This window comes from Xenopus laevis, chromosome 4L (assembly GCF_017654675.1).
Source record: "Xenopus laevis strain J_2021 chromosome 4L, Xenopus_laevis_v10.1, whole genome shotgun sequence".
Lineage (NCBI taxonomy): Eukaryota > Metazoa > Chordata > Amphibia > Anura > Pipidae > Xenopus > Xenopus laevis.
Window position 1 is genome coordinate 56366742 of NC_054377.1, and position 72089 is coordinate 56438830.

At 39.0% G+C, this 72089-nt stretch overlaps 1 protein-coding gene across 1 annotated transcript; it reads right to left on the reverse strand.

Moving 5' to 3' along the window:
• Window positions 1–5478: 5478 nt before the first annotated feature.
• On the reverse strand, window positions 5479–31515 carry wfdc1.L (WAP four-disulfide core domain 1 L homeolog). Its single transcript, XM_018257960.2, has 7 exons — window positions 31048–31515; window positions 18287–18482; window positions 13543–13626; window positions 12069–12209; window positions 11429–11470; window positions 9612–9685; window positions 5479–6735 (listed from the first exon to the last, which is right to left on the reverse strand). Exons 1-6 carry the CDS (start codon window positions 31195–31197, stop codon window positions 9624–9626), a joined length of 675 nt encoding a protein of 224 aa, XP_018113449.1. The 5' UTR covers window positions 31198–31515; the 3' UTR covers window positions 5479–6735; window positions 9612–9623.
• Between the last annotated feature and the right edge of the window lie 40574 nt (window positions 31516–72089).

Sequence of the window (72089 nt, forward strand, 5' to 3'; positions counted from 1 at the left end):
TTTGCTGTAAGAGAAAGATTAACATATCGTACTTGAAATAAACAATTCCACACACGTCAATGCTTCATTTCTAAATCCCATTATTATATATTTCTAAATTTAATGAAAGAAATCAATTTCTGTTGCAGCTAATACATAGGACGCCAATTATGTATTCAGCCGGCAGTGTTCGGCAGTGAGTGTAATTTAAAGCACATTAACACTGCATGCGAGCATACACATTGTGAATACACAAAATAAACAAATGCTCAAAATGTTTTTATATTGATTTATGTGATCTGAGCATTTCATGCCTGAGAAACAGCAGAACACAAGACAATACATATAAAAAGAAAACAAACACGATCATCCCCTGTCCTTCTTTGTAAATCAATTTGGTTTTAACCTCAAATACAATTGAAAGTTCAAATCACACGCTGTTCTATTGCTATCACCACTATATAATGTAGGCAAGGAATGAACGGCAATGATCCTATCTACAGGCAGCACCATGTTTAGGTACAGTCATTTGAAGCCTGTAACATCACTGTCAAACCTATGAGCTCAAAGGTCATACTGTCAGACCTAGCATTAGCCTGCTATACTTTAATGGTCATTAAGGTCACTATTAGATAATAAAACAATAATAAATATTATGGTCTAAATAGGCCTAAGTTTGTGCCGATACAGGTCCCTGGGCTTTAGAGTTCAGAAACAGCAGTGTAAAAGAGAAATGACCCATTGCAACAAGGGATTTTTAAAAATAAATTTTAAGGTACTATGTATTCTTTTCTATGAGCCCAGTCTAGACAAGAGGCACTTTTCCAAAAGATCAACACACAAGAGTTAATTTACACAATGGCACATATTATGTTTGTATTCTTCTATCAATGCAAGTTCCCAGTCAACTTGGCAGACAGAACAGCCCTGTGTATGTAGATAAGCCTTCTTGCTGACCATTGGCACAGCGATGTTCATTTCCCCTTGGTCTTTCTGGGAATAAGTTAATTTGCTAAATTGTTATTCCCTATCGATCAGGAACATTTTTATAATATCCCAGCAGTTTCTACCTGATCCCTCTTTGATTTTGGGTAAAGTCAAAAATATACACTTTTCAAGGAACAGAGTTAAAGGGGTTGATTACTTAGAGTTCATGTTTAGTATGATGTAGAGTGTGATATTCTGAGACAATTTGCAATTGGTTTTCATTATTTTTGGTTTTTGAGTTAATAAGCTTTTTATTTAGCAGCTCTCCAGTTTGCAGTTGCAGCAATTTGGTTGCTAGGGTCCAAATTACCCTAGCAGCCATGCATTGATTTGAATAAGAGACTTAAATATGAATAGGAGAGAGGCGGAATAGAAAGATAAGTAATAAAAAGTAGCAATAATAAAACATTTGTAGCCTTACAGAGCATTTATTTTTAGATGGGGTCAGTGACCCCCCATTTGAAAGGTGGAAGTACAGCCACATTGAAAAGAATTCAGTGCATCTATTCCTGTGCTCCCCTGAGGCTGAACGCATGAAATCGGAACGCAGGGGAGCGCAGGTAAAAACGCTTGTCTGTAAGAACCCTAACAGTTAACTTAAAAGTGAAACACCCAATTAATGGCAGGTTTGTAACTACAAGAACAAGTCCTTAGTCAATTCTGTTTTAATATACACCATTTTGTATCAGTGTTGGATTATAATTGGGCAGTTATTCTTCGCTTTAAATACAGAAAAATACATATATGTGGTGATCTGCATTAATGTTCATCAGAACAAAAAAATGAAACACAAACTAAAAAATGAATACAGGAATAAATAGCCTAATTAGATGTCTTCAGAGGCATCTGTTTCCACCACCACCGCAAACACAAACAAATTGGGTGGTAATGTAACATAAAAAAGGATACAAGCCGAAAAGGGTTTGTTGTAAAGGCAAACTGGTGCTGATTTTCCAACACAAGTGCTAAACTTTACCAGTACAGTTGCCCTTACTATCCAATGAGATTGGTACATTGATTTTATATGTTGTATTGAACTGTTCAAAATGAATAGGTGTTTGGTTGCTAGGGGGAGTAATTATAAAACAAATAAAATGTACTGTTGCTCTACACTGGTAAAACTGGTCGTGTGTGCTTCCAAAAGACTACTATAGTTCATATAAACAAGCTGCTGTGTAGCCATGGGGGCAGCAATTCAAGCTGTAAAAAAGGAGAAGATGCACAGGTAACACAGCAGATAACAGATAAACCACAATTGCATTGGACAGGGCTTATCTGTTATGCATTTTATAACCTGTGCATTTTCTCCTTTTTTCGAGCTTGAATTGCCGCCCCCATGGCTATACACCAGCTTGTTTATATAAACTATAGCATTGTTTCTGAAGCAAACACACAGTTTTTACCAGTGCAGAGCAACAGTATATTATATGCTAATTACTTTAAAACACTTTAATTTTTTTGGTGTTAATGTTCCTTTAAACAGCAATATAGTGTACTAATAGATACCATTATCAGTCGACCAAAAAACTCACATACATGTTTTTAAGAAATTGGCAAAATGAGAGCCTTTTTTTCTGTTAAAACAGTAGTTGCAGCATAATGGATAAGAGGTCCTGTTACAATGTAGGGCACGTGTGTAGCAGTATACTGAGCAAAAAATGCAAGTTATCAGAATATAAATATTTTTCTTTGTACCCGTCCACAGCTGATCCTGCTCCTATTTTGGTCTAACCTTCCCTCCAGGCTTGTTGTTTATACCAAAAATTAGTGTTGTTGGGAGCCTCTCCTACAATAAATCAGTCATTCACACATTACTATATCTTACTGACCTAAAGGCAGGGATGTCTAATATGCGAGAGGTGTATTATCATCAACAGCCTGAGGGCCACGGGTTGACCACCCCTGATAAAAATACTTTAGTGTAGTGTATAAATGGTTTATTCTGCATATATTTTATTAGGGGGTTTTATTAAGCATTCTTAAAAGTGCTGGGAAGTGGTATATTCAGACAATTCTTCATTACAGAAGGCCGTCTCCCATAGACACCATTTTAATTAAATAATTAAAATTTTTAAAATAATTACCTTTTACTCTGTAATAATAAAACATTACATTTTAAATGATCCAAACTAAGATACAATTAATCCTAATTAAAGTCAAAACAATCCTATTGGGTTTAATTAATGTTTAAATTATATTATAGTGGACTTAAGTCATGGAGATTCAAATTGCATGAAGGACCCTTATCTGGAAATCCCAAGGTACTGAGCATTCTGGAAACAGGTCCCACACCTGACCTATCTAAGAAAAGATAGTACCCTGGTATTATTCAGCTGGAATGCTACCTATAAATTAACGTCTGGGATCTGCTATCTGCTCAGGACCTGGGGGGTTCCAGATAAGGGGTCTTTCTGTATTTTGGATCTTCATGTCTTAAGTCTACTAAAAATCATGTAAACATTAAATAAACCCAATAGGCTGGCTTTGCTACCAATAAGGGTGAATTGTATCTTAGTTTGGATCAAGTACAAATTACTGTTTTATTATTACAGAGAAAAAGGAAATCATTTTAAAAATGTTGGATTATTTGATTTTAATGGAATCTATGGGAGACAGCCTTTCCGTAATTCGGAGCATTCTAGATAACGAGTTTTGTCTTGCTGAACAAATCTAAGGGTTCATATTTTAATGGCGGCCCTCGTAATACCAGTCCATTTTAAGTGCCTTTTTGTGATATGTACTAGCTGGAGCCACGTCGTCTCGTCTCACTGTATATTCATATACTGCTGAAATGACAATAAAGTTTACTTTGACTTTGAATTAATACTGGGTATGAGAATTCATGCAATGTCTTAAGGGTAGGGAAAACACATAATCACCAGAACTGCACTGAATTGCTTGTGCGAAGAAAAATGAGAGAGAGAGAGAGCGAGAGAGAGAGAGAGAGAGAGAGAGAGAGAGAGAGAACAATATCCCATTTTAATTGTGAATATTTTATTTCTTGCCAACATTGTGTATCTGTACAATTTCTTTGGTCAGTGTAACATGAAGGCAGAGTTAGTTGAGCAACCAAATGTTTTAATGCACACTTTCTAAACAAAATGGTAACTTTAGTAACTCTATGGGGCAAATTCACTCAGCGCCGAAGCGCCTAACGCTAGCGTCAATTCGCTAGTGTTACTTCGCACCCTTACGCCTGGCGAATTTTCGCTATGGACGTAACTACGCAAATTCACTAACACGCACAGTGTACTGAACGCTACCTTTTACGCTAGACTTCCTTCGCCACCTCAGACCAGACGAAGCGCAATAGAGTAGATAGGGATTGCTTCAAAAAAAGGTCAAATTTTTTCTAAGTCCCAAAAAACACTGGCATTTTTTCTATATTATCGGTGATAGGCTGAAAAAGATTTTTGGGGCTCCCCTCCTTCCCCTCTACATTTCCTAACTCATGGCAACTTAACTATACAGTGGGCACATGTGTAGGGCAAAAAAAAATGTTATTTGATGTTTTGAAGGTTTCCCAGGCATTTGTAGTGATTCTACGTATTCCTCCATTGAAATTTGAATTTGGTGCCGTATGCAAATTAACCATCGCTAGCATAACTTCGCTTAGCAAATCAACACTAGCGCAACTTCGCAACCTTACGCTGCCCCTGTGCGCAACTTCGGATTTTAGTGAATTTGCGGAGCGCTGGCGAAACTACGCCTGGCGAAGTGTGGCAAAGTGCGGCGAAGTGCGGCAAAGTTGCGCCTGGCGCAACTACGAATCTTAGTCAATTTGCCCCTATGAACTATTTTGCTTTTTCCTAAATGTTAATTTAAACAAATAATGTAACATAATTTACAGAAAATTCTAATGCTGTATAACAAGTCTTTACCTGGGTCACAGGGGCTCATATACACAGTGAAGCTGGCACACTTTTTTATACTGGTATATGTTTTTATATTTCCTTTCTCTTCAAGATTAAGATACCATTTAAAGGAGAAGGAAAGGCTTTGTACACTTGGAAGTGCCAAATGTTAGGCACCCCAAGTGATCGTATTGACTTACCTGAAACCCGGGCCGGTGCTCCTATCAGCAGAAAACTGCACCGGCCCTGGGTTATACCAGTGAGCACCACGGAGCGATCCACTTCCGTCCTCCTCTTTCCTTAGCACGGCTGCGAATGCGCAGTAGAATGAATAGCCGAACTTTAACTAAAACATGCGTTTGCCCCGGGAAATTTAAGAAAGAAGACGCCGGAAGAGGATCGCTCCATGGTGCTCACTGGTATAACCCCGGGCCAGTGCAGTTTTCTGCTGATTGGAGCACCGGCCCGGGGTTTCAGGTAAGTCAATACAAGTCAATACAATACAAGCCTTTCCTTCTCCTTTAAGGCACTGATTATTATTGTGCAAAGTTAAAGCACCTGTGTGCACAATCCCACTAGCTACATTTATTTTGTTCAGCAATTCATTCAAATGGGTAACAAAGCAATAGCCACATAAACCATAGAAATAGAAAGAGGGACACAAAAATTCATTTATTCATATATCAAGGTAATATACACACTGTTTGATACCTCATATACATTACCAAAAATGCGACTGAATTGTATTACAAAGCTTTTACAAAAACTGAATAAAAGCTTAGGAAAATAATGGACATTTTTGAAATGATCAAGTTACTCTTCACTATCCTCTCTCAGCAATTTGTCTCTCTGCAGGAGTCAGAGTCAGATTTTGATTGCTAGTTGTATCAAATACATTGGCGTGCTACCGCTGCCTTGATAAGGTATTGGAGTTGTCTTTCAAAATGATCAACTCCGACACAAGGCTGCATGTAGAGAGACATATTGCTGAGAGGAGGTAGTAAAACTTAATTATTTCAGAAACAGCACAAAATTTTGAATTGATTATATATAGAAAGTTTATTTCTAGGCATGAAGCTTATATTAAATTGTTACTTATCCTCTAGTAAACCTTTAAGGGGGTTGATTGCTTCAGCCAGGCACTCGGGATTCAACAAAATCCAAATCCATCTGAAATTCTGGGATTTTGTGGATTATTAGTTTGGCTCACCTGCTGGGACTTTTTATGTAGTCCCATTGCAATCAAATAACACATACTTTATAAAACCAAACAGCTCGCTGAATGATTCAAGGTAAATCCTCCCTCCATGGAAAATCTATACTCTATTATCTGCTTAAGGCATAACACTGGGCAGACTTGCTTTTGAGTGTAACATATATAATAACACATTTCTCCCATAATGCAGTTCTCCAGTGCTTAAAGATGCAGCATTACCTTAAAGAAAAAAAGCCTAATAGCTACGAAGCAAGTACTTCTCAGTAGAATTGTCAAATCCAATGATGCCCGAGAATACAACCAATGGTAGGTTTTTCCTACTGAAGAGGAAGATGCTGGTTCTCCCTAATGTATTTGGAGTAGAAAGTGTCCCTCCATGGGCCAGGACGGCAAGAAATATGCAGAGTTGCATTTTATGGGAACGTATTGGAGTGTAGCATTTGATTATAAATTGTTTCATTGGTGAGATGTGGAAGATACTTATTTGTTGGTGACATAGTTCCATGACAGTTTCTTTGGTTACAAGCAGCATCCATTTGATATTTAGATACATAAGAAATACACCACTAATAATAATGTTTCTGAGAACTCATCATATGGGCTGAAGCGTTGGGGTCTAGGACTAGTAGGGACTTTGTTGCAGTCACATACTTTGCTCTGATGTGCCTTTTGGGGATATATTTTGGGATATAGCTGATTCTATAAAGAAAATGTAAAATAGAAATAAATTAGATCAAATAGCCATCTCTAAATTACATTTAAAACAAAGGAGTAGAACAAAAACATGTTAAAAGCATGAAAACAGTTTAGGGAGGCCCCTTTATCAACATTCTCATTTTGTTGGTTTTACAGGTTTCAGAAAACACAATTAGGGGCCGATTCTCTAACTTCGAGTGAAGGATTCGAAGTAAAAAAAACTTTGAATTTCGAAGTGTTTTTTAGGCTACTTCGACCATCGAATGGGCTACTTCGACCTTCGGCTACGACTTCGAATCGAAGGATTCGAACTAAAAATCGATAGTCGAAGTACTGTCTCTTTAAGAAAAAACTTCGACCCCCTAGTTCGCCATCTAAAAGCTACCGAAGTCAATGTTAGCCTATGGGGAAGGTCCCCATAGGCTTTCCTAAGTTTTTTTGGTCGAAGGATAATCCTTCGATCGTTGGATTAAAATCCTTCGAATCGTTCGATTCGAAGGATTTAAACGTTCGATCGAAGGATTATTCCTTCGATCGTTCGATTGAACTATTTGCGCTAAAATCCTTTAAAAGGATTTTAATTCCCAGTCGAATATCGAAGGGTTAATTAACCCTCAATATTCGACCCTTGGTGAATCGCCCCCCCTCATTTTATTTTAGGCCAAGTAATTTAGTAAAATAGACTGATATAAAAACAGCCTGATATAAATAACGGAAAGGCTATCTCCTAAAAACTTCATTTGAAGCAAATAATTCTAGTTTTTTAAAAAAAAAATATATATATATATATATTAATGTATAAATGATTTTTTAGCAGATTTAAGGTATGGTGTTCCATATTACAAAAAAAGATGCCTTACCCAGAAAACACAAAGTCCCAAGATAAATTCTGTCTACTGCCACAATGCACTGCTTTGTAACCTGCTGAAAGTTTTATCGTAAGTAGTGATGGGCGAATTTGCGCCGTTTCGCTTCGCCGAAAAATTTGCGAATTTCACGCGAAACGGCGAAAAATTCGCGAAACGGCGAAACATCTCGTTTTTGACGCTGGCGCCCGTTTATCCGACGCCGGCGCCCGTTTTTGACGCCGGCGTCCGTTTTTTCGAAAAAAATTTTTTTGCCGCCGGCGAATTTTTTCGGCGAATTTTCGCGGGCGTTTTGTGAATTTATTCGCCTGCTGCGAATCGCGCAAATTCGCTGCAAATTCGCACCTGCCGAATAAATTCGCCCATCACTAATCGTAAGCTCTATGGAGCAGGGCCCTCTTTACCTCTACCTCTTTACCCCTTAGCTTGACATGGCATGGTGGCCAGAACCAGACTTTTGCATACAAAAAGTATTGTCCTTGACTTCTACTGAATGAGAGAAAGGTTGTTGAATTATGGGGCACATAAGAGAGAGTGTTGTTGAATTATGGGGCACATATACTATGGGTCAAATATCGAGGGTTAAGTAATCCTCGATATTCGACCATTGAAGTTAAATCATTCGACTCTGAATATCGAAGTCGAAGGATTTACCGCAATTCGTTTGATCGAAAAATCGTTTGATCGAATGATTCGAAGGATTTTAATCCATCGATCGAACGATTTTCCTTCGATCAGAAATTGCTAGGAAAGCCTATGGGGACCTTCCCCATAGGCTAACATTGGCGCTCGGTAGGTTTTAGGTGGCGAAGTAGGGGGTCAAAGTTTTTTTTAAAGAGACAGTACTTCGACTATCGAATGGTCGAATAGTTGAATGATTTTTAGTTCCAATCGTTCGATTCAAAGTCGGAGTCGAAGGTCGAAGTAGCCAATTCGATGGTCAAAGTAGCCAAAAAAATACTTTGAATACTCCGAATATCGAAGTCGAAGGGTTTACCGCAATTCGTTCGATCGAACAATCGAAGGAAAAATCATTCGATCGAACGATTAAATCCTTCGAATTGAACGATTCAAAGGAATTTAATCCATCGATTGAACGATTTTCCTTCGATCAGAAATTGCTAGGAAAGCCTATGGGGACCTTCCCCATAAGCTAACCTTGGTGCTCGGTAGGTTTTAGGTGGCGAAGTAGGGGGTCAAAGTTTTTTTTAAAGAGACAATACTTCGACTATCGAATGGTCGAATAGTCGAAAGATTTTTAGTTTGAATCATTCGATTCTAAGTCAAAGTCGGAGTCGAAGGTCGAAGTAGCCAATTCAATGGTTAAAGTAGCCAAAAAAATACTTCTAAATTCAAAGTATTTTTTATTCTAATCCTTCACTCGAGCTTAGTAAATGTGCCCCTATGTGTCAAAATAATGATTCCTGAGAAGTTAGTTTGCATTTACTGTAGTTATGTCCAAACACTGAAACATTCTCATTCTGTATACAGGTATGGGATCTGTTATCCAGAATGCTTGGCACCTGGGGCTTTCCGGATAAGGGATCTTTCTGTAATTTGGATCTCCATAAGTTATGCCCACTAAAAAAACATTTAAAAGTTAATGAAATCCAACAGAATTATTTTGCCAGCAATACAGATAAATAATATCTTAAGTTGGATCAATTACAAGGTACAGTGTTCTTATTATAGGGAAAAATGAAATAAATGAAATGGAGTCTATGAGAGATGGTCTTCCTGTAATTTGGAGCTTTCTGGATAACGAGTTCATGGATAACAGATCCCCTATCTGTATATCACAAAAGACTGTCTTTCACACTGCATGCAATCAATAAGGGAAAATTGCTGAAAAACATCTACAGCTTTAGAGGAGACACTTGCTGCTATAATTGACAAATACTACAGTTGCCTTTCTGTACTTGCCTTAAAATGCTTTTCCATGGACAACAATTTTTACGTAAGTCTTATTTACAGGCACAATAGGAAGCTAAAAGGTATATAAATGATACTTACAAGCAATGTCTTTTATCCTAAATGCTTTTGCGGTTGTTTTTCAAATCCAACCACAACATTATTGTAGTTACCATCTGTAATACAAAAAGGGCGCATATCATATTACTTAGTAATGTACTCAATCAACTTCATTATGTGGAAATAACCCAGCGAAACCTTTTTTTTTTTTTACTGTCATGCAGCTATCAATGGGACCTCCAACATCAATGTCAAGAATTGGGTTATGAACGTCAAAGCTCTCTTTCCTTATGTAACAGAAATAACAGGCTTTTCTCATGGCTATGAAAGAGTGAGAAGTTGCACTGAGATATGCTCTGATTCTCACACCCACTTAGTCAGCTTGTAGAACAGAATGCTTGGACAAGGAGAAGTGATCATATTGCAAGCTATTCTGCAGGGATGTTAGCATTTCTTTTTCACACTTTTTTCACGCCTTTCTTTGTGCCAAGATAAAATGTAGTGGTTCACCGTTAAGTTAACTTTTAATATGTTATAGAAAGGCTAAATCGAAGCAACTTTTCAATAGGGATCGTCATACGTTATAGTCTTCATTTTTTCTTATTTTTGAAGTTTTTTATTTTATTTTATTTTTTATTATTTGCCTTCTTTTTCTGACTCTTTCTAACTTCCAAATAGGGGTTATTGACCCCATCTAAAAAAACAAATGCTCTGTAAGGCTGCAAATGTATGCATCTTTCTATTCCGACTCTCTCCTATTCATATGTCAGTTAAATCAATGCATAGTTGCTAGGGTAATTTGGACACTAGTCAGGGGTAGATTGGGCCAGCGGGTTACTGGGATAAAAACAAATTGCTCCCTGGCCCAGGCCTATGCCCCCAATCTGCTGCCCAAGGATGGCAATAAGCGATATGGGACGTGATGTTGATATGATGCAGCACGTGCACACGGTGGGGGGGACATTGGGAGGAGGGTCCTGTGGTTGTAAGGAGTGCCCTTGGCATCAGAACCCCAATGGGCCCCCACTGCTACAGTCCGACTCTGACCTTGGCAACCAGGTTGCTGATATTGCAACCTGGAGAGCTGTTGAATAACTAGCTAAAAAATCTGGAAATAATAAAAATGTCTCAAAATTTCCCTCTCTACATCATACATAAAGTTAATTAAAAGGTGAACAACCCATTTAAGATTTTTTAAATCACATATTTAAATGTCTCCTTTTAACTAGCCAATATTAGCCACACACTAATTATATCCCAAGATAGCAAGGTATTGAAAAAGAACTGACTTGGCAGGTTATTATAAAGGTTAACAAAGCAGTAGATGAAATAGCTAGTGAATTTGGAATAACTCTATATTGACACAATGTTTTATACACACACACAAGCTGTTATTGCCAGATTAAAGGAGTTATTGCCAGATTAAAGGAGAAGGAAAGTCACAATCACTTGGGGATGCCAAAAGTTAAGACAACACCTAGTGATTGTATTCCCTTATCTGATACCAGTGCTCCTGTTAGCAGAAACCTGCCCCAGGCAAGGATTCTTCCAGCGAGCACCACAGAGCGATCCTTTTCTGCTTTCTTCTAAATCTGAGGGCCAACCCATGCGCAGTACATTTTTTCACTTTACTGCACGTGCACCCGAGCAAAGAAAGATGAGGTAGGAAGAAGATCGTTCAGTACAGTTTTCTACTGCATGGTTATCTACTACACCAGCCTGGAGTATCAGGTAAGTGAATACTATCACTGGGGGTGCCTAACTTTTGGCACCACCCAGTAATTGCTGACATTCCTTCCCCTTTATAGAATACCTAGCTTACTGGTAAATCAAGAAGGGTTTATAATTAAATAACTTACCATGGTTTTCTTTGTAATATTTATGTCTCAAATGTCTCCCATCTGGAAAATGATACAAAATGATTTATATTATAGCAAGCTATATTCTTCAGTATATAGATGTAATGTCTCAGCTGCAGGTTCCCAGAGACCTTTCACCCCCAAGACTAACAGCTCACAAATGCAGACAGCCAAAGAAACTGTGTTTATTTCATATCTGGGTGGCCTCTGCGAGATATTGTCTTGATATTGTGTTTTGTTAGTTGAGTAGGGGTGTCATGCAACTATTCTCAGTGGACAGATTTCTGTCACTTCTGTTTTTCCAAATAAAACGTATATCTATAAAACATGGACAGTTTAAAGGACATGTAAACCCCCTCCACAAAAATGTGATGGCGCTGGCAAATGGAGGGGGTATATGCAAATGATGTGGCTTGGGTGGGGAAGATATGGCCAATTTATATACATGGTAGGAAAATGTAGGCTTTATATACCCTTTAAGGTTAAGCATAATCTGTAAACATTATCAAAAAGGGGCTCAGCTTGTGGGTCAAATTTTTTCAGTATCAAATATTATGTAGAATAAAACCAAACATATTTTTTTAAAATAATGAAGGTAACAATACAGTCTTTTTCCTGTGTTATTCCTATTTACACTGACCCGAGTTCCCTCTTTGTTTGATACACTGTCCTCGATTGGGGATTCCTTCTGCTGGGCTGCCCGGGTTGATTATGTGACATTCATATCCTGTTGGGCAATGTAAGGGCTCATCACCATCCTCGGTGGTACTGCATGCTTCAGCTGTAACAAAAACAAGAAGCCATGCATTTCACAGTATCATCTGAGCATGCAGCTGTTACTGTTATTTTATCCTTTGCCATGGTTGATTTGTTTGTCATTCCTGCTGTTGCTCTCATGTTACCACTTAGAACACATAGGGGTATGTTTATCAAAGTGATTTCTTCATTTCTATGGATCGAGGCGGTATTTCACTCTGCGGTCTGTGGAGCTCTCTAACTTCACTCTTTGATTAATCTACCCCATAGACATTTTCTACAATACAAGATAATAATAAAAAAAGTTTCTTAGCACATCTTTTTACATGAATAGACTTTTATCTTAAAGGCCTTACATTTGTTTAAGGGGCAATGGCACACTGAGTCATTTGGGGTGATTTATCTTCCACTTGGATGTCAAACACACCATTCATATTCATATGTGAATCATGAACATAACAAAATCACCACCGTTTATAATATATGCAGTTTTTGGTGGAAAATGCCTTTATAGAAATGGCATAGACGCATTTTGCCAGAATAGAATTCCTTTATAGGACCATCCGTTTGCTTTGGGAGTAGGAAGATTAATACTTGCCATTAGGGATTTTTAGAGGAATGATGCACAAGCTAAAACTTGAACGTATTGGGAAGCAGTGGCGGAACTACCGGGGGAGCAGGGGGTGCGAGCGGGCCAGGGCCCGCACCCCCTCAGGGCCCTCCCGGCAGTCCGTGCTCCACATACAAATGCGGCCAAATGCGGCCGTACGGAGGGGGACGGGGCCCGGCTGCGCATCACGTACCAGGGCCCGCCCCCCTCTAGGTTCGCTACTGTTGGGAAGGTTAATAATAGTCTGGGTCAGTGTCGGACTGGAGCACCGGGATACCAGGAAAAGTCCCGGGGGGCCAAGGTGTCAGTGGGCCCTCATGCTGCTAGACATTTGGCCTATTTCATGGCCATTCCCTATTTTTATTAGATTAAAGTGGCTAAATAGATGGAATAACAGGTTATAGTATTATAGTATGTAAATAAAAGAGACTAGGAGAAGGTTGAGTGAGGAGAGGAAGAATAATAGTACTGAGAGTGGGCCGCTGGTCTTAGATTAATTGGTGTGCCCCTAGTAAAAGGTTTTTGGGTGGGCCCTTGGTGTCCTAGTCCGACACTGGTCTGGGTTAAAAAAATGGGACTTGCCAATGGTCAATATTTTACCCAGTAATTTCTACTTAATTTGTAGCTGATATAGACAAAATTAGAAAACTCCCATCTGAAGCAGTTCCCTTGCATGCATGGATGTTCTAAATCAAACATGGTTATAAATGTACAATTCCCACATTGTTAAAAAATGTACTTTCCTCACCTTGCAATATTTCCTCTGGTCCATCAAGAAGCCAGCCATTGCCACCAAGCCAGCGAGGCTTTGGCTGCACCAACCAATCGAGAACTATAGGGAACAATCAAATTACATTACGTTTTGTAATAATGATTTTGCATTTCAACAGCATTTATGAACCATAAAAAATTTACATTATGTCGGAAAACCAGTTTTTAGTTGGTCTGGGAAAATGTTTCAGGTAAACATATATAAAATATGCCAAAAATGTAGCTGTGGATGAACCTCTATCCGTTCATGTAAAGAATATGGGCAGCTATACGGTTTGTTTCCAAATTCTGCAGCAGTGAAAGTTAAAACAAAGACAATTGGCCATGGCCTAAAGGCCAAACAGATTCACACAAAAAAACCCAAACAAAACAACACCTACTGACTTTCCCTGTGGTTTATTCCTGATAATCTGATCTTGATTGCAGTTATTTACAGCATGTAATGTACAGTACCTAAGGCCAAATTACAATTGGCTCTACCCTAAATCTGTGTTGACTAGACATAAAGTATAGGACCCTGTACAGATAAATGTCTGCTTTGGTGGGCATCTTGAACCACTCCAAGAATACTTCATGGTAATGGCATACACAGCAGTCAGCACCATCTCTGACATAGTTTCCTCTAAATAAATGAGACTAAAAGATAGAGGAAAGAAGACATAAAACAATCTATAAATCATAAAATTCCTACCTACAAACAAGATATATTCTAACTGAAGACAATTACACAACAGCAGTCCAATTAAATGCATCAATGCATGGAAACATGAATATGAAAAAATCAAAAAGGCCTTGTTCTTTTTCGAAAGAAGACTGTACATACAGTTTTGCAGTAACACATTATATACTGTACTTAGTTGCACAGCTGCAATGATGCAGATGCGATGCAACTCTACTCTTCAGGTCTTCTTGTGACTAGTGATGGGAGAATTTGTCTCACGTCAATTCTAAAGCTTGTGTCAATTTTGACGCCAGCGGTAAAGTCAATGGGCATCTGAATAATATTGATGCGCAACGTTTTTGACGTGAGCGATTTTTCCGACATGCATACAAAATTTCTTGACACCGACGATTTTTCGCAGCAGTTTCGGTAATTCATTCGCCAGTGGCGAAACGCGGAAATTCGCCACAAATTCGCACCTGGCGAATTTATTTGCCCATCACTACTTGTGACCAGCTAAAGATCCCAATATACCTCTTGGGCACCACTGCAGTAAAATATACAAACTAGTATCAGTTGTAGGGATGTAGCGAACGTCAGAAAAAATGTTCGCGAACATGTTCGCGAACGTCCGGACAAAAATGCGAACGGTTCGCGAACGTTGCGAACCCCATAGACTTCAATGGGAAGGCGAATTTTAAAAGCTAGAAAAGACATTTCTGGCCAGAAAAATGATTTTAAAGTTGTTTAAAGGGTGCAACGACCTGGACAGTGGCATGCCAGAGGGGGATCAAGGGCAAATATGTTTCTAAAAAATCCATTGTTGACACAGCGCTGCGTTTTGTGCTGTAAAGGGCAGAAATCACACTACGTCACTCAGGTGGTGTTTCTGGAGACGGTATTATTATTGATATTTAGACAGAATGTGAAAAAGCTCACACAGCTAGGTGGCAGTGGTTTGAAGAACAGATGCAGATGAGAGATCAGCAGCAGGACAGACAGCTGCCCACAGCAGCTACATACAGAGCACTGCAGTAGAAGGTAGATTACTAGCCAGCAAAGCTACCTAACCTAAAATGTCCCTCAAATCCCTGCAGAGTTCTGTCCCTACAATACAGAGCAGTATCAAGTAGATTACTAGCCAGCAAACTTACTATCAACTGTCCCTCAAATCACTAACAGCTCTCTCCCTACACTAGCTCTTCCAAGCAAACACAGGCAGAATGAAAAAACACTGCAGGGCTTCAGTTTATATATGGAAGGGGAGTGGTCCAGGGGGTGTGGGGGTGGTCCAGGAGGGAGAGCTTCCTGATTGGCTGCCATGTATCTGCTGGTCTGGGGGAGAAATGGCAAAAAAAAGCGCCAGCTAAGGCGAACCCAAATTGGCGAACGTTGCGTTACGTTCGCGAACATTCGCCGGACGCGAACGGTCGATGTTCGCGCGAACAAGTTCGCCGGCGAACAGTCCGCGACATCCCTAATCAGTTGCAGGGATTTGCCACATTCTATGTAAATCAGAGAGTTCATATTATTATGACAATTATAATCTCTGTTTAGACACAGGGATGTTAGCCAAAATGGCTGACCTACAAATACTGCAATCCATAAACACAAAAGGGCTGTCATAAAACAACTAGGCATTCTTACTTTCAGCATTGTATAGCATTCTTCCAGCTATGCCAGTTTATTTGTTGACATTATGTAAAATGAAACATCTGATTAAAGCCTTGGGCGTACTGGATCTGTTCCTAAAGTCAGGACATGTTATTCAGCCAGAAAGCACACCCAGACCCAATACAATTATATATACTGGATTTGCTTCACTCATATTAATGTGAGTGCCAGAATGAAACAAAAGTGGGGCTCCTAGCTCCTAGATCTAACACTTTGGCACCTAGCTACATGGATCTATTTTCAACACCTACTGCTCACGGAGAATATACAACTAGGTTAAAGGAGAATCAAAGCTATGGAGGCATTTTAATGCCAATAGATTAGCTGCAATCATTTGCTGCAATTTATTCTATAGAATGTTTTACCATACCTGAGTAAACAGCTCTAGAAGCTCTCAGTTTGTTTAGGATAGGAGCTGCCATATTCGCAGCACTACTTGAGGGTTTACTGGTATATTTAGATGGACCTTTCTGATAAGGCTTACTTAGTTTTAACCTTTCCTTCTCCTTTAACCATCCTATTACTCACTATCTAGAATGTTAGGTGCTTGTGGGCAAGCCATGGAGCAGTCAGTCATTTTCAAGGACTTGTTTACAAGTTTCCAACTTCCACTTGGCAAAATGTTCTGCTTTGCTGAGATTTTTGATATTGTGACTTGGTTGATCTATAATAATATGGATAAGAATCAGTATCCTCATCTAGTAAACCACCAGATTTGAATCCTTAACAAAGTGTGACTGCTTGGTTACTAATGCACATCATATGTCACATATTTGATTTTTTTAAATCACATGAATTAGATTTTACTTGAAATTCAAATATTCAATTATTTATTATAAAAATCGAATATCTTAAACTGGGACAAATTTTACTGAGTCGAAAACTCAAATCGAACTTGATAATACACGATTCGAGTTTTTTCTCCAAAAAAAACTTGAATGTCAGGAAGGCTGCAAACATCTCTAAATTGCTCAATGGATCTCTCGCATTGACTTATACAGCAATTCGGCCGGTTTTCGGTGGCAAATTTGAATTCTTAAAGTGCCAGAGTATGATAAATCTCAAAAATCAAATGCGAATTAAAAAAAAAACTCAAATCGAGTTTGGATAATTCCCTAGTCGAATTTGACAGTTTTGACTGCAGCAGCATTTCAGGTTTTTATATTGATGCACTTTATCAATGCTTGTAGTATGATTTGGAATAAACTCAACTGAAGTTAAGGTACTGCTACTGTGGATAATAAGGATTTTATACATGTTACATAGCCTCATGGTGGCAAAGATGACTTTGTGAGCCCCAAAGCTCTTACATATTTGGAATAACTGTTGCAATTCTTATATACTTTGAGTAGCCTAAATGTTATATTATGGTGGTAAAGCCATGCAAGTACCAGAGTGTCTTGATGGAACAGGCTGATATCTACCCCTCTACATTCCATGGGGCAAATTCACTAAAGCACAAAGCGGCTAACGCTATCGCAAATTCGCCAGCGTGATGTCATTTTGTTACTTCGGGTGCTGGCATAAATTCTCTAGCGAAGTGGACCTACTCTATCGCTACTTCGCACCCTTGCACCAGACGAAGTTGCGCTATGGCGAAGGGACGTAACTACGCTAATTCATTAACTTGCGGATTTTACTGAACATTACCTCTTGTGCCAGACTTGCCTTCGCCAACTCAGACCAGGCAAAGTGCAATAGAGTCGATAGGGCTTGCTTCAAAAAAAGTTTACATTTTTTCTAAGTCCCAAAAAACGCTGGCGTACTTTTTTAAGGGTGATAGGCTGAAAAAGATTGTAAATTATACAGTGGGCACATGTATAGGGCAAAATAGGGCAAAATAACAATTTGCTGCTACATATACGTCCATTGTACTTTAACTTGGCGCCGTATGCAAATTAGACATCGCTAGCGTAACTTAGCTTTGCTTGAGGAACTAACGCTAGCGCAACTTCGCTACCTTTCGCTTCCCTGAGCGCAACTTCGGATTTTAGTGAATTAGAGGCGCCCTGGCGAAACTTCACCTGGCGAAGTGCGGTGAAGGCGTCGCTAGCGCATTTTCGCCTCTTTTGAATTTGCCCCATGTATTTTCATCTGTTCTAACATTTGTACCTGCGTCTTATATTGTCATAACTACTTTACAGTGCTTTACAGCTAGACTACAGGTCATCATTATTATCAGTGATAATTCCATCTGTGATTTATAAAATAAATATCAAAAATACATTAATTTAATCATTAAATAAACTCTATAGGATTATTTATTACTAATAAGGATTCTTGTTTTCAGGGTAATGGGTTTCTGGATAAGAGAACCCATACCTGTACAAAAGATATAATGTGGATTGCACAGACAGCAGTTGGCATTATACTGATCTACCCATACCTGGTGGAGGTTGGACAGACTCCAAGCATGAATATATGCATCCATTATAGCAGCAGCGCTTATGCCTCTCACATTCAGAGTCTGATCGGCAGCTGGCCACCTCACAGGCACGTTCTGGAAGGCTCTGGGGAGGAGGAGGGCACCGATCATTTTTCTGGTAGTTTGTGTTATGGGGGTGCAGTGGATACTCATAGTCCTTGAGAAATAAAGAAACAAAAAACAAAAGCAGAACAGTTAGACATTATACACTTCAGACATATCAGCAGCCAACATCACAATCATACTGAACCACTGTTCATATTTTATAATATAGCCCTGAGTAAATAAACGATAGCAGTGCAATTTAATGTACTGAACATTCATTTTAATTCACTGGTTCTTGCACTATACTGGAAAATGAATTATTAAAGCCTTTAGAGCTTAAATAAGCATACTGATAATGAACTGCTGTTAGTCTAGCTCTGTGCTTGTTTGGCAGGAAACTGACACCTTCTTTCTATTTCCGCATCCTCAATTATCACCTTTAACAATCAATGAGTAATGTCAGCAGCTTTCTATTTCATAACAGCGCTAGTCTGCACACATTTATAAGAACTGATTAAAATCCGTGCTGGTTTTCTTTCTTATTAAAGTCTGTTAAAGAGAAACTAAACAGATTTGCTGAATTAATTAGGCTTCTGGGTTTTGGTTTATATAAATTAAGTATTTAACTATTTATCATATCTTTCAACACCATATTTCACAACATTTTCAACTAGAAAATTTGGAAGATCAAGTCCATACACCATTCTGTCCTGGCAGCACACACAGTTATAAATAACCCTCCCTCAATTCATCCTAAACACTTGCTCTATTTCTGATAAATACGACAGGGTTTTCAATGACTGTCTGGCCTCAACGGACAATGGTGTACTCATGCAAATAATCAGCTCATATTTGACAAGATCTACTTTCCACTAATTTTTTAGCAAGACACAAAACATTTATGTTAGCTCCTTAAAGGTGTGAAATAATGCAAGGAGATTAGAAAGCACAGGTATGGGATCCGTTATCCGGAAAGCTCCAAATTATGGAAAGGTCGTCTCCTATAGACTCCATTTTATCCAAATAATCTAAATTTTTTCTCTGTAATAATAAAACAGTACCTTTTACTTGATCCAAACTAAGATAATAAGATAATAATTCTTATTGGAAGCAAAACCAGCCACTTAGGGTTATTTAGGGGCAGATTTACTAAGGTTTAAATGGTAAATTCAAATTTGAATTTCCGAATTGGTTCTTTGGTCAAAACTCACAATTTCGAGTTTAAAACTACCAACTTGAATTCGAAATTCGAATTCAAATCCGAGATTTATCATCCAATTACCCTGGAAGTAACTCAAAATCAATAGGTTGCCACCTAAAACCTGCGAATTTATGTAGAAGTCAACGGAAGAGGTCTGCTGACCTATTTGAAGAAGTTAATAGCCTTCCTGACATTTGATTTTTTTTCTGAGAAAAATTCGAATTTGATTCAAATTTAATTCAGGTTTTTCGGGTAGGTAACATTAGTTCGAATTTTAGACTTTCGAGTTTTTTTCTTAAATAAGCCACCATTAGAGATTAGACCTTTGATAAATCAGCCCCTTAATGTTTAAATGATTTTCTAGTAGACTTAAGGTAGGAATATCCAAATTATGAAAAGACCCCTTATCCGGAAAACCCCAGGTCCAGGACATTTTGGAAAATAGGTCTCATACTTGTACTTGAAATGTATTTTCATTTAATTCTAGTTATTCTAGTCTAGTCTTATTCTAATTCTAATTCTGTTCTAACAGTAGCATAATTGGAAAAAAAGGAAAACACATAAGACCATGTGGACTCATGGCACTTAAAGGATTTACAGGTGTTTACGCTAGTTTTTTCATATTTAGGGTGATTTGCCTTTATATATAAAAATTGTGTAAGATAAATGCAGCAAATTACAACATTTTTAGGAAATGACTGTAGGAAAGCTTAAAAGTTTAGTAATTTCTTGTAAAAGATATATTGGCCGATGTTGTATTCATCAGAATGTGTACTTTCCAAAAATATATGGTTTTCTGGGGGTCTTTGTACAGTTAGGGGGTCTTAGGACACATAATACACAGTTAGGGGGCTCTGTTTGCAAAAGCTGAGTTGGCAGGCAAAAAACTCATGTGCACTTTCTTTTTTTATTTGGGGTCTATGCATATTTGGCATTAAAGTGTTCAGTAGATCTCTGGGGTGGGGTTCATAGTTAAGGTGATTTGCCTTTGTGTATAAAGATTGTGTAAGACAAATGTGACAAATTGCCACATTTTGAGGTGATTTTTAGAAATTTTATAAAAATTGACAACTTTAGGAAAACTTTGCAGTTTGGTACTCTGGAATAGAAAGACCCATTTTAAATTCTTCAGAATATGTGCTTTCCAATACACTAAATACTAAAAGTATAGATCCCAAAAACTGTCTGGCAATAAAAGTTCGCAAGTGACCAAATCAGCTGGCAATGAAAGGGTTAAACCATTTTCATATACTAAATAGATTAACAGGATTTGGAATAATTTCTTAAAGTGACAGGTCGCCTTTAAAAGTGTCCTGCTATCTGGCTTACCCTCCTTTACATCCCATGGCTGTCCCTCACAGCCCTCCACTTGCCTTGCCTCCACTTGGATGTATGACTTCTGCTCTACAGAACAAACCTCTGGTTGCCACCTGTTCGGTTTTGACCCAGACAGCCGGGTATTTTGAAGTGCTGCCCGGGTCAAAACTTCCTGCCCGGTTTTCCAAATAAGGAAAACCGGGCAGGTTTCCCTTGACTGACACGACGAGCCATAGCCCCGCCCCTGACATCACAGACACTCCCACCTATGTCATGGCCCACCCCTTGATGTCTCAGCCCCACCCCCCTGCCCGGTCTCCACCATTCCAAAAGGTAGCAACCCTACCTCTAACACAATACTGTTCAATAAATAATTTTTATTTGCAAGCATGGATGAAACTAATAACTTACTGGTTCTCCAACTATAAATAAACAATAATAATAAAAATAATGTACTTGCTTATTTACAAGACCTGTGTGGGTTGCCTGATTTTTTTTTACATGTTTTTCATTGCCTATTGTTAAACTCCTGAATATTGAAAAGTACTTTAGTAGTTATATGTTATATTTGTTATAGTTCTACTGTATGTTTGAATCTTTCCATCATTTGGATCTCTCTTTTCAAGATAATTTAAACATTAAATAAACCCTATAGGCTTTTTTTTGCCTCCAATAAGAAATACTTATATCTTAGTCGGGATAAAGTACAAGGTACTGTTTTATTATTACAAAGAAACAGGAAATCATTTTTAAAAATCAATTTTTGATTAAAACTGAGTCTATAGAGATGAAGATGGCCTGTTAATTATATATCTATCCTCCAATTTTATTGTGATGGGGTGGTTAGTATTATTACATACATGCACAGCTAATCTATATGATATATGAGCTGCTGTAATCTGCAAATTTACTGGACTCTTTGTTCTCTACAAATTGAATATACTGTAATAAAATCGTATTTATGTTTTTAACAGCAATTTAAAGGTTTACAAGATAATGGCAACACCCCAGACTAAATAGCACACGTGTCTTTTTACATTGGGGAGGCATAAAAAAAGCACCCCCCCCTTTCTAATAACACAAAACACATGTTCTTAGTCAAAATTTACATCAGATCATTTCTGTTCTCTGGACTACACAGACAAAACTGTCCATCTGGAAATTCTATACTGGTGGAACTGCAGTTCCCCATACCAAATATTTCTGACTGCCAGAAATGGGTTGTATAAAAGTTTCAACCATTGCTCACATATACCACAAGCATTAAGAACACTTACGTTCAAAAAAGGATATCTTTATTCTAATATTATTTTATATCTTTATATCTAATAGTATTATTCACTGTATTCCAGGGTTGTACACCAAGTTATCCAAATAAAATGAGTCTCAGGTCGGTCGAATGTCGGTCAAAATATAAAGAGATAATAATAAGTCAGAGGCAAAACTTAAAATCATAGGGTTGCCCAGCAAAACCATTTATAGTCCCTCCTCATCGAGATACCCAATAACCTGCCCATTATCACTTGTCATTAACACTAAGCAATAATTGCTTTAAGGAAGGATTAAAGAAGGATCAGCAGTTAATTATTCTGTATATTCTATTCCTAGACAGCTAATTGTAAATTGTGGTTGGCACAACCATCTTCATTCTTCAGACATGTGGGACACTGAACCTTCAGATGAATTAGCCACATAATACACATACAATTGGGATTTTACCAGTTTAAATATTGTTTCTATTTATCTCTATTGCCTCCGGGTGCTTGTATAGGTACCATATGATGTCATATAGGTAATTTAAAAATGGGAAGCAGAAATCAATATGCGTGTAGTAAGAAGCTACTAACCACTTTTTGTTGGTAGAAAAGTTCTGAAAGGATCACCTAGGCACTGATAATATATTACAGGGTGAGCAGACCCTAATGTCAGAAAAAAAATCTTGCTGTCTTTTGTCATGTGCAGCTGCTCAGTAGGGTTTCCATCTGTGTAATATTAGTACTGCTTGTGTATGTTGTACCAACTCTTTTGTGTGCTCTTAACTTTAAAGTGGCACATTACCATAATAAACATTTGTATACTGCAAAGAAAGTCTTACACAATTTGGCCTCAGCCATTGTTTTACTTTTGTGTTTTTAATCTCATCTGTAGAAACCAAACTAGACTAAATACTGGCAACGCTGGAGACCACTTCATTCCACAGGCTCAGAAATATACACATTTGGAGGTGAGTTAAAGAATACCAGCTGCTCCAGATCTTCAGAACTTGCAAAGCTCCACTGTCAGTAAACACTTACAGGGAAGGAAGGTCCCCTCATTATCACATCTTTAATACTAACAAAGACGGTTTTCGTTTTTTCTGTAAACCTTGTGAAGTACTGAAGTATTAATTAAAGCATTACTAACAAGAATTATAGTCCTGTTATCAAGCCATTGAATCTTCTTGATGCTCCTGAAATATCAGTACCGTGTCCTCATTCGATCTCATAAACTTTTATGCAGCTGTGGAGTGAAATGTTATAAACTCAAAATAGCCCCTGATGCAATGGAGTTACTGGGTTTCATCAACTCAGCTGCTGAATGACTTTTTGTAACAAACACAGGAGATAGACTCGGGCACAAGGCTAACATATTTCATCCTAAGTCACCATCTCTAGAACAGACATTTTGCAAGCAAGACCAGCTCAGCAATAGAATGTGAAAAAGGACTTCTGTGCAGAACATCACAGGACTCACAATAATTATGCAAACCTTTGCAGCCATTGGTCAGTAGCAATAATAAGCCAACAATTTAGTAAACTATTCCAAACCTGATTAAAAGGGATCTAATTAGCAAAACACAAGAGTTATTCTGATTCACACATAAGACCATAACACTGACAAAGTGAATCTACATGTATAACTCTTATTCCATTATCATCATCATCATCATCATTTATTTATATAGCGCTGTCAAGATACGCAGCGCTTTATCTCTGCCATTGTTGGAATGGGGGCTAGCTAAAATGAATCCCTCCTATGTTTTTGTATCAAGCCTTGAGTATAGAGCATTTTAAAATATGCCTATGTAGCTTTCCCACCTTTTAATTAGAGTTTGAATTTTGGATACTACAATGGACCATAACTCACTAAGCTGTTGTAAATAATATCCTCAGTCCTGAACAAGAGAATTGGGAAACAGGTAATTACATGATTGGACCTTAACCCATGGCTACATTACATGATAAATCCCATTTCACCGTCCACAATTCTAAGTGAGGTTTAAATTTTTCCTTGACAGACAATTTATTTTTTCTTCCGTTACATATTTGCTTTTGAGTCATTTTGCATTACTGAAAATGCACCTATAATAAACTAATTTTGGCTTGAAAAGAGAGAGCTTCAAAGCCCTATTAAATTTTATATGTCTGACACACACATGTGCAGTGTTTAATCTCTGTTCATTGTTGCTGTCTGCTTCCATGGGTACAGATCCATAGGGCAGGCTGAGAACAATTAACACAATGACATGAAAACTTTACAACGTGTCAAAACAAGGCAAGTTACGGTTAACTTCCCCTTTAAGGCGCAACCAGCCCTTGCTGGTTTCAAAGCAATTTTTGAGCTATGCTGCTCAAAGAAGAAGAGCAAACTTTGTGCATGTTACCTGACATTGCCCCAAAAATGCTTTTGTGGCATAGCAACAAACACACTTTCTTCAGAGTCAAACAGAGAGCAATTAGGGCACAGGATTAATTAAATATGAAAATATGGACATATTTAGGCAATTCAAATTCATATTTGGTTGTGAATCCTTTACATCAAATAAACATGCTGATTAGTACTTCTGGTCCTGACAATACAAAATATATATTTTTTAAAGATGCCACATGCCAATTACCTCACTTACTCAATGAGAAATTGCCTGAAGATGCCCACCGTTTCGTGGTATTAAGCTTATGCTGCCCCTTGAAAATTTTCTGGCTAAAAAATACTTTTACGCCACTACATAAAATTTTGCGAAAATTCTTGTGTAAATTTTGTCTTTCGCACAGTTCGCTGTTTAGTAAACCCAGCATTAATGTGTACGTATCGTTATTTTCATGCGATCACATATTCTTACGCAACTTAATTTTTAACGCAAGTTAGTAAACTGCCGATAACATGTTTGGCGAATATTCTGTCTATAATTTATGCATATATTTTTACCACGCTTTAGTAAACGGACACCTATGTAAGAAAATATAAGAAAAAATGAATCCCTCACTCCTGCATGTAAAGGCTAGTGCCTGGAGATACCCAAATATGTTTCCCATGCCTACTAATGCCTTTTTGACAAATATCACTGTAAATGTTTAGATTAATAGTCAGACACAACTTAAACAAACTGCTCTATCAATCTCATTTGTGAAAGAAACAGCAGTAAATGCCCTGTGGCAAAAAGAGATACACTTTCCTGCTGAGTACATTGATTTTGTTTTGGCTCCTATGACTTATCAGACCTATATGCTCTCCTTTACATATTTTATCTAACAGGGTTATGTAATAAAAGGTATAAGTGTGTGATCCATTATGTGGAAACCTGTTATCCAGAAAGCTCAGAATCTAGGAAAGGCTGTCTCCCATAGGGGCAAATTTACTAAGCGACAAAAATTCACCAGCGACGGCTTCGCAGGCAGCGCAACACTTTGCCAGGTGAAAATTCGCTCAGACAACGCTAATTCACTAACATGCGGAGTTGCGTCCAGGGCGGTGAATGCTGGCGAAGTTTCGCTAGCGTTAATTCGGCAAGCAGAGCGAAGTTGCACTAGCATTGCCTAATTTGCATACGGTGGGAAGTTAAAGTTAAATGGACGTATATGTTGCAGCAAATACATTACACTACACAAGCCCAGGGAACCTTAATAAAATAAAATAGAGTTGTTATATTGCCCTACACATGAGCCCAGTGTATAGTTTATGTGCCATATGTTAGAAAATGTAGGGGGGAAGCCGGTTACCCCAAAACATTTTTACGCTCTTTTGCAGTCTATCACCCTGAAAAAAGGAAAAGATGCCAGCGTTTTTTGGGACTTAGAAAAATTTTCAACTACATTTTGAGGGAATCCTATCTACTCTATTGCACTTCGCCTGATCGGAGGTGGCAAATAGGGATGTAGCGAACTGTTCTGCTGCGAACTAGTTCGCGCGAACTTCGACCGTTCGCGTCTGCCGAATGTGCATTTTGAGTTCGCGTTCGATTCGAATACAAGTCGTTCGACCATTCGACCATTCGAATTCCTTCGACCGCTAAAATCGAACGATTTCCATTCGTTCGAACGATTGTAAGCATTCGATTCAATGAAAAGCATTCGATCGAATGGCTTCGATCGTTCGATTCGAATGAAAATCCTTCGATCGAAAGATTAAAATCCTTCGATCGTTCGAACCGAACGATTTTAGCGGGTGTTCGAAGTTCGCGAACTGTCCGCGAACGTTCGCATTTTTTGCCGGTGTTCGCGAACGGCGTTCGCGAACACCAAATCGGCAGTTCGCTACATCCCTAGTGGCGAAGGCAAGTCTGGCGCAAGAGATAACATTCAGTAAAATCTGCATCTTAGTGAATTTGCACAGTTACATCCCTTCGCCAGAACGCAACTACGCCTGCTGATTGAGTGCGAATGAGTCAGTCTCTTGCTAGCGAAGTTATGCCTGCGCCCGTAATAAATTGCCGATTTCCTTTTTCTCTGTAATAATAAAACAGTACCTTGTACTAAGAACTAATAAATTCTGATTGGAAGCAAAAAACCAGCCTATTGGGTTTATTTAATGTTTACAAGATTTTCAAGTAGACAAGGTATGAAATTATCCAGATCACAGGAAGATTTGTTATCCAGAAAACCCCAGCTCCCAAGCATTCTGGATAACAGGTCCCATATCTGTACAAAGTAATATGCCACAGGTCTGGGTACCTATAGCAACCAATCAGCAGATAGCATTTATAAGTCACCTGTTTAAAAGCAAAGAACTTATTGGGTGCTATGGGTTACTGCAAACGTTGTGCCTTTTATAACATTTATTACATACATAGGTATGTGTTGTACATTGCTGCATTATTGTTGCAAAGATCTGTACAGCAAAGAAAATGTTTAAACTCAAGTGCGTTGCTCAGCTTTTAGAGACATGTTTATTAAAAGAACAATCGAAAGTCCCCTTGGGCTTATTATGAACAACTATAAAAAGTGCAAAAGAATTTAAAACGGAATCTTTCATTTACTTACTGAGTGCAAGAAACTCAGGGGATTCTACATTTATATTCATATTTAATCCAGTCTTTGCCAATGGAAAGCATTTTATGTGCACATCTGAGTGTAATTTTCTTTTCGCTTACATGGTCACAGCTGCATCTTCTGCATTCCAGCTATGAAAATGAGTACCGATCACGCATATTGTGTTATCTCGCCTGCCCAAGCCTGTAAGGATTTAACTGTTGCCTTCTGATTATTCTTGGCAATCATCCATGCTAGGGGTCTAATAGCTTGCTGTTGCGCCAAAGGCAAACATATAAATACACCACTGCCTTCTATTTACTCCCTCATGAGAAAGGTGGAAGAGTTCAGTTGGGTGAAGCAGTGCATGGGGACAATCAGTCATGGGAGGGGAGTTACTACTGACAAGTTGTCTGATGATGGAAGAGAAAGCCTCACCAGGGCCCCTTCCCAGCCTGCATTCCATGGAACTCTGGCCCTAAAATTCAATCTTCTGTATACTGAACTTATAAACTGGGGCAAGGCTAGTAGCCTCAGGGGATTCCTTGACAAAAAAATGGTTTCCATACATATGCTATGGAATCTAAGGCGCTCAATCGCTCATGCCTCTATAAACATCCCTATTTATTTTTAAAAGGGCAGAACAAATGCACACTTTAATGCCAGTGTCTTGTCTCCTAAAGTTTTAATGTGTCCTTTAACCAGCATTACCTTTCCTGTGCCCCATATAAATCGGTTTCAGTTACCACGAAGGCTTTTCTATAAACAGATAAGCTTATTTATTAACACCACGCAAATGTGCATCTGGGCAGTAACCAATGGCAACTAGGCACCAAATGCATACTTTCGAGATTGCCAAATACTGGACATTCATATAGGATTTGGCCTAATCTGAATTCTTTTTTAAATAACTGTGCTGTATTTTAACACAGCAAATAGTCCAAATTGTTATGTACTATGGATTTGGTTCAACCAGGCATTTCAGGACAATCTGGATCCTCCTGAAAAAGGCATGGATTCATCCGAATCCCAAACTGATTCATGGATTCTGCGCATCCCTAATAGCAACCAATCAAATTGCTGCATTCTTTGTTCTGTCTGCTTTTTGGTTGAACAAAGCTAATCACTGAATTGGCAGCTATGAGTTACTGCCGAGTTGCAAATTTGCCTTGCATTGTAAGTAAATCTGAGTAAGTGATAAACATGACTGAGATCATGGGTCACTATAAGCTTCTGATTTGGCCCTAGACCTGGCCCTAGACCAGCTTATTCACCCATGTATTTGGCCTTTCAATATATGATGTGTCTCATTCCTAACAGGCCTGCAGGGCACACAGTTTTGTCCAATTACTGGTTTGGGGTCTAAACAATTATATTTTCCTCATATGAAGTAAAAAGCATTCATTTTTTGAGAATATATATAGAGGCACAAAACATTATATCTGTGTGTAAAGAAATTTGCCTGAACCACGTTCTCCCTGGCTCTTGGCTAGGACACCATAAAAAACAGCTGGAACACAAGAACTGCCGGGAGAACTGCTTCTGGCAGCCTTCTGAGAAGTAGCACATGGTGTAGTGTATATCAGTCATGTCAGACCTGCTGCCTTCCAGATGTTCTTAACTACAGCTAAAGTACTCTTTAACTACAGCTGTAATTATCCGTAGATACAACTGTCTGGGGATCATGGGAATTGTAGTACAATGACATCTGGAAGGCTGCAGGTTCACTCCAGTACCACCCACTGTGGATAGCGGAAGAGCTTTAAAGGAGAACTAAAGATTAACTGAAGAAGTAGGCTACAAATGTTAGACATTATGGGTTGAGCTTTTGTACCAGCCAAAGGCAACCACAACACTTTAGCAGTAAAGATCTGTGTCTCCAAAGATGCCCCTGTAGCTCCCCATCTTCTTTTCTGTTGATTCACTGCACATGCTTTGTTCTGTCACTTAATGAGCTTAGGGGCCAACTCACAATATACAGTACAAATAGAGTATAAATGGCACAGTATAAGACATGTAATAAGATAATTACTACATGGAAGCACAGAAACCAGTTCAATTAGCATCAGAATTGAACAATCAGCCCTGTAGCATCAGCTTATATTACAGACAAACCTCATTTGCTTGATTATTTGCAACAACCCCTAAACTTAGCTTCTCAACAGCTGCTCAGAGCCCACTGAGCATGTGAGTGTCGCAGACACTTTCCAAGATGGTGACCCCCTGTGAGAAGTTTGAAGTCCTGGATCATTGCTGCTATTGACAAGCTGAAACTTTAGGCTGTGCAATAAGTGTAGTATATAAAATACGGCGTTTTTAGCTATATTCATTTTTAGGGTTTAGTTCTACTTTAAGGGGCTCAGCTTTGAACCCTTCATGGATCCCTAAATGTATCCAACAGAATCAAGGGAAAAACAAGTTATTGACTGATGGAAAGGAGACTGTGTAGATCCAGAGAGGAATGAACCTTCCTTATGTTTCTGGGAAGTGAGTCCATGTGACAAACTATTGGGGGTGGAGCCAGCATGACATGATTTGTGATGTCATAAACATCCACTTAAATTAAAAATGAGGGCTCCCAGATTGGGTGACACAAAAGGACACACTGGGGCTTATTTATAAACATTGGGCAAATATGCACCTGGGCAGTAACCCATAGCAACCAATCAGTGATTACCTTTTTTAGCCATTTGCAGGTTGAACACTGAAAGCAAGCATCTGATAGGTTGCTGAGGTTTACTGCCCAGTGTTTCTAAATAACCCCCACTGTCTCAGCTCACATTTCCCACATCAGAAGTGTAGCAATGCAACAGCATAGAACAATAAAAACTTCAGATGCACTGCAGCTACCCCACTGATGCAGAGTTAGAAAAGGAGAAAATCCCCAGAAAAGCTAGGATGAATGGATTCCTTAAAAATCAGTTACGTTTCCCCCTATTACAGCTGATACAAAGAAGATAGAAGTGCCCTCAACTTTCCCACAATATCTGCCTGGATTATACCAAGTGTTTCAACTGCTGGTGGAGCTGCCTCCCATAATTGTTGCCATTCACTTTCCACTGTGGAGCCTTCTAGACTGACTCAGTGTTCACTGTTGGACCTCTACCCAGAGTTTTGGTTTCCAAAATGAATGAATAAATGAATATGGACATTTTTTAGTCACTGTAAAATAAGGTAGACATTAGAGCAGGAGTGCCCATACTTTACTAATGCAGGGTCTACTTTTAGTGATGTTGTCCCATTAAGATCTACATCCATAAAAGCATCGTTAGCATTCTGTTCCATGGAACATATTACTTAAATATTATATTGATTATATTGTAGAGAATGTATATTGCTATATTTAAAAAAAAAAAAACTATTTCTTATGTAACCATAACTGAATAAATATCTGAATGAAAAGCATGAAACAGGAGGTTGATTTAAGGTGGCCATACACGGGCCGATAAAAGCTGCCGACAGACCGTGTCGGCAGCTTATTGGCCCGTGTATGGGGGCCCCCGACGGGCTTCCCCGATCGAGATCTGGCCGAAAGTCGGCCAGATCTCGATCGGATGGGATTAAAAATCCCGTCGGATCGCGGCCGCATCTGTTCGTTGATGCGGTCCCGCGATCCGACCGCCCGTTTGGTGAACGCTAGGATCCGATCGTTGGGCCCTAGGGCCCACGATCGGATCAGCCCGATATTGCCCACCTCAAGGTGGGCATATCGGAGGGAGATCCGTTCGTTTGGCGACATCGCCAAACGAGCGGATCTATCCGTGTATGGCCACCTTTAGTCAAGCTATTTGTTGACAGTGTCTTGAGATCTACTGATCACCAGCTAAAGGTCTACTGGTAGTTCCAGATCTACCTTTTGGGCAGCTTTGCATTAGAGTAAACACATGGACCAGGATGACTGCTTTCCCCCCACCCCCGGCCCCAGTGGTACTCACCTCATACTTGTCGCTCAGTTTCAGATGCAGTGCTCGCTTGCTGAGGCTCCTGCCTGTACAGTAGTGCGACAGTAGCAGTAACTCACAGACGGCAGCTAGCAGCACTTTCCTCCCCAGCTCAGCAGCCCGTGCCTGGCTCCAGTCAGCCATTCCGACCCGGGATCACCCAAACGCTGTTGGTTGCTGCAGGGCTTTAGTTCAGTGATTCTTTTCAGTATATATACCTCTGGGTGCTAATGTACCTCTGTTGTGGAGGGCAGTGGGATCAGAGACTGTGTATGCTGCTTATTATGAAGTTCAGTGCCCTGTCCATGCCCAAGTGATCTCACTAGTACTGATTCTCTTGTCAGACGAACCCAAGTTGCAAGTTAAGTGTAGAGCAGCTGCAGCACATCTGGCTTCTGGACTCAGCAGTGCTCCATTCAAACCCACAGCATGGCAAGGATCAAATGACTGTGGGAAGGGCTGGGGCAGGCTCAACACCCCTCCCTTAAATCTCAGCCAGGAGCATTGTATAGAAGGGCTGCTGTTGTTCCAGTCATCCTTTTAAAAGTTATAGCCCAATACTGTAGTAGTTAATTTAATAAGGCTCAGCATAAGGAAAATATGCCAGTATAAACATATTATTATTATATACTATTATTATAAAGCACCAACATGTTTTGGAGTGGTGTCCTGTTCAATAGGCTGGATTCAATAACACAAGACTTGAGGCCAGAGAGCTTTGTTTGCATTTAAAAATAATAAATAAGTCCTGAAGAATTCACAGCAGAAGTTCACGTAAAAAATCAGCCTTGTGTTCTAGTTGGCAGAAATCCTCGTGTAGTATGTTTCTCAGAACCTGTTTATTTCCTTAAGTATCCTTTCCCTCAGACCACACATGGCTGCCAGAATACGGCTCACACTGGACTCAGTTGCACAGGAGATGAATGTTGGTTCTTATGCACATGGCACAGAACCCCGAAGATCATAATGTCTGTGCCAGGCTGCCAGCATTTATTTCTCTTCACCCACATGGAGGTTAATTGTTTATTACAGACAATGGCACAGTCAGAGCGAAGTCAGTCCAGGGGCGATCCTGCCTATTTTGCCACTCGAGGCAGCCGTCGTTCTGCCTCCACCCCCTTCCCATGACACTCACCTTTTCAGCACTGGAGGGGGTTTGGGGATCCATGTCGCTAGTGCAGAGAGCGCAATTGTGCTCTCTGCACCAAAAGATTTCCGGGTTAAAAAATGGAAATTCGGCTCTTTAAGTTACCAGGAGTGGCATTTTTGCTGCCCCTGGCAACCTGGCTTTGCCGTCTGAGGCAAGTTTCTCAACTCTCCTAATTGGCGGAACGCCCCTGAGTCAGTCCTCACAAGTTTTAACCCACATGGCAGAACTAATGTCTGTTTTAAGCAGAGCCCTTCTTATTCAAGGGCATAGAACACCTTTGGAGCGGGGGTGGAACTACTGGGGGAGCAGGGGGTGCGCACCCCCTCAGGGCCCCCCGGCAGTCCGCATGCTGCATATTCCCGCCCAGTTCCAGGTGTACGGAGAGGGGCAGGGGGCCTGGCTGCGCGTCCTGCGCCAGGGCCCGCCCCCCTCTAGTTCCGTTTCTGCTTTGGAGATGGGTAATTTGATCAACCTAGTTTTCTCTTAAAAAAACTTCACCACTCACATGTATCAGTGGGCCATGGGCACACATTCTTTTTACAATAAGGGAAACTATACCCCTGAACAATGTAAGTCTCTAATAAAATGTATTGCGTTTAACAGCTCTAATGTGAAACCCTATTTCATCTGAATAAACCATTTTCATAAAACGGTACTTTTTTAGTAGTATGTACCGTTAAATAGAAAACTGCCATTTTAAATAATCAGTAACAACAACAAATTTAAGTGTTTTAAAGTAATTAAAATATAGTTTAAACGAAGTTGCTGCATGTGGTTGTAGAACAGTTCACTTCAGTCTAAACACCAGAGGGTTATTTTACAAACAGTGGGACAGGGTGTAAAGTGAAACAAGAAAAGGCCTTCCTTAAACTGTTGCCTCAAAGTAAAAAGTTAGGGGCATTTGCCCAGGGTAATACTTAGGCTGGGGGAGGGGGGTCTATGTAGGGTAGGGGGTAGGGTTTTTTTTTTTAACTTTTGTGTTTGCTTCTCCTTTAAAGGGCAAGTCAACCCCAAAATAAAAATTTGCCTAATAAAAGAAAATATAATGCTAATCAACATTCCAATATACATCTATTAAACATCTACAGTGCTTTTAAAGTTATTTGGAAAAACAATTGCTATTGGAAGCCACATTTGTTTAACTCCTGGTTGTTACTTTTTAAACAATGTTGCAAAAGTCTTAGTCCCCCAGCAAAGACAAGTCTGTTTATCAGCTGCCTTGACTTACATTGTATCAACATTCTGAGCCACCAGGGAAGAGAATAGAAAGGGACAAACACTGCTTTCAGTAGCAATACATTTACCAATAAAGTAAAAACAATAGAAAAATGGTAATCAAAGCATATTGCAAAGTTGCTTAGAATTCGGTTTTTTTTTTATTAGGCAAAAAATATTTTGGGGGTTACACCGCCTTGTTCAAAATGACTTCAGTGAAGAGAACTTGTGCTATATGTTTTTAATTGTGACTGTTATCTTAGCAGGAGCCAATATGTAGTGGGGTTATCTATGAACTGGCAATATGATCTTCAATTGAACCAGGGATCCAAACCAAAACATCAAAAACAACTGCTAGCAATTATGCATTCAGACGTGTAGTGCTCCCTTGGCATCTACCAAACCCTGACCTTACCATAAGGTAAAATGCAGTTTATGACTTCAGAGAATCCATTTTCACTGCTCCAGAATCCAATGGAATTGACCTTAACTGCCTCTCCAGCTGAAGCATATGGTGATGTTAGGTTTCCAAAAGTTCTCTATGAATAGTCTTTGGGCTGACAGTACACCCTGATACAATTTGGAAATTAGCAGTGGGCATTCCAACTCAAAACATTCCATTTTAGATGCCCTAGGAAAGCTGGCCGGCCACCTCCAAAGCATGTGCCCCCCCCCCCCTCAGCTTATGAATGAGCGTGTGTGCATGCGAGGCCATGGCATAGGAGGAGTGCAGGGATATATGCTACAGAGCTCCAGTAGGGGACAGGTACCATTGATGTAGGGGTAGGCAGATAGAAGAGGTACGTGTCTGGTGCCCCACACCGTTTCGCTCTAGGCACATGTCTCTTCTGCCTAACCCTAGTTCCAGCCCTATTTGCTACAAATGTGTCCAGGTAACTAAGCCAATTTAATTTATACCTTTATAATTGTAATTTATCATTTTAATAAAGTGACACATTTTAAAACTAAAAAATGAAGTTGTTTCTGCATAGCTAACTGGTCTACATTCACAGTATTCTCCACGATTTTCCATGCCTCGGGCCAGTTATCCATTATTTCACATATCTGGTGACCAGATTATTGTAAAACAATAACTGTATGCAAAGAGAATGCTGTTGCGGCCAATAAACTTGCATGGAGCACCACATGTGGTCTCCCGGGTCTATCAAGCCTCTGAATCCTGCAGTAATGCAAACAATGGATTATAGATGAGTGACCACTATGACAGCAATTGTAGCCATAAAGTATAACATAACCATTGCTTTGCAAACAAAAGGAAAACACATAGAGCATTTTAATCACCTTGATACTCGTTCAGAGAACTGTGCCAGGCAAAATAACCTTCCCTGCAATCAACTGTCAGCGTGCAGGTTTGCCGTAAAGGGTACAATACGGGTCAAGTATGAGTTTAAATGAATTATGCAAAGTGCAGTTTTAATTGCAAGTCATCATGTGTTTTACCCACAATGCATTATCTTGTTCTCAACATTTCTATTTTAATCAACATCTCAAAGAAGAGATAATAAATAAGCACGCTTGCGTATCAGATGCAATTGCACCACTGGCATGACTGAAGGACATTTACTGTGAGAATGACATGTAAACCCGATTATTTACTGTAGATGCAGGCTCACTTTGCCAACTAACACAGGCTGCTGTGGGAACCATGGAGTTGCCACCCCATGCCAATTGTTATGTCACATCAAAAACCGTTTCGCTCACAAGTTTATTGCTGAACATATATAGGTGGAAGGTAGGTGGAAAGTAAATAGGTGTCCCTTGTGATACCCCTTAGTTTCCACTTGATTTGATATGCAAACAAGGGTGCACCAGTGGACAAAAGGTACAGGAGAGCCCTTTATTTACCACCTGCCAACGGCAAGCATCACATCTAGTACTGTCTCTGTGCTTTGCACCTGCAGAGTACAGCCATTGCCCCAGATGAAAGTACAGGTATGGGATCTGGAAACCTGTTATCCATAAAATTCCAAATTATGTTAAGGCCATCTTCTATAGGCTCAATTTTAATCAAATAATTTTTTTTTTTTTTTTAAAAATGATTCCCCTTTTTTCAGTATTAATGAAACAGTACCTTGTGCTTGATCCCAACTACGATAGAATTAATCCTTATTGGAAGCAAAACAATCTTATTGGGTTTAGTAAATGTTTAAATAACTTTAAAAAAGACTTACAGCATGGAGATCCCAATTATGGAAACACCCCTTATCCAGAAACCCATCATTCTGGATAACAGGTCCCATACCTGTACTATGTACATGGGCCCTAAAGGGTGCAATTCTTATGAAAATTCATCTAGTAATGTTCATCGTCCTAGAACTGTTGTATTTCACTATGCTGCAAGCTTGGTTCTACAATACACTAATGACTGTTGGTACAAGACCTTATTATAATAGAACTACCTGTATATATACAAAATTGGAAAATGTAGTAAAAATACCTTGCATGGCATTCTAAACGCTTTGGGGGAATCCATTCTTTACTTTAGTAGCAATTTAATTTTCAGTTTACTTGAACATAAAATTTTCTCCCCCAAGCCTGCTGTAAGATCTTACATTCTGTACACTCTGCTATGATTTATTGAGATTTAAAAAAGATTAACAGAGAGTTGCACTGTGTACATATCCGGACAGCAAACATAAATTAAAAAACATAACTTGAACCTCTGAGACCTTTCTGTTCATAATCGGTCCCATTGGAGTGGGAGTTTATAAATAGTAGATTGTATGTAGCCTCATCCATGGCAAAATGAAGCAGTTGACAGGACTGCATATAAATCCTAACCACTCGTATTGTTTGCACTGCCCATGTCCTCCCCAGCCGTTATGTTTCATTACACAACCTATCAGCATAATTCCAGCACATGAAGCAATAGGGCATTCCTTTGGCTCATTTCTGTAGAAGATATGTGCATCTCTGTCTAGCTTGGCCCATTAGTGAAGGCCTGAGCCTAATTCAAACTGAGTCATCTGCTTTGCTGAAATCGTTGGGGCGTCAGCACTTACATGTTAATTACAAGTCTGCCTCTTTGGCCAAAACAACATGCAATTAACAAAAGGAAATCAATTTAACCCTGTCTGTCGAAAAACAGCTTTAATTTATCAGCGTGACAGACACTGGTGTATGTAATACAGGTTGGATGCACTCTGCAATTCAATTTTCTAGTCACAGTCCTCCAAGGAAAAATACAAACGTTATTATCCTTAATTTTTTGGAGGGTGGGAGGAAACCACAAAATTCAGAATTACAAGAAGATTATACAAACACCAGATAGAGCTATGGCTGGGATTAAACCTAAATGCCCAGCTCTGCAAGGCAGCAATGCGAACCGCTGTGACTCTCACTGACATACTTAACATAAAGACTTTATTAACAGATATTTTTGCACGATAATATTCTCTGGCATAATATACGGCAGTTAGTAAAAATAGAATGATAAAAAATGAATTATAACTATAGATAGTACAGGACTAAAAAGTCCCTTTATCTACCACTTGTGTGTTTGTGTTTGGGGTTACTTAAACATATTGCTCAGTGAACCATGACCACTAATTCGTGTTCTTTAGCCTAAGGGGTCAGGGGCCCTTTAACACACTGAAGTGATCTATGGAAAACAGGATTTTGAATCTTTTTTTTCTTCTGTGCAGCCTCTTAGAAATAAGAAAAGATTGTAAAACAACTTATTAAAAGAAGGCGACACCCCCTCTACATATATATTTATGATTTGGTTCATTTTTCTTCCTACATGGGTAAAATATATTTATAACATGTTGCGGCGAGGGTTTGGGTGCTGCAACAATAAGTAAAGTCAGAGCCCATATTTAGTATTTAACCTAGTGATGGGTGAATCTATGCCGTGAAAAATTTGCGAAACGCATTGAAGTTAATGGGCATCAAAATACTTTTGACACGCATCAATTTTGACGGGAGGGACAATTTTTAACACACACAACTATTTGTTCCAAATGCATTAAAGTCAATGGACGTCTGAATAATTTTGACGCGTTACAATTTTTCTGCACGCTCCAACTGTGACGTAAACCAATTTTTTTTTTGATGCGGCAGATTTTTCACTGGCGAATTGTCGCCGCAGTTGATTAATTTGCTTGTGGCGAAATGTAGAAATTCGTAGGCGAATTCGTGTGGGCCGAATTTATTCACCCATCACTATATTTACCATTACTAGGACCCCCATGCCACCAGTAATGGTGCATCTTATAGGAAGGAACCATTAATGCTTCTTTCATTGCCAATGAGATTATTGGAGTTATTGCTCTACCCCAACTCAAAGCCAATATGTTGTGGGGTTAAACCCCATGGTAATATTACTCATATACTCATGTCTCTCTCTCTCTCCCTCTCTCTCTCTCTCTCTCTCTCTCTCTCTCTCTCTCTCTCTCTCTCTCTCTCTCTCTCTCTCTCTCTCTCTCTCTCTCTCTCTCTCTCTCTCTCCCTTTCTCTCTCTCTCTCTCTCTCTCTCTCTCTCTCTCTCTCTCTCTCTCTCTCTCTCTCTCTATATATATGAGTTTTAAATGTCCCCCTACCTTGCAGTATCCACAACTTTGGCCTATTTTTCAATATTCTTTGATGCTCTCTTTGCTCTAGTCACAAGGGAGCGGCCAATTACAAATTTTTACTGGTCTCCTAGGTAACCTGAATGAAATAAAGAGCACAAAAGGCTCCCAACCCGGCTCTGTGTCTCTCAGCTTGCTTGTCACAAATACTAGAATCCAGAGATGAATTCACTTGGGTGAAGAAGAAATAAGTAAATGTGAAGGAATGGGAGGGAATGGCTGGCCTGTTTTTCTAGGAGACAGATATTTGATTAAAAAAAAAAAAAAACGTGGACAAAATGCTAGGGAGCAGATTGGTAGGGATCACAATAGAATTTTGTTTTTACTGTTTTATTTTACTTTGAAATGAAAGAGACATGCTTATCTTAAATAGTTACAATGGTATCTTTGCTTATCTTAAATTGTTACAAATGTATCTAAGTGCAGCTGCCAAGTATTCTGGGCTCTCTGCCAAAAGCCTCTTATTTAATTAATTTTAAAAACATTGTATCTTTTTCTGGCTGTTCAGTGCAGGAGATCAAAGAGAAAGTTGGGACATTTCAATAACAATCTGGGACTTCAGGTTGGGCTGACAAAATTGGCACTGTCCTGTGAAAAATGGGACAGTTGGGAGGTATGATATAAGTGTGCAAGGTACCAGCAGAAGCCAGTCTGGCATTGCATGGTGGCACTAGCACCTAAACACAATAAGCAAAAGTGCCAGGTACCAATAATTTGCTGAAGTTCTGTTGTTAGAATCATGCATGGCACTGACTAGGAGTGCCACTTTTTCTGAAAAAAAAGTTCCTATAGTTTTATATTTTTTCCTATTCATCAAGCACCATTTTTACTGGTCAGGCTGGTAAAATAAAGCCTCTGACGAAGTTGCAGATGAAACGCTTAAGGCTGGGGACGTCACTGGAAGGCGCCGTCAGTAAACACGAGGAGAGAAAACGCTGCCAGGAGTTCTAAAAGCCAAGTGAGTGCTCTGGTGTAAAAGACTCCGTGCGGACTTTGTACTGGTGGGGACGGTTGCTAACAGGATGTCATAGTGATGATGATTTAAGCTGGCCAACTACGTCAAAGTCATCCCATATCTGGCCAGTCCTATGCTCAATTTTCATCTGATTCATTAAGAATCCCACTGGTGTCTAATAAAAGGGCAGCCAAGTTTGTGAGTTTTACTTTAAAAGCAGCGAGTAAGTTGCAGGTAAAACTTAGTCCCTTTGTAAAATGTATAATGAAGCAACAGAATTCTTAATGAATCAGATGAAAATTAAGCGTAGGACTGGACAGATATGGGATGACTTTGACGTAGTTGGCCAGCTTAAATATATTGCAATATATGGACAAACAATCCCTGTTTTGTTTAAAGGGTAAGGCATTTTTCAGTAGCAGTATGCACAAAATGTCTCTATCTTAAATATATTGATAATGGGTTGAGTGCAGAGGACCTCTTGTATTTGTCTATATGTATTTTGTGGTATTGCCTCATTCCACCCCTGCCTAATGGTTTTAAAAATTAGTGGTGAGCACAACTTTTCCTTGCTTGTTTTATATATATATAGAGAGAGAGAGAGAGAGAGAGAGAGAGAGAGAGAGAGAGAGAGAGAGAGGTATCCAAGGGAGCACACACCATTGTATTTGACCTAGTCGTCAATCAAGACCTAACTCTGACCTTGTGTGTGTGTGTATATATATGTATCTATATATAGAGAGAGACAGACAGACAGATAGACAGACAGACAGATAGACAGACAGAAATTGTGAAAGGTAATTGGCTATTTCAGAAATGGTACAGGATTTTTAATTGATTATTTAATTGATTATATGTGTCTTATTTCTCTGAGATGAAAATTACAGTATATTACATTTCACCATAGTTCTATTTTAAATAGGGATGTCCGGAATCCATCATTTTTTAATTTAGACAAAACGGATTCCTCCACAAAATACCCTGAATGCTGAACAGAATTCAAACCCTAATTTGCACTTTCAAGTTTGAGAACACGCCATCAGATGTTAATATTCCATTGTGTTCTCCAAAGTTTTAAGAGCTTGGCTCAGCTAAACACTACAGATTTGACAAAAAGTGGCTGCAATTCAAACAAATTCTGAATGGAATCCTGAATTCCCTGAATGCCTTAAACCCTATACACTCATCAGGGAAATATTGAAAACTGCTGCCCTATGTTGGAGAAATGTGGCAGTCCAAACTGACTTTAATCTCCCATGGAAAACTTCCTGCTAGCACCCATGTAGTGACATGGATTAGGTGGAGGCATGTATACAATCTCAGATATTAGTTTAGAATGAGGCTTTTTTTTTTATTGAATATTTATTTTTTGTCATGTATTACTGCTTGAATCTTATTGAATAACATAAAAGAGAAGGGTTTGTACCAAGTCAGTGTATTTATGTACTCCAGACACTCTTGAATTATGTTTGTTCTATTGACAATAATTGGAGGTTTTAAATAGGATCATAAAACATAATTTTAAACATTGTTTTTTACTTGTTTCTTAAAATAAATATCACGTGCATTAGTGAACTATAAAAAAAAATGCCTTTTAAACAAAATCAAATTAAATCCAGTTCAGTAAAACAACATTAGAAAACAGTTTAAGTCACAGACAACACACATATGCTAAATGACATGGGGTATGTAAAAAGGCTGTCTAGAAATTGCAAAAATGCCAAACATTCTGCTGAGCAAATATGTCGAAGAATTTGTCCAAAGGAAAAACCTTTTGCAAATGCAAAATCTGTAGGACATTATATAAAAGGCATGTTTCCATACAACCAAAAGTGGCATCTGTTTGCTTTTTGCCTGTAATCCGCTGTTATTCCTTTTCAAGATGTTCATGTGTTACTCATGAAATAGGTATTGTACAGAATTAAAGAAAAAGCAAGTAGCCTGTTTAATGGCTAACTGCATAAGAACATGTTGCAAATAGAAGCATTGCTGGGACTGAAAACCTGGGACACAAAATAGTGCTAGTGCTTTTAAAACTGTTCTGAAAGCTGGGCAGGTATACCCCTCCACTTCAGATCCACCCAATGTTTGCTATAATTAATAATTGCATTGAAATTACTCTTGGGAACCACATTTTCTTACCTACCTTTATTTCTTCTATAAAAATCCTATCCTCTAACCTTTTGAAATAGAAGACATTGGAACTCTACTTTTTATTAGTCTATTAGTTGAATTTTTTTGGTGGTAAATGAAACATCTAAATTCCGAAGAGCACAAATAGAAATAATCTTCCTTTATTCTGAATTTAAAGGAAATGTGTGTTTAACAAGAAGGGGCTTTCTCGTCATCATCAGCAGCAGCTAATCAGTGGTCAGTTTAGACCAGGGCACCAAACTGGGACTATTATACACCATACTACCCTGCTTATATAAGGAAGGAGTAGAATATGTGCTGAGCTGGGTATGGGCCAAAAGGATGAGGATGCAGCCAGATGGAACATCGCATTTATAGATACCATTCCGGAATCCTGACATTTGTAGGAAGGCCTTTTCTGAACATGATTAGAAAGCATTCTTCTATAGAACCACAACAAAAGCCACTTCTTGACAAATGATAGTGCTTTGAAGGTAAAGGCCCAATTGGATTCTATATCTCACCCAACAATCATTAGTATTCTGAGTTTCTAAAAAGATGTACATGTTCAAGGCTTAGCATACCTGTTTACCAGTTTACTTACAGGGGCTTGTTATGGCTTGTTATGGTTATGATTATCATTTGTGACATGAAAATACTCTCGGGCAGATATTTCAAATTGCATACAAAGAGCAGACACTACGGGGCAGATTTATCAAGGGTCGAATTTCGAGGGTTAAAAAACCCTTGAATTTGACCCTCAAAGTAAAATCCTTCGAATTCGAATATCAAATTCTAAGGATTTTAGCGCAAAAGCTTCGATCGTTCGATCGAATAAAAATCGCTCGATGAGACCGAACGATTCAAACGATTTTAAGCGACCGATCAAAGGATTTGTATTCGATAAAAAAAAACGTAGAAAAGTGCTGGGGAAGGTCCCCATAGGCTAACATTGCACCTCGGTAGGTTTAAAGTGCCGATACTATATTCCAATATCTGAACAGCATTTTTCCTTTTTTGGTAATAGTTGTAAACATTCTTCCTCAACTAGTGGGGCTAAAAGTGTCTGAGAAGTCTAAGAAGGGGCTATATATTAAATTACCTTTATTTGTTATAAACTCTATTTGGAAAATAAATATCTGGACATGCTAAAATACTACTAGGGAGGTATTTGGACTCTGAGTTGATAAAGAGGATTTTATAAGAAGCATTTTTCTGTAAAAAGGCTACATCAATAAACCTGTGCTATCAATGCAATAACCGCTGCTTGTTTATAGAGTCCAGACCTAATGCTTTGAAAAGATCCAATCAAGTCCCGAGGGACAATAATGCTGGATTTTAGCTCTGTGAAGATCCGTTGTGGCAACAGAAATAGAAGCGGACGCAAGAGTCAGTACTTCAATTATCGAATGGTCGAATATTCGAACGATTTTTACTTTGAATCGTTCGAATTATTCTATTCGATCGAATTCGATAGAATTTGACCAATTCGATGGTCGAAGTACCCCAAAAAATACTTTGGAATTCAAATTTCTAATTATTCACTCGAGCTTAGTAAATCTGCCCCTACTTGTGTGTTCACAGGGATCCTCAAAAAGCACAGTGTATCACATTTTGCAGCAAAATGAGATTTAAGGCATTTGTTGGTGCCATAATTGATAATTTTGAGTGACCATATATTGGGAGATTCAGTTGTGCTTTGAGAATCCTTGAGAACTACTCTATCATTATATGCACTTTGGAATCTTTGACTTAATATTCGGAGCACAACTTCACATACACTAATTGCCATTTTATGCATGTTCAGGTTGGCAGTTATAATATGAAAATCAAAGAGACTCATCAATGATATATAATATTTGTAAAGCACTGGGGAAGAATTGCAAAGAATAAGTAATATCTAAAAATAATCAGACCAATAGTGATGGGACAGAAGATAAGGGATTGGTTCTTTATTTGACAACCAGAGAACGGTTAACCAGTGGTCACTTAACAATTGCCTCTGCAGCCCCCTATTTCTAAAAATGAAGTAAAATGCTCTTTAATAGATCAAATCAATAAAGAGCCCCTTAAATATCACCACTTTGAGAGCAATTCCTAGTTGCCTGGTTGCTCCAACCAGGTTGTGGGGTCTAACAGGACATGTCCAATACACTTGCAACAGTGGACTGCTATCAGTGCCCCATCCACTTTTCTAGAAGAGTAGTGATGGGCGAATTTATTCGCCAGGCGCGAATTTGCGCGATTCGCGTCCAGCGAATAAATTCGCGAAACGCCCGCGAAAATTCGCCGAAAAAATTCGGCGCCGTTTCGCGAATTTTTTGCCGTTTCGCGAATTTCGCGCGAAATTCGGGTAATTTTTCGGCGAAGCGAAACGGCGCAAATGCGCCCATCACTATAGAAGAGCGATGGCTAAGAAGAGTTTCAGTTCTGCAGGATGGTTTATGTACTTCCATCATCAGCTGTGCCATATGTACAGTAAATGGACCACATGTGAGTAATCCTCAGTGTGCATCATTAAATTAAATAAGAAACTGGGCATTTGTTCTCTTAGTTACATTAATATTCTATCCATGTAAGATTCATCCAAACAGTTACTGGACATACTATAATTATCTCCAATATGTGAGTGATTATAGTATTTGACTCACTTCATGAGTATACAGTATAATAATGGCCCTAGTGAATGATTAGCTCAGGCAGTCTCTCCGCAGATGCAGGTACTGACTCTGATCTGCAGAAGGTGAAGATCCCTGAATTATTAAAAAGATATATAACAGAAGATCAGTAACTGATGACTTTGTAAAGGTTTCTGCAGCTTCAGCAGGCTTTTATTAAAATAATGGCAAGATGATGTGAAGTGACCGATGGTGTGTGACCTTTAGCCAAATACAAGTGACTGTACTTGAATGCCTAAGTATTCTTGCTCCCACAAGCACAAGGTTGTCGCTGATAAACATCACTGAAAACTTTACTTTTATACTGCTACAGAGAACATTTGTTACATATTCAATTAAATGCGTTCATACTTCTGTAGAACCAAAATCAAAATTCACTGGCACTGGATAAAACTTTTTTAAGTCTTTAGCCCAGAGGAAATAATAGTACATAGAAACATTTATAGTATGAGGATCACTCTTGTTCTCTATCTATGAAAATTACAGTAATGCACTTGGAATTTGTGGATATATCAGAATCTAAAGCAGAGTTTCTTCTGATGTCCAAGAAAAGCATTCTAGCCCAGATCTTACCCTAATTGGCCGATGGTCTGGGATGTTTTTAGCACTGCTGGGGGGGGGGGGTAGTTCCATAGATTTGGAACATCTGATCTCTGGAAAATCAATTTAATCTTTTCTGATTGTAATTAATCCCAGACATGCAACTGTAAAGAAGAATATGAAGTGTTCAGTGAAGATAAATTGAGTTTGCAGATCTTCTAACAGAAAACAGTAAAGTATTAATCTGCGTGACTTCTACAATAGCCAGGACAATTTGTACCACTTTAATTACAGACAGAAAAACAGCATTAAATTCAAAGGCTTTCGTTAATTATTTAACAAAAAATAAAAGAGAAAACCAAAAAGCATAAGGACAGACAATATGACAGATGCCCAGAAGGAAGACGTGATTGTTTCCACCCACAGATGGTGGTCTTTTCCTGGATCGGTATTTTGGCAGTGCATCCTAAGAGTGAGTGGTGAGCTGAGTCATAGATATCAATGGGAGATACAGTCTGATAAAACATATGATTAAGTGCCTTGTGCTTCTGAAATCATCTGCTTTATGGATACGTAAATTAAATAAATATCGTTTTCTTTTTATATTCACAGCCTACATGTTTGATTTTTGAAGTGCCTGTTCCTGCTTTCTTATCCTTCTGGTTGTAGGCTTGGCACCCAGACCCAATGGTGTTCACTATGCAGAACTCTTGAGGTTCATTCTTTTTGTTAGCTTATACAGTCTAAAAAAGCCAGAAGCAATGGAATTCTATCAATTAAATGAGAATAGAGGGTAATAACGATTTCCATTGGCTTAAATGGAAGTAACTGAGCCAGACAGAGAGATTATTTTATCCCCACCTAATATTAGTACATATTGAATCTGCTTATCAGTCAGCATCTCACTGAGCTCTGTATACTGTACGATCTCTTATTCCATGCTCTTTTGGATATCTAAATTATGAAAATATCCTTTATCCGGAAAAACCCCAGGTCCTGAGCATTATATATAATAGATCTTATACCTGTATTCAAATTCTAGGTGTCCATAATGCTGATGCTGGTTTTGTTTGTCATGTCAAGAATAAACCTTTGTAATGAGCAGATTGTATGGGGGGTTATTATTTGGCCCTCACTTGTTCTATGCAAAAAAAATACAAAGGAATGTAAAAGAAATGCCTATAATGAAATACACTTAAACCCACAGGAAGGTGAGTAGCTGCCTTTTTCTACTGAAAACAGATATCTTTATGTCTGAAGGCAGAAGGAAGCAGCTTCTTACAATAAACACTTTCTGTGCCCTGTCTCCACAGCAATTTATGCATTTTGGACTTGCTAATAATTACGTAGGGGGAGGCAGTGCTGACAGTGTAGGAAAGACCAGGGCAGATTCGCCTATACAGGGCCCCACTGATGTATAAAAGCTTACACCGTGCTGGCAGCTGATGTCACAGTCTGTGAGGCCCCCAAAGGAGGAAAGAAAAGAATCAGAACCCATCTCCTGGAAAGTCTTTCATAAAGATGTACTGCGCTCATTACTTCTGGTTTCAATTGTTTGCATGCAAACATTACAAAATGAACCTTTTAATCTCTTTTAATTGGTTTGAAGTGCAGAAAATATAAAAGCCATCCTGACCTGTACAGAAAACAAGTTTCTATTTGGGGGACTAGTTTTATACAGTGTACAGAGCCTTCTTTACCACTTGTATAGGTTATCAAGTGTTTTTAATGCAATCTATATGTTTGATGCATACAGCCTTCTAATTTCAGCCCAGTGGTATATGTTGATGCCTTATACAGTTTTAATACTAGTACTAGCAGTTATTCTTAACTTAGACCAAAGGGCTAAATATGATTTTTTGATTGCATTGTTTCCTGCAATACATCTGAGCCGACTAAAACAAAATAATGTTCTGCACACCTTGTGGTTGTTATAAATTAACACACTGGATTATACTTGTAGTAGAAAAAGTAGAGTTTCCTAATGACTTGTATTTAAAGGTCACAACAAAGTGGCAGTCCTAACACTCAATTTTCTGTGAAACAGTCAGAGACATAAAGGGTCTTATTTACATAAGTGGGCACAGTGCTAGATTTCACACAAATCTGCACCCATTAGGGCAGAGACACACGCAAAGATTCCGGGAGATTTAGTCGCCCGAAAAGCCTTCCCGTTGGCTAGAATCTATTTAGATTCTAGCTGGTGGGAAGGCAGTTCGGGGAGATTAGTCACCCGAAGAAGAGGCGTTTTGTCACCGGGTGACTAAATCTCCCCGAATCTTCGTGTGTGTCTCTGTCCTTAAAAGCCCCCTGTCCCCATGGGGCATTACACCCAAATTCACTATCTTGCTTTAACTATATGGCATGCATGGATATTGAGGGCATGACAAGAACTTCAATGCCTCTTCCATGTGACCTGTAATAACTTGCATTGTATTCTGGGGGGGGTCAAACTGTTGCTGTCACCGGTGTTTAGGGTTGCCATCTTTTCTTAAAAAAAATAACAGCATTCCTACATTTTTAACCTTTTGCCCTATTAATAACATTAGTATCAAAGGTCATATTTACCAGCCATGTTGGTAAAATACCAGCCAGGTAGCAACTCTACTAGTGTTGGGTACAATGGTGTCACAATCCTGAAGATACAAATTTTCTTTCTAGAGTCTTTATTTGTTATTATATTATTGAAATAGTCTGATGATCCGATGTGCTGGGCAGCAGAGAGTGCTATGATGAACTGATTTTTAAAACAGTGTGTACATTTTTGGTGCATAAAGAGTTAATAGCCCTGTTTCAGTGTGCTGATCTCATTATTCACAGGGCACTAGAGGCCTCTGTTGATGTATTGCACAATGCTTATGTTTCACTTCTCCCGAGACAGGCCAGTTTATTAAAACAGCAAAAACACTAAGGCCAAACTAAAACTCAGCAGGGAAAATGAAATGGTATGTAGAGTCGCTCAGATGACTTGAGGCAGTTTTTTGCTGAAGGGAGTTAAAAATGATATAAAAAAAACCAAACAGATGGGAGTTATCGAGACAAGGTGTTGGCAGCTGTAGATGTGAGTCTCTTTTCTCCAACCTGGTGAGACCCCAAGTCCCCAGTAACCAGGCACACAAGATAGTAGTGCAACAGGCACAACCTGAGTTTATTAAACAGCTGCAGCTGTAATAAAATATTGGGTAGAAAATTAGTGAACAATAAGTGGAAAATTAGTACTATAATAATACAATAAATACATGTGCTTCAATGGTCGTTGGCGCACATGCGCATACATACGCTGGATCGCATGCGCAAAAGGAAGTGAGTGAATGGATGCACGAGCCAACAGTCTAGAGAGGAGAGAGGGGACTGGACAAGGGGTAGGCAGGCAGCAGAGAAGGTACGTCCTGGCGCCCCCCAGCTTTGTGCCCTAGGCACGTGCATACTCTGCCTACCCCTAGTTCCGGCCCTGAATAAATATGACAATTCACCAAGAACAGCCCCCAGCAACAGGGTTGGACTGGGCCGGTGGGACACCGAGTAAAAACTCGATGGGCCCCGGCACTTTTGGGCCCAGCCGGCCCAGACCTGCTCCCTGCACTCCCTCTCCTTACATCCCTGCATTCTTTTTTTTTTATATCCTCGTGCTCACCCCACCCCTTTTGTGACATCATCGGCAGGCAGCAGTGCAGGTCTATATATAGAGGGGAGGAGGCGGCGCAGGCTCAGTTGGGTGTGGGTTGAGTTTTTCTTGACCTGCACATCGCTAATTCAAGATACTCAGTGGAAACCCTCCACAATTTAAGATATTGCAAGTGAATCCCACTTAGGGGGATAGTACAGTCTGTCTTGGTGATTTTCGCCAGCACAAGTGATCCCACGGGGGTATCTTGCTCTTGACTCATGGCACTTTTCCTGCTCCAGAGCTCATCCACTCGTGTCCCTGCCTGGCAGCTTGATTAATGCAAGGTTGCTAACCACAACTACTCTCCTTCTTGGAGCTAGAAAGCTGCTCACTAAATCCACTGCTTTTAACTTTCGCTCCTAGTGCAATGATTGCAGAACTTTTGACACTAAATAAAACTCACCCAAACCAGGGCCTGCAACCTGCTCAGACCCAGTCCTGTACCCACCTCCCCACAAGGTGGGGTCCAGGAAGAGAGCATGTGTGCTCTCCCTTTTATACTTTTACACACTGCCACCTACTGGTCAAGCAATGAACCAGATCAGATTACTGATAACATATAGGACCCAGGGCTCACTAAGGACCACTTTATGTGTCCAAAATACAGGGGATACTGCCCCTGGAGATGTCTAACCCTCATGGTCTCTACATGCAAAACCAACAAAAACTCATGTTTAAATGGAAGTAGTTAATTTATCGCCGGTGGAGATCTGATAACTTGCATGCTCACCACACAGAGATAATATCACTCATTTACAACAGAAGGCAAGGTGCAAAGTTAAAGATTAGGCACAAAATTGATACCCAAAGCTACATTTTTAACGGGGGAGGAAAAATGTTTTGTAGCTTGGTTTTTATGGTTTGGACTGGTTCTGTTGAAAGCAAACCTGAAAGCTAAGCTTGCCAAATCCATGCTCCCTACTTTGTAGTAACAGTTTGGAAAAGGCCCTTTTTTAAGAATGGGATTTAGGATTTGCTGACCTAGGAGGAAGCTACAGTTCAACACAGTTCAAGGTATCTGAAGGGGTTGAAGACGAAGAATAGTCAAGTCCAGGCAAAAGGTCAATACAGGCAGCAAGAGTTCTTAGACGATATACAGCAGGCCGAGGTCAAACACAAGAATCAATAACAATCTCAGAAATCACACCCAGAAACACAAAAAGTAGAACCTATAATTGGGCTAGGACTGTAGTGTTCTGGTGTCTTAAATAGGCTGGTTTTGCGACAAACAAGCGTGATGACGTCATGTGTACTGCTGACGTTGCCCGTCAACGCTGCACGTTTTAAAGCGCCGGCGTCATGACACCGCGCATGTTTTGACACGCTGGCGTCAGGGCTTTGTGCATAGTGATGGGCGCTGAAAAATTCACAAATTTCCCACGAAATTCACAAAACAGCAAAAAATTTGCGAAACGGCACCGGCGTCTCAATTTTGACGCCGGCGAATCACACAAATTTGCTGTGAATTCGCGCCTGGCGAATAAATTCGCCCATCGCTAGTTGTGCATGTTTTGACACATTGGCGTCCGAACTGACCACGAGAGAGTACTGGGCGCCGCCATCTTGGCCATGGCGTCGGCTGGAATCTGCAGACCGATAAGTATTCCTTACATGCACAAAGTGAGTGTACAGAGTCGGTTGAAGAATAACACTGGACTGCAGAAAGGTTTGACCTTAGCCCTACAGAACACCTGAGAGAAGAATTGGAAAGCCAATTGGAAGCCAGGCCTAACTGACCAACCTAATTCGACAGTGCTCTTGGGGCTGAACTGAAGCAAATCCCACCCACAATGTTCCAGTATCTAATGTAAAACCTTCCCAGAAGAGCAGAGGCTATTATAGCAGCAAAGGAAGGACCAACTTCATATTATTATCCTTGGATTGTGGATGAGGTGTTGGACAGGCAGGTGTCTGGACACTTTTAGCCATGTAGTATATTTCTGAAGTGAGATATGAGCTGTTTTAAACCTTCATGATATATGCTGTAAATTGGGGTGGTGGTGGGGAAGGCCACATACACGGGCATATAAGCTGCTGATGTGGTTTAAATCCAAATCTAAATTAAATTTGCCTGCCTATGGTCAGTTTAAGGGGAGTATTTGTCTAAGGGTGTCACTCTTTGTTAAATATGCCCTATGGAATAAAAATGGCATGTGTGAATTAATTTAACCCATTCCTCTTTTTGGAGACTGTACTTTCAGTGAAACGCTGAACACAGATAAAATATGACATGTTCAATGTTCATCTATGTAAATAGGCACAAAGCCAGTAACTTCCTCTTTGTCCATCAAAGGCAAGACTGATTTTGAGCCAGATCAGGAGGCAGAACACCTGCTAGGACTAGGTGAGTTATAAGTTGGTACCAAGCTCACTTCAGATGTGAGAGGTAGCCAGACAGGGCCTTTTGTGACCCAAATGAGGAGGGAACTGGAATGTACAGGAGTAGGTTAGTGGAAACCTGATGGAGCTGTAGTAAGACATTTCTGGAGAATTATGCACTGTATGCTGGACATGATAGAGAGCAGTGGAAATGTTTATTAAGAGAGGAGGCAGGGGTGTTTCGGCACTAAGTGATGCCTTGAGTTAGCCTTGCTGATTCCACCCCCCACCCCCGTCTTAGTATTTTTTGCATCAGAGGGGGCCTGCATCACTATTGCACAGAGAATAGAACATCAGAATTTTGGCTCTTGAAGTTACATTTAGAGAGGCCCCCTTGATCACTAACAGTACTGCTAGTGCATTTCCATATTACAGGGGCACTGGAGGCTTCTGAAGAGGAAATGCTGTGTGTATGAGGAAGTGAAAGGATCCTCAGGTCTTGATTTTATGTAGCTGATTTTGTGTAACTGATAAATATATTAAAACACTGAGAAAACACTGAGCTTCCCGTGCCCCTGTTCTGCATCTTGCCATCCCTATTAGAATCTGCTAAATAAAGCCTGTTCTGTGGTTCATCGCATTACTTTATGAGATGTCTACTTTTTACAGCAGCTACTTTCCCTTTGGCGGAAATCTACCAGCTATGTGTAGCCCCATTACATATATCCATGGGTACAGCCTCAATGAGAAGAATGGGGTCAATAACTCCTGCACAAAAAAGTCACCACACAGGAATGCAATCAGAAATGCCCAAGTGTAAGAACCGGCAGACCCAAGCCTTTCAGTTACAACTCTTTTTATAAGGGAAAGTAGGCTATGAAAACAAGTTCCCTGTAGAAAATGGCACGTTTGTGAATCCCTTGGGAAATCTATTAATACTTTAATAGGGAACACAGGCAAATACAGTTACAGATTTCTGATAAATAGTGTACCAAAGGATACACATGCCTAAAGTAACACTAACACCTTCAAAATTCAATTTTTGTGTGCTAAAACTGATTCATTGAATTCAAATGAAACGTTCAAAAACGTGAATGTATGATATATATTAAGCACAAAAAAATTGGAAAAATTCAAATGCAAAACTTTGGCATATAAAAAGCTGCCTGGTTCATATAAAAAGTCAATGGGAGCTGCCTAGGGCAAATTGAAAGCACTTTTTCGGGATGTTTTCAAAAATTTAAACCCATTGAAATGATAGAGTACAAATTTGAGGTTATCAAGTTATTTTTCCACAATATTATTAAATTTTTGATATTCAGATTTTTTATTAAATAAGCAAAGTTTTTATAAAAATGTGTTTTTGAAGTAGAAAAAAACCCCCTCTAACAAATGTGAATTTTGATAAATAGTCTACCAATCTTCATTGAGAAATCCATTAAATATAATTACTTATTACTTAAATTGAGCTATCATATACAGGTATTCTCCTGTAAATAGAAAAATCAGTTTGCTATCTATTGCCTATAGCAGACATGTTTTATCTCACAAAAACCACCAGCACCCTGCCCATTACATTTAAAAGAATGTATAATTGTGTGTTTATAGCATAGTTTAAAAGGTTCCATAAAATGTAACAAACTTATTTCTAAAAAAATAAAAAAAAAGCATAGTAACATAGTAACATAGGTTGAAACACACGTTCATCAAGTTCAACCTTTTTTAAACCTGCCTAACTGCCAGTTGATCCAGAGGAAGGCAAAAAACCCCATCTGAAGCCTCTCCAATTTGTCTCAGAGGGGGGAAAAGATTCCTTCCTGACTCCAAGATGGCAATCGGACCAGCCCCTGGATCAACTTGTACTATGAGCTATTTCCCATAACCCTGTATTCCCTCACTTGCTAAAAAGCCATCCAACCCCTTCTTAAAGCTATCTAATGGATCAGCCTGTACCACTGATTCAGGGAGAGAGTTCCACATCTTCATAACTCTCACTGAAAAAAAGCAGACTAAAGTGAATATTATGTGAATGCACTGCCTAAAGCAGGCCAAAGATCCGATTGCAGGAATCTCTGTTTTGTACGATTTTCGGGCCATGTGTGGAGTGTCCTGACATTTTTCTTGCCATGGCGATCGGTTGTTCAGACAATCGGACCGGTTAGAAAATTTCTGTCGGCTACTGATTATATCTCTGCGTGTATTGCCGATCTGACGATATCAGTGGGAGACTGTCACCAGCTTTTGTCAGACATAAACTTTCGTACAATTGCCGTCAGGGGCAGAACATCATCTGATCTGTTCTTTTACTACTTTATTTGATCTGAAAGGTTAGTGGCAGGGAGATGGCACCAAATCATCGTTTGTCCAATGTGAATGCAGGGACAGGCGGATCTTTATGGATCAAGGAAGGGATCAATTTGAATGAGTATAGAGAAATATATAAACAATTTGCAAGTGTACAATGTACATTAATTACTATTCTTAATGATTTAAAGGAGATTTGTAAATGTAAATGATGTTGCAAGTTGAATCTTTCCTTGCTATTTTCTGTGCTCACTTCTGGTTCTGACTATTGAAATAATATAGCAAAAGCTAACTCTCCTCTAGCTAAGACTCCATTTCTCACTATGCCTTATATGAATATTCACAGGTCTGTAAGTCAACTGCATTCTGTTCAATTTTTCAATAGTCAAAAATAGAAGTGTAGAGAATAGGGACAGAAAGATGCTGCTTTCAATAGCAATTTCAAGCAAGTATGGGATCCATTATCTGGAAACCCGTTATGCAGATAGCTCAGAATTACAGAATTGCCTTCTCCTATAGAATCTATTTTCATACCTCCCAACTGTCCCATTTTTAGAGGGACAGTCCCTCTTTTGACAGCTCAACCTGCAGTCCCTCATTTGTACTGGAAAGTCCCTATTTTCTCTGCACTGAACAGCCAGAAAAAGAAACAAAGTTTCTCTCTTAATTGACTTTTAGCAGAGAGCACAGGACAGCTAACAGGTGCAAATAAGATACTTTGTAACCATTTTGAGACACAAAAAAACAGTTTAGATAAAGAGAATTATTTTCAAATTTTTATAACCTGCCATATTTTGTAAAATGAACATGGCAATTAGTGGGTGTGGCCACAGAAAGGGCGTAGTCAAAAAATTGCTGCGCTAAGTGTGAAAACATTTTTGTCCCTCTTTTAACTTCCAAAATGTTGGGAGGTATGTATTTTATCCAAATAATCAAAACATTTTAAAATGATTTCCTAAGGATGATGAATAGGTATAGGCTCAGAGAGCTGTTTAAAGGGATGATCAAAATTAAACAGGGCATTCCAGGCATTTTTTTTATTCCTTATTCCATCTTAGGGTGATACAGAGTACATATAATAATACTGTATCTGCTGTACATACCCTGTAGCTTGGAATGCTTTCACACCCAGATATGCTTAAAGATTTACATTCCTCCGTGTGTTTAAATTCCATTGTCCCATTCAGGTGATCATTTCTTCTAAAACTCTTCTTATATAGGCCTTATAGTATTTGTAAGATAAAGGGCACACTGTATTGTAATGAAACAGACACTGCACTGCAAAAAGGACAAAGTGTACAAAATAGATGGAATACAATACAGTATTCAACTTTATTTCTTTAATTTTTACCTTACAATAGCATCAAATATTGTCTGTGAAAGAACTTTCATCATCTGGTTCCTCAGTTGGGTAAACAGACTGTGACAGTTTGTTTTAGAAAACGCATCTATCTGGCATGAAAATGTACAGAAAAGCATGCATTTAAGCTCTATGATAGAGGCTGAGGGGGTGCCTAGTTTAGGCAGGGTTAAAGGGATACTGCCGTAGGAAAACATTTTTTTTTCAAAATGCATCAGTTAATAGTACTGCTTCAATATACAAAAAGGGGGGTTGTGGGAGCACTCAAAAGGCTATGTTAAAGTATTTTTAAGTATAATGGAAGGGCTACTTTTTAATGCACATTCCCTGGGCGTTGGTTTGGGCAATCTCTCCCTCTTAAAAGCTGCATACTGGCGGAGGAGGATCTAGCCCTCAGACTGAAACCAAGGTTCCACACTTAGGAGCTTTTCCCCGGATGTCTGGAGGAGACAGGTCTCTCCTGTGTGTTTGGAGGAGAGACACGGTTCTGATTGTTCCTAGTGTGTGAAAGGAAGCCTGAGAGAGCACCAAGGGGCCTGTGAAGCCTGAGACACACAGAGTGCCCCAGTCTGATAGAGAAAGTGAATGCCAAGGGGCCTGTAACTGGGCCTGGCTGAGAGAAAGTACAGCAATGATGCTGACTGACTGTGTGGCCTGACTGATAGAGAGAAGTTATCTCTGAACAGTGAGTAACAGGGTGTTAACAGTGTGATGCTCCAGAGTCTGGGAGAGGCTCTTGGGTAGTCAGGAAGAGATCTCATCTATTTCTGATGCCATATTGCAATATGAAGACAAACACCCTGTTCATGTGTTTTTGTTGTTGAACAATTAAAGGCAAAGTCTTATTTTTCTGCATTCCTGTCTCTTTTCTGCATAAGAAACCCGCTTGCTTACCATTATAACAGCTAAACGTCCTACGAGACTAAAAAAAACATTAGTTCAAAATCTCTGTTTTTTTTTCCTTTTGCCCTGCTCTCTTCCAATATTTTATATCAATAAAACTGCAAGCATTTTTTAGTACATACTATTTTAAATAAGTCTGTGGTCAGTTATTTCTAGGCCGACGGGTTCATGCATTATCATATTATTAGAAATTATGCAGTAGTTAATTGGATAAAAGATATTGGGGGTAATTTATAAACAGTAGGCACATTTGTACCTGGGCTGTAACCCATGGCAACCAATCAAATATTTGCTTTCAGTGTTCAACCTGCAACTGGTTGAAAAGAGCTAATGGCTGATTGGTTGCTATGGGTAACTGCCCAGGTGCAAATTTGCCCAGTGTTTCTAAATAAGCCTAATTGTGTGGACTACGATTCCTCCGTGCCAACGGCTTCATGCATCTGTCAGTAAAACTACAATCTTCCTATGCTTTATTCTGCACTGTATTCATTTTGTCCAGTTGATCTTTAGTTTTACTGTTACTTTAAGTTGAATAATTTCTGCATGCTTAACATTTTCATTCATTCATTTTAATTTTGATCATATGATCTATTTGCCTCCAGGTTCAAAGGAACACATGTTTCTGCTCTTTCATCGTTCTCCTCTCGTTCTATATTATCAAATCTCTTTGTTCCACTCAATTTCCTTTAAATTTGTATTTTTTTAAAAATCATTACCATTATTCAGTTCAATGTACCACTACCAAGTCTGGGTCTTCTGCACCCTAGGCATAAATATGTCCCATAGTGCCAATAAAAACCCTTCACCAACAACCATTTGTTCATCCTTTTGTGCTTTTAATTTCACCACTCTCTATATACTTCAGACTGAACTATACAACACAAAAAACACATTTTTAAAACAACTCTTTGGTGTCAGTGGTTCTTTGGTTATTACACTACACAGATCTGGACTGAAAATCAAAATAGGCCCTGCCATTTCAGGTACAGAGTGGTCCAAACAGCCCCCTATCAACCCACTAAATAGTTACTGTCTATTACATCTTTCAGCAGCCCCATGGCATTTGCCAGAATCCATAGATTTCCAGTCCAAACCTGGCACCACAGGTGTCTGACCCAGAATATGAAGATCTTTCACTGTTACCTCAAAGATACTTCACACTATCCTGGGTCCTGACCTTTGGAGGTCTGGGAAAACAAACTCACACTCCAATCTCTTTGGTGAAGCTCAGAGCTGTATTTAGTATGTGACACTACTATCATTTTGTGTAACAAACTGTAAGCCCCCATTCACATTGTTTCTTTCCCTGACTTCTATTAAGGTGTCTGGCCTACTTTGTTTCCTGCTTTATACCTTACTGATGCCTTCTGTGTCAAGTCCTCCATCACATGATGTCTTCATGTTTTGTTACTCTACATTATATTTTTATATCATATTATATAATATACCACTTTCATTCATTCATTTCATCCAGGTCATCTAGTTCCCTCTGCTGGCAATCCTGTTACATGCAAGAAATCAACACTGCTTCAGTATTTTTCAATGTTTCATATAAATATTACCCTTTTTTGTTCCCACTAACCTAATGTTATTTTCACGAAGTATCTTCATGCACACTACCTTAATCTTTTGGATAATACCCAATTAATGCCATCAATCACATTATAACAAGTGCCTTTTACGGGACCCAGTACATACTGTATTCATTTGACCTGGTTATTTTCTGTGTCACTTTCTCTTAAATTAATTAGTTTCAGAGCACCCATCATCACTAGCAGCAAAATACATAGAAACTCATTATCTTTATCAATCTTTCTGCAATATCAGCACAACCAAATTCTACTTGTATACACCCTACAACTGTACAGCGATCTTTTATAAGTTTCAGTCAATTTGTGCATTATAAATTCTTGAAAATAATATTACTAAATACTGATGCGTAAAACGGCGCCGGCATCTCGTTTCTGACGCTGGCGTCGTTAATATTCACCCATCACTAATACTAACAATAGTAATAATATCAATAATAATAATCACAACAACAGCAACAACAATTATTCGATTTTCAAACTGATTGCACTCCTCTAGCCGCAGGCCCTGGGACTGGTACCACTTAGTACCACCAATAACATTAGCAGAGATACCAATTAGGACTGAAAGGGTTCTGGGTTCATCTGGCCCTGCCTCCTCCTCCTCTAATTATCCTCTTGATATACCACCTATCCATGCACCCAGTCTTCATAGACCAGACCCCTGATCGTGCATCTTGCTCTGGCTGCTCCTGACTTTGTGACTATGTTTTTTAATGACAGAGTAACGAATGGTTTGGGTGCAAAGTACTGACATGAGATGACTGGGCTGTTTCCATTGGTCTCTGGGTAAGAAGATGTTAAATCCATGTTACTCCTCAAAATTCCAGGTGAATGTATTAGTCCATTAGTGACGTTTGTAGGATTCAGTAATACAAGATCCCACTGTGGGAAAAAAGAAAGAAAGAAAGCCAACTCTAGATATTGAAGCACCAAGATGTTCTTTACTTATACAGTAGGTGGCAGGCTTGGACTGTATTTCACCCTATATCATCAATTCCTAAACCAAATTTGAATTCTAGGATAAACTGCAAATTAAACCTAGATTTTTTTTGGTCTGTACTCTGGAGTTAGTTGTATGAGAATTACTGTCTGTAAAATTTTTGCACACATGGTCTTGTTATTTTTATTTTACAGCCCCTGCCAAACTAAAATGGGGACAATTAACAGAGATATTCCCCTTTACATTAAATTGCACTGGTTTTTTTTTTTTTACTACTCTCCTGTTTTGGGCTGTGATAGGAGAGTCAGCACCACAGTTTGAGAACCAGTAATGAAGGCAATGGTATTGTCAGAAATTCAATAAAAGTGAGCAGAGCCAGAGAAACATAATTTCTCTGCTTAGTAACTTAATGTTCTGAACAGAACAGCAGAGGGAGCTGCTTTTTCAAATTCATTATATCAGCAGTGAAAAAAAACAACCTTTTTATTTAAATTGCAACAGTACTCAAAAAATAACTTTTACATTAATAAAGCAATATTAATTAATTAATTAATTAATTAATTAATTAATTAATTGGGCTGTTCACCTTCCACCGCAAACACTTTTAACAGTTGTTTTCAGATTGATCGTGAAGTCTAATGTTTAATGACTGTTGTTTCAGTCTGGCAGTCAGTGATCCAGGTGCTGATTCTGAACTGTTACAATTTGATACATTTAGTTGCTATATTAGTTGATACATTTCTTTGGAATGTGGATATTCTTTGGAATATCTTTGGAATATTAGCAACTTTTGTATAAACAGCTGCTTGTAATGAAACTCTGGGATTCTGCTCAGCACAGGACAAAGATAAAACAAATGTATCAACAAAATGAATACATTTAGAACAGTTACAGAGTCAAATGAAATGCACAAAGCCTATTTTCCATTTTCAACTGCCTTCTCCATCCCTCACCAAATGAATAGCTCACATTTGTGCATACCCTCCTTTTTCAAAATTAAAGTAGATGCTATACGCAAACAATTTGCCCTCCCTGCAGAAAAAGGAACATTTCCTATCATACTTACCGTAAATTTCTATTCCTGGCCACGTATCATGTCAGCAATACTACGGGTATTTGCCCTGCCCCCCATACCCTGGTTAGCAATGTCCCTCCCCCCAAAGAAAATGATAAAGGACCCAGCCCCTCCTAACTTACTTGTCTCATAATTTAGTCCATAGAGGGTGGGTTTGCTGACATGATAAGTGGCCAGGAAATGTCCTTTTCCTGGCCACTTTATGTCACCAATACTATGGGTTATACCCAAGCAGTGACAATAAAATAAGAGGGAGGGTACAAAAACAGTTTTAATCAATAGAAAGAGACCGCAAAACTGCAGAAGGAAAATTATGCTGAGAAGGTTTTTTAACATTTAAACGATAGAACTTGAAGAAAGTTCGAGCCTATGACCATGCTGCTGTCTCACAAATTGTTGAATCTGAAACATCCACCTCTGCTGCCCAGGAGGTAGCTACAGCCCTCTTTGAATGAGCTTATAGCCCTGTTGGTGCTTGCTTGCCTTGAAGATTGTAAGCTTTTTGGATCAAATTCACAATCCATCTAGCAATCGTGGACTTTGCTGGTAGTTCTCCCTTCCGAGAGCCTACCGGTATGACAAAAAAAGTTCAGACTTTCTCAAAATAATGTTTTAACATCCTGAAAGCAAGGTGAAATGTGAAAACCACCTTGGGTAAAATTGAGGCTTCAAAATAACTTTATCCAGCCAGAACGAAATGTTTTGATCTTTTACAGACAAATCATGCAGGAGACTGACCCTTGCTGCTGAAACCATTGCCACCAAAAATAAAGTTTTAAGGGTCACTAGCCATAATGATGCCTCTTGCAAAGGCTCAAAGGGAGGCTCACAAATGGCTTTAAGCACCATCGGGAGATCCCAAGAGGGGGACAAAGTCCTCTTTGGAGGACAAAGCCGGCCGGGGGATTGGAAGTAAGCAACTCGGAGAGAGAGACACAGGGGAGGGGAAGTGTGGGAAGGCAGATCATGTCCTTAGGGCTCTGGCCCTGGTTTCTATGTAGGATGCAGCTGTTTTGTGCCTATTCCCTGCTGGACTCCAGGAAATTCTTGTTTGAACATATAAAAATAAAAATGTGTTCAAACTTTCTGGCAAGTTTAATAAAATGGACATGGTAATTAGGGGGTGTGGCCACAGAAAATGGGGATGGCCAAAAAAATTTCACCGCGCTAAGCCCGGCAAATCTTTTTATCCCTCTTTCTGTTTCCAAAATGTTAGGAGGTATGCTGGCTAGCATGTGCTTTATTAGTTCTCCTAGAGGGAGGGTGCCCCCCATGTTTGTCTCCAGGGGGGCCCCAAATTGTAGTTATGCCACTGAGTATCATACATAACATAACATAACATACATGAAAGAAAGGCAAGTCTTGCATTGCCTGTATGAACTCTTGTGCAACAGCTGATGACTAGATCTCACATCAAGCTTGTCGTCTGCTCGAGTTCATGATCATATGATCACTTTCCAGCTCCTGCACTATGCACTATATTGGGTATCACAGTGACCCTGCCTACAAGAAAAGTCCAGTCTTTGCTGAATACATTATAAAGTTAATTTTGCTCTTTTATCACACAGAGACTTGAGCATAAAAAAGATAAAGATGAAGACTTTGAGACTTCGGCAGTATTAATGACAGTGTTTAATGGGGCATTTTAATCCCGCAGTGGAAAGTTAAATAGCACGTTGTGTTCTTTCAGCAGTTTACATGTTTTCTAGTCTAATATATTTGAAACAAATAAGGGGTCTTTCATGCATAATCTGTCAGCTCGAGAAAATTGTTGATTTATGGGAACTTTCCTTTAAAGGAGAAGGAAAGTCGTTTCACACTTGGGGGTTCCAAATGTTAGGCCCCAAGTGAATGTATTTATTTAACTGAAACCCAGGGCCGGCACTTCTATCAGCAGAAAACTGCACCGGCCCTGTAGGATGAAGACGGAGCATGCAACATGCACATCCGATAGTCATGTGAGATGCACGCAGCAACAACGTCCGGCATTCCTATTACTTACCTTAGATTCTGCGCATCCGATGTGATGCCTGCAATTCATCTTAGTGTCGGAACGGAAGGTATCGCACTTAAAAACGCTAGTGTAGTTCTAGTACTGAGGCTAATCAGACCCAGCTGGTCAGTCAGTAGCACCTCACTCTGCTACAGAGATATAATAATATAATACCATAATATAATATATAATTTGTCACCAAAAATGCCATCAAAATCCTGATTTATTTTCCCATCATATCATGCATTGATAACTGTAGCTCATAGCTATTGGCCTTCCCCTCTAGACACTGTCACCTCTTCAGTCCAAAATAAATACTGATGCTTTTTTTATACAACTTAGCAACCTCTGCCATGTCATCTCTTATGGTAGTTTGACTTTTTTAGGACAGTTAGTAGAATAAGGTTTCACCAGCATAAAAAGAAGGGTTTCTTCTCTGTATGGCCACTCAGATTATGAGATTTCCCACTGAGGGAGTTGGTGTTGAGTGATTTATTATTTTTTAATGAGTTAGGTGGCAGTCTAGCAAATGTTGTTAATATCAATAAATCAGTGCAGTAAAGATTGATCCAGCCAAAGAATAGTTTTAGTGAGTGACCATGTTACTATTATTCTCTTTAAATAGCCACTGTGTTGTCTCTATACCTCTAAAACTATTAACTGAATAAACCGTGATAACAAAACACTAACCATTAGTGTGCACTAAATACTGATTCAGGTTGATCTCTTTGGGATGTGGCCATTAGCCTGATTGTAATCTGCTCACTAATAAATCTTACAAATGAAGATTCATACAATACATGACGAGTAATTGAAGGATTTTTTGGTGTTTGGCCATGTATCATACCCAATGGCAGTTCAGTACGTTCATCAGTAGGTCCATGTCTGCTGGGGGGCTGCTCCATAACGTGTCGAGCTGAAATAGCATTATTGACACAGAAAAAACAAGGCTATAGATATGGAGAGACATGAGGAGACACAGAGACCTATGTGTACAGTATGTATCCTTTGCTAATTCTTGGGTCTCACATCTGACTTCCATAGTTTTTTTGTGGTCCCATAGAAAATAGTTAAGAAAGAAAATGATTGACATATAGAACAAGATTTCTTTAGTCTCATGTACAATGGAATTTGTATACACATTCAAACTATCATCCTGCAGTCTTTACATCTTTTTTCCCCAGATGACCAAAGTGCAGTGCCACTTTTCTGCTGTCTGCTGCAACTTGATTTTCAGTTTGTCTCTGTACTCTTGTTCTGTTGCATTAGCCCTGTCCTATTCCTATTACTATCTGTGTCACCTCTTGGTTCTCCTGAACCTGCACTATTGCCTGTCTACTACAGTTGCCTCTACTATAATGAGCAAATGTTTCACATCATCAGAGAAATGATGCTTACATTGTATATATGGCTCAGTCCTTCCCCTGAGTTCTTAATTTTTCTCACTCTGAAGGTCCTGCCATATCCCCCTCTGCAATATTCTGGTAAATAGATCTAAAAGGTCAAGGTGACCTGGAGCTCATGACAGGTTCTTCTTTAGTCACACTGCTACAACCATAATTTGTTATGTATGCTACTGGACTGTCCATTTACATTAACAACGACTTCTCATCTGCTGAACCTGTTCTACTAAGCTAAAACAATAGATAATAATAGCACTTAATAGTTTATGACATATGTCAAGGTTGCTCTTTGAGGCCAACGTTACAGAAGTGTGTGTATTGGCCGTCAGTGCTTTCTCCATAATGTCTACCATTGTTGCTATTGCACATCAGAGCACAAGATTTTTTAGCAGAGGCACTGGCCCAGGAGTTGGAATCATATGTATGTCCAGTGAAACGTTACCTTCTGAGCTACTAACTTCCCCTTCCATGATGTGGTGCAGTAGACACGAGAAGTGTATTCCTTAGCTTAGCATAAACCTAATATCTCCCTTTCCATGTAAATCTTCTGTGCACACCCTAACTCATATTACAGGCTTAAATCTGTATTTTAAAGTTAAGGCCAAAGGTAAAAATAATGTTTGTGAACTGGTGGAGAAACTCCCAGTGCTTTATCTGGGTCCAGCATGGGCAGTACAGTATGCACGTGCGGATATTGGAAGAGGGGTGTCTCTTTTCCCTTCAGATTTTCCGTCAAATTTAGCTGAAAGTGTCTGGTGGTTTTAAATTATTATTTAATATAACCATCCAAAGGCTGCCAAAAGCAACTGCTGTAAGTGGAGCACCCTAATACCTACAGTATATATAGAAAATGTGTCCCTGGAAATACCTGATACTTCTCCAAGCTGCCTGTTATTCACGTGAAGAGAAAACACCTGTTGTTACTAGTAAAGATAATGTTCAGTCCAATCTACTAGTAAGCTGCACCATTAAAATTTATATCCAGATTCCCCTATAGACAATTTAAGCAAATGGATTTGGACACCAGGCAATCGGCTATATTCTCTAAGCTATATTGAAGCTATATTGAAGTCTACCACTTTATTCCATCTCTTTGCTGTTTAGATCTGTGCAATTCAACAATATGGAAATTGTAGATATGTATCATACAAGGATTTGGTTTCTACTGCTATTACTTTTACTGTTTTAAGTAGACCCCTTTGTACCACCTGTCATTCACATGGTGGGGAAAATGTATCCGATTTACTATGTTACAAAGGCAAGCATATAGCATATGGAGGCAGTTTGGCAGCACAGGGGCCTTCGGTCTCCCATTCTTAAATAAATTATTAACCTGAAGGTCAGCACCTCCTTGCTACAGACCTTGATTGTGTAGGGTGGTTGAGAGGCAGCGGTCTCCCCGATATGGTAGCTCTCCATGCCTATACAAATGACACAAGCAGGAGAACGGTCCCTTGCTAATGCTTTTCACATCTCTCTTATATGTGAAACCTGCAAGATGCTTTATGGTCAATGGATTGGAGGCCCTTACACTATTTCTGCACAGGAGACATCTGCCCCTGATCCTCAATATGATTACAGGGACTTGCTTAGCAATTAGCAGAACAATAGTTGCCTAGAGCAGAAAACATTTTTATTGACCTCTACGAGCATTTCATAATTTCTCATATAAATCACCCGAGGCTCAGTATGCAATGTTCAGCCTCTCCTTTCTGATGTACCCATTCATTTCCTTTTGTGCCTAGCAGCATGCTCACTGCTATTGGCATTTGCATTTAACACTAAAGAATCTAGGATAAGAAACTCATTTTATGGAATTAAAAAGCAATTTTCCAATTGACAGAGGCAGCCAATTAAGCAGCAGCAGATTTTAAATAATTAGCCACAATGTCATTGTAATGCTGCGGGGTGACATTACATTCTTTTGTGTGCATACGTTTACTTTATGCTTTTCACAGTGCGCAAATGTTAAGGAAATCTAGAATTCCCCAAAGAAAGGATTCCAAAATATTTTCTGTGTATACCAACTTACCCTTTTTATAACTTAGAAACATGTTATTTTCATGTTTTTCGTTGTCTATTCTAATTCAGTGGTCCACTCTTATATTCCTACTTCAAAACTTACTTGTAACTAATTATTTTCTGGTTACATCAAGGGATAAGGTATTGCTGTAAGGCTAATGTTGCACAGGCAAGTAAAAGGGGACACAAAAAATAATTCCAAATTCAATTTTGTGAAAACTGTTATAAAGGCAACATCTCAATATTGATTGGAGGCTCCAGAAGCAAGGACATAATGCCATGTCCATGCACAGGCTGCACCATTATATACAGGTAGGAGGGAAGGGGGAATGTTAGAAGGTAATATGACACTGAAGGGTTATTTACTAAAATCTGATTATATCAAATAAAAAAAAGCTTGACCAAACCCCCCATTTTGCCTTATTTATCATTAAAATAACTCAAAAATCAGGGGGAAAAGCACTAAAATCGAGGGAAAACACAATTACAGTGTTTTCTAAATTTCCCCCTGTATTTTTGGGATTATCGGGCTAAACCCAGCGCAAACCAAACTATCTTCAAATTGGGATAAGAACATCTGGCACTAACAGGTTTGAGATGGTGAATTTTCTGATTCTGGCATTTTGAAAAATTGGATCAGGGGAAAAAACTCGTTAAAATCTAGCAAAAACCCGACATTTCTCTTGAATGGTTTTTTATTTTTGGATTTTCTGATTTGGGCTTTTTGCAGCATCGGGGTATAACAAATCTCAAAAAATTCAAGTTTTTGCCCCAAATAGTATTCTCAATAGCTGCACAGACTTTTTTGATTCATATTTTTAATTTGATCTGGCTGACACACAAGTAACAGATAAACCTTTATCTACATAGAATAAGATGGCCATCTAAGAGTAAAAAATGTTATAGGATAGGAGAAAAAACAGCAATTTTAATAGATGGCAATGACCACCTTTATATTTCTTTTCTATACACTATATGGACATTACTTTTTAATGTATAAAACAAATATAGTGGAATTGGAAGTTAAGCCATTAAACTCCAGCCTTCAGTTAGGGGCTTCTAGTCTGTACAAACATCATTTGTTGTATCATGTTACTCTTGTGTGGCATTATTATATTTAAAAGATAGGACAGTCCAGGTTTATTAATGTGAGAATAAAAGTCCCAATGTCATATCATGTCTCCTTTGAGTGTGAAGCTAAGAATGAAGAGGGTATTCTCTCTGTAAGCACAACTGAGGTCAAAACCACTGCTGTAATCTTAGCCTAAGGGGTTTACATCCATTCTAAAATATATAATGTAGTTATGCTGTATTAGTATCCCATGATGGGTTGTAAACATAAAAGTCAGCTTACTAGAAGAAGAAACTCAATACTAGGTCATGTTTTACGCTTGTAGATCACCTTAGCATTTTTAATGAGATCTAGAGGACATTCTGGTAATATCAGCGCAAGAGTGACAAGAGATGGAATTTAAGACGGAACTTAAGACAGAACTTAGAACAGACCCAGTATTACTTTTCTGCACATCTAAGTATGCCACCTTCACTGGGGGTTCACCTTGAAATGAAACTTTAAGGAGGTTATTTATAAAGGTGTGTAAAATATATAACACTATAAAAATGAAGTCAAAAGATGTGTAAAATAAATGTATTTATAACACTGTATTTGTGTTTACATTTTATTTATTGATGCCCTTGGACACTGCATCTAGAGTGATGTGTGATGGTATTTTCAGACAGTTTAGCATTAGCTGTTACTTTGTATTCTTGGTGTTTTCAATTAAATGTTTGTGTTATAGATTTTCAATTTGAAGTTTAATGAACAAGGAAAGTTAAAAATAGTGAGGTACTAATTTGTTGGGCATTCATCCATTAGATGAATGGGATGAAAATTGTTAACCTTTTATCCCAGGCTTCTATTAAAGAAAAAAGAAGAAACAAGCCTGGATGGATTGCTGGGGATTATGGTGATGCCATTTTTCCTTTGATCCCTGGTGTCCTCAATCCCATACATTTATGACCAAACACATTCACAATCTGTCTGTAACATCACTTTCCAGTAAGCCAGATGCTTTAAAAGTTCAAGTGTCTCACAAAACTAGGGAGGTTTGGTGCAGTGCTGCATCTGCTATCCTATTCTGAAGTTTCTGTGGTCTGTACTGGAATTAGCCCGAAAATCCAACCATTCCAGGCTTTTCGGGCAAAAATCCCAAAAATTCAGGCTTCTCGGGAAAAAGCTGAAAAAATAAAACAGTTCTGGAAAAATCCCTGAAAACACAGTATGATTTGGGTTTACGATTGATTTTATCATGTTTTACCGATTAAAATTAACTTAAACTTAACTATAAATAAGGTATATGGGAGTTTGGTCGTGGTTTTTTTATTTAAAAAATTAGATTTATTTGGATTTTAGTAAACAACCGGCTCCATGCCAATAGCTATAGGGGCAAATTCACTAAGCGCCGAATATATTTTAGCGACGCCTTTGCTGCACTTCGCAGGTGAAGTTTCACCAGGGCACCGCTAATTCACTAATTAAATTTCGAAGTTGTGCTCAGGGAGGCGAAAGGTAGCGAAGTTGCGTTAGCGTTAATTCGTCAAGCAAAGCAAAGTTACGCTAGCGATGCCTAATTTGCATACGGCGCCAAGTTAAAGTACAATGGACATATATGTAGCAGCAAATACATTACACTACACAAGCCTGGGAAATCTTAATAAAATAAAATAGAAGTGTTATTTTGCCCTACACATCTGCCCACTGTATAGTTTAGGTGCCATATGTTAGGAAATGTAGGGGGGAAGGAGGGTACCCCAAAAAAATTTACCATCTTTTTCAGCCTATCACCCTTAAAAAAGGAAAAGACGCCAGCGTTTTTTGGGACATAGAAAAAATGTCAACTTTTTTTGAAGCAATCCCTATCTACTCTATTGCACTTCGCCTGGTCTGAGGTCGCGAAGGCAAGTCTGGCGCAAGAGGTAACGTTCAGTAAAATGCGTTTGTTAATGAATTAGCGTAGTTACGTCCCTTCGCCTTATCGCAACTTCTCCCTGTCGTAAGGGTGCGAAGTAGCACTAGAGTAGGTCCACTTCGCTAGCGAATTTACTCCAGCACCTGTTAGTAAATGGGCGAAGTAACGAAATCATGTCACTCTGGTGAATTTGTGCTAGCGTTAGCCACTTCATGCTTTACTGAATTTGCCCCATAGTGCACTAATATAAGGCAGAGGGGCTCCCTTGTGTGTTTTTTCACTTACTAAATAGGGGATGCTTGCATGGATGAGCATAACTATATGCAATTGCTACATGCATGACATTTAAATGCTTTTTCAGTAGTGTCCATTTTTGTGCCTAAAGCTGTACCCAACATTGATGAAGTACAAAACATTTCTAAATAAGCCATACAGACTGTTGCTAAGGGCAGAATATTTCATGGAAGGGAAGCAACTTGAAAACTCAAACTTATTCAATGTGAATAAACACAAGCATTTTAGTGAACGCACAGTAAAATAAATATACAATAAACATTACTGAATCTTTTAGTATCTAAACCATTGGGTCCAGATGGTCCACTACCAGTAATTATGAGTGAAACTGCACAGAGAGAACATTTCAAACACTTCCCGGCCAGCAGACAGTAACCCGTGTAAGTGATTTCCCTAGAATTCTTTGTATTTAGTAATCATACTGTCTGTACAATGCAAAATATTCCTCTTAGAAATTAGCATATAGATTGCACTAGGAAACTGAAACAGGAACAGGGTGCACGTCCATATATAACTTGCCTCAGCAACACAAGAAACGGATTAACTCTGTAAGCACCTTCCATGTTTTCATCTTGACTCCTTGATTTCCATTATTTCAGAGCCGTTATGCTTCAACTGTATAGGGTCAAACACAGATCATAAAAGGAGGGACAACATTCCAGCCTTTAGTGTGCTATATTGTTAGAAGGGTAAGATCACCTTGAATCACTTTTTATCATCTTACAGACACAAGTGGGGTCAATGTCAGACTGGCCAATGGGTATACCAAGAAAACTCCCGGTGGGCCCAGGTGTCAGTGGACCTCTTGCTTCTGAACATTTGGCCTATTTCATGGTCATTCCCTATTTTTTATGAGAACTTAATAATGGAAGAATAGAGTATAGTATGTAGAGATAAAAGACTAGGAGAATAAAGAGGTTGAATGAGGAGAGGAGGTATAATAGTTTGCAATGTGGGCCCTCAGCCTAAGGTTTTCCGGTGGGCCCCTGGCATCAAAGTCTGACACTGAGTGGAGTAGGTTCAATTTAATATCAGGTGCAGAAATGGTCAAAACTGACATTTTCTATGACCTGTGACCCATGGCTACAGTGTAATTGAAGCCCTCTATGTGCCATAAGTGAATAGTATATGAGTTCTGCTGTAAATCTGCCAATATGTTTTGTCGACAGCAGTGCACTTTACAATGTGGCTGAGCAGGCTTTATTTTTAACTGTGTATAGTTTTTATTTATTTATTTTTAAACTTTTTTTTTGTTTTGCCAAAGTATGAAAATTAAAATGGTGCTTGGATTTTAGACAGCAGGGTCAAATTCATTACAAGCACCTACTTCTGTGACCTGCCTGTGTCTGAACAAAGTGTACAGTATTCTTTCTTGATTATACCTGCCTGCCTTCATCTTTCCCAGCTCAGCCTATGAAATCATATCTAAAGTTTATGCTATGTTTGTGCATCAACACATTAAATTTACATTCATATGAACTTGCATAAAGAATGCAGGGAGTTGTAGAGTAATAAGAAGACCACCATTCCCAATATATGTCACTTTAGGACCTCCTCATATGGGATTTCTGCCATCCACCCTTGCTACAGGCCCATCTGCATGTACCCTCCATTAGAGGGTCTACTCAGCGTCTACTCAGGGCAACTGTGGTGCAGTTAAAAATAACAGGGCCTCAGACAAGGCAAAGGTTTTTTAACTTAATGCCTTGTTCCATTTAAATTAGCTTGTTGTTAACACCAAGAATAGAGCAAAGAGAGTTGCTCCACACTTAGTGATATATACAGAAGAGGTGGGAGTAGGTCGGCACATGGATGTCTTCTGGAATGACCCTGGATTGTGTTTCAAGTGTACAGGTCTTCCTTGTGCATCATAATGCTGTGCTTTGCACTGTGCAATCGGTTTTTAATCTGAAACAGTGTAGAGCACTGACACATTGCCAAAAGTTGTAGGTGCAAAAAGCCTGTAGAGTGTTTGCTCTTGGGCCACTTCCTTTGTAAATGAGCCCTCATGCCCTATATAAGGAACAGAGGCTTACCGTCCCTGGATCTTTTTGATATAAGGCATAGATGAATGACATCCAGAGAAGAATTCTTGCAGTGTAGTGACAAACATGAGTGAAATGTCTGATATGATAAATTGCTCCATTGTCTATCCTGAATAAACATGCAGTCCTGCTGATTACAATTTACATTTGTTGCTTATAATTATTTAACTGCAGCTGTTATGCCACATGGTTAATTTAGTGATGACAATTGCATATATTTAAAATAAAATAAAAGAATAAATAAAGATAAGGTGTTATTAATTGTATGTAAGGTCCGAGTGCTGTTTATACATACTGTTCCTCTGTTACAAGATATCTTTAAAATCTTTGCAAAAAAAACCTGGACAGAAAAGCTATCATTCCCAATCACACCATGGGAAGCCAACTTTGAGACGCGTCCACGAGGGCAGGGAAAGAAAGTACAGCACTTAAATTAGCTTGTGGCTGGAAATGGATAATGTACAACCTGTTTTATTATTCTGCTTGTAACAGGCTGCATCTATTTAATGTATAAATAATAATGAATTTGATAGATTTATCTAATAGAGTCCCATGGCGCATTCATTATTAATGTATTTCTCATTTGCAGGATTTGGAAGCTGCTCGTTACCACATGCTGCTGAACAACACATTCCTGCCTTGCTGATTTTTAAAGCACTTTTAATATCAGAAAAAAAAACAAAAGTAAGCTATTTCCAGCACCTTTCCATTAAGCTGTACCGTATACACATTTAGTTAAGAAGGGAATCATGTTGCTTGATCTGGTTTTTGTATATTAGTTAGCCTAAAATAGTATTATTTTATTTCTGTGTTTTGCCAAGTGTATATCATTAACTTTATTGATTATTTAAGCAATTCGTACCTGTTTTACAGCGCACATTTGGGATGTGATCATCACAAAGTAGAAGGCACAGAGGAATTAACCCATAAGAAAGGAATAAGAGCATTACCTACAGTATAACAGCAGATTTTTGGAAAGCCTTACCATCCATGAAGGGGATGTCACAATGGGGTTAAAGAAAGAAGGAGTGTAAGTAGTTGCATTAAAGTAATTGGATGTTAATACAGTATATCATATCCCACTTCTGCGCCTATAGACTTTTACATAACCCTTCTTTTGCCACTGGGCAGACTCTAAATGAGTAGTTACTACAGGATATTATAATATAACATAATACTACAAATAATAAAATAACTTAAATCATTAATAAATTAATATGTGTTTTTAGAGACATTCATAATTTGATGCAATGATTCTGATTCATTGTTTATTCCTGATAGTTCCTTCCACTCCAGATTTACAATGTGAGAGTTTTTGTTTGGAATGGTACACTCTATGGAAAAATGTATTCATTGAATATTCAGGGTCACTAGTATTTATGTCACTGATGCACTTATGTACAAGATTCCTCTTATTATGACAATAATATACATTTTTATCTAATAAGGGAAATTAAGCTATTATGACAGCATGGCTTTGTTAAAACTGGAGAAGAGGCACTCATAAAATATGCTTTTGACAACACACGCATACTTACAATATATCTCATGAACTACAACTTCCTGTTTCCCCTAGGCTATTGCCGATTTTTGGTCTGGAACATATAGATGGGACAGGTTGAATAGTGAGGCAGGGTCTAGTGTGAGGACCCATGATGAACAATTGTCAGTGTACTGAATAAAAATATGGATATCCACTTTTTCATTAGGAGTCAATACAAGCCTCACAATTTGTTCCTTCACTGGGGTTGCCACCTGATTTTGAACTGGCTAGCCTGATTTTTGAAGGGACTGTCTGGTTAAAAATTCTCCTGCCTTGGAAAAATCCCCCAATCTACATGGCGTCTGATGTCATAGCCCCACCTCAAATGTCACCGGATACCCACAAATTTCACCAGTTCTGGACAAAGGTGGAAACCCTAGCCTTCACATATCTTGGGATCCCGCTCTGTTATGTGGTCCTTAATTGTATGCCCCTTTATGGCTAATGTGTTGGGAGGTATGATATAAATTATTCTGGCCCCCATGGCCCTGCTTTACAGTGCTTTGCTTTGGGATCAGCATATGTTGTACTCGGGGTACAGCCCATGCACAAAGCACTTGTACTTATTGCCCTAGTCTAAAAGGTTGGGGATGTGTTGGTTTTGAACATATGCAGCGAACTAACACTGCCCATAAAGATGTCTCTCATGTCTAGCCCAAAGTGACCCTCAATGCATAAGAGATCCCATGAGTAAACTGGTCACTTCAAACATTAGCTGCATTTTATGGAGAAGCTTTGGAGGTTGATTTAACCCTCAGCATTACAATAGTTCGTTCATTTATACAGCTCCAAGAACACACAATAAGGAGAAACATAATCTGCAATTAGCATATGCCCTAGTCTTCTTTTATAATACTCCCAAAAAACAGAGCACAGTAAAGCAGGGTCATATACAGAACATTCATTAAGGCCACAATAATGTAGATCACACCTTCCACCATTCTACCTCCCATAAGGGATGACCAGACCCCGGAGTCCCAAGATATGCAATGGCCCAAACTGTGGTGTTTATCCCGGTTGGCAAATTAACCAATGCTCCACCAGTCACATTACGCTCCCAGCAGTGCATGCCAGTCACAGACTATTATGCTGCCAAACATTATTCCCCTCACTGGTGTCAGTGACAGTACTTTTACTTCTTAGATATCATATTTAGCAGATTTAACAGAGGTCTTTTAAACCATTGGGCAACTGATGCTAGTTTTTAAAAAAGGGGCAGCACAGACAGAGTCATGGATTTTTCATACAACTTTTTAATTTGAGTCTATGATTCATTTCAGTGATTATTTATTTCATGATATTTCCCCTTTAAAAACCTTCAACTGGTAGAAACAATAAATGCAG

What these genes read in the sequence shown, in the direction of transcription:
- wfdc1.L (XM_018257960.2), bottom strand. Translation starts at nt 31,197, where the DNA reads ATGGCTGACTGGAGCCAGGCACGGGCTGCTGAGCTGGGGAGGAAAGTG. An exon ending in AACTGAGCGACAAGTATGAG is followed by an intron (nt 18,483 to 31,047) that starts GTGAGTACCACT and finishes TTATTTCTCAAG; the next exon opens with GACTATGAGTATCCACTGCA. An exon ending in ATATTACAAAGAAAACCATG is followed by an intron (nt 9,686 to 11,428) that starts GTAAGTTATTTA and finishes TTTGTATTACAG; the next exon opens with ATGGTAACTACAATAATGTT.